Here is a 72,089-nt window from a genome sequence, read left to right on the forward strand (position 1 = left end):
AGTTCTCATTATCCATCTTATCAGTTTCCTCACAGATGTGATAGTGGCATTGTTGTGGTCCTTGAGGGCGAAAACTCCGGACATTACCACACCCAGGTCATTTACTTTACTTTTCAGCTCTTTTCTATGTCTTAGATTGAAGTCACCAAGCAGCAAGATGTTTGGAGATGGGGCTGGAAGGTTTTCCAGACAGGTGTCAATTTTTGATAGCTGTTCTTTGAACTGTTGGGAAGTTGCATCTGGTGGCTTACGTACAAGCACAATGACTATGTTTTGGTTTTCGATTTTTATTCTTAGAACTTCAACAACATTATTTGCGGTGTTCAGTATCTCTGTGCAAATGAGCGAGTCTTTGACATACAGGACAACCCCCCTTGTTGTCTGTTCTTTCTGTCGCATCTGAAAAGGTTGTATCCAGGTATCCATAATTCACTGTCAAAGCAATCTTTTGCGTGGGTCTCTGTGAAGGCTGCAAAGATTGCATTTGACTCTCCTAGAAGTCCGCTAATGAAAGGTATTTTATTGTTGGTGGATGGCTTAAGGCCCTGTATATAAGCAATTATAAATAAGGTTGTGTTGCATGTTTGTTGGGGGATTTCTTTGTTGGCATCAGTAGTTGTGAGATTCTTTCTTCGTTTCCTACCAATAAAAATCACTTATGTATGCTCACTGATGTGATATAAATGGTTTAGAAAGCCGACAAGTTGAAGAATGAGACACTTGTGCAACATTTGATAATCTTAATTGTGGAAACTTATCGCCAACCAGTGGCTTCTTCAGTCAGATACATAGAAAAACGGTGGAAGATGAGGAGGAGCTTGAGATAATCAGTACCTCAACCTGGAGGTTAGTCAATCGTTAAAGAATTCCCTGTATTAAAATCCCAGGATGTTGCAGCATGATAAGAAAGACACACGTGCAGCAGATACATATCATTATTCCGAAAAGTTTAGCTTACACAGTAGGTGTGGGGAATTTCGTGATTCCCCAGAACCATTATGCCCACCCCTCAGATAAGAACATAAGAACATAAGTGTGTGATGAATGGTTTGAAAAACCGACAAGTTGAAGATTGAGACACTTATGCAGCATATGGGAATCTTTATTCAGGAAACGTTTCGCCACACAGTGGCTTCATCAGTCCAATACAAAGAGGAAGGCGTAAGGAGAGGAGGAGAATGAGGTAATCAGTCCCTCAACCTGGAGTCGAAGTGTTCAGTCCATCAATCTTGTAGAATGTACAGCATAGGGCCGTAGACGTGGCTTATATACTGTAGTGAGGTGACGTGAAGCAGGTGGAGGCGGGGTCATAGTGGTACCATCCACTAGTCGAAGTAGGTCTTCGTCCAAAGGTTGAACAAGTGTTGAAGAATTCTTTGTAACAAGATCCCATGATGCTGCAGTGTCTGACAGTTGTGATGAATGGTTTGAAAAACCGACAAGTTGAAGAACATAAGAACGATGGAACACTGCAGAAGGCCTACTGGCCCATGCGAGGCAGGTCCAAGTCTCCTACCGGCTTAAGCCAATGCACCCAACCTAGTCAGGTCAGGTCACATTGACTTAATTAAGGGAGGAACACGGCAACCGACCTGGTAGCACAAGCTATCAGGTCTAACTCACACCCACCCACATCTACTCATGTATTTATCCAACCTATTTTTAAAGCTACACAACGTTCTGGCCTCTATAACGGTACTTGGGAGTTTGTTCCACTCATCCACAACTCTATTACCAAACCAGTACTTTCCTATATCCTTCCTGAATCTGAATTTTTCCAACTTAAAACCATTGCTGCGAGTCCTGTCTAGGCTAGATATTTTCAGCACACTATTTACATCCCCTTTATTTATTCCTGTCTTCCATTTATACACCTCAATCATATCCCCCCTAATTCTACGTCTTTCTAGAGAGTGCAGTTTCAGGGCCCTTAGTCTATCCTCATAGGGAAGGTTTCTGATACATGGGATCAACTTTGTCATCCTCCTTTGTACATTTTCCAGAGAATTTATATCCATTCTGTAATACGGTGACCAAAACTGTGCAGCATAATCTAAATGAGGCCTAACCAAGGATGTATAGAGTTGAAGAACAACCTGAGGACTCCTATTATTTATGTTTCTTGATATGAAGCCAAGGATTCTATTAGCTTTATTGCGAACACTTATGCACTGTTGTCTTGGTTTCAGATTACTGCTAACCAGAACTCCTAAATCTTTTTCGCAATCCGTAATATTAAGATCTACATTATTTAGATGGGGGAATGTATGGAAGGGGACGGGGGACGACGCCTAGAGAGGAGTCAATTCTGTATATACTTAATTACTAAGAATTAGCCTCGTAACTCATAAGCTAATTATACACTACAATTTCTACATTACTAGTCAATTAGCTTAAGGCAGTAGTTACACTTCCCATAACAATAACGCCTTAGGTACCTTCAGCACGGTAGTTGCTGAAGATGCCTAAGGCTGAGCCGACGGCAGTTAGTCATTTTTCAGCAGTGAGCAGGGTGACTCCCCCCACAATAATTTTGCGCGGTGAATACATTCGTACACCATACGATCACCACAGTTAAGGGACTCACTAGTTGGAGCAGGCAGTTGCGTGACTCACACAGGTATTCTCAGGTAACCCCCGCCCCTATCACTACCACGTGAGTATTGGTGAATGCATTCATGTGTACACATGTGTAGAGGTGGCACTTTTACGACCAGTCTACCATAGCAGCTGCCTGTCACGATCACTGCCTACTGTGAGTAATAAAGGTTAGTACCCCATTGATTGAAGTTACCCTGAAGTGGAGCGGCAGGCTTCAGACTGAATTCACGACTGAAACAAGGGACCACTAACCCGACTCAGCCACGACCCTACACACAATGCCTTAATTCCCCACAGTAAGCTTCTTCAGTCGAATAAAGAGGAGACATCAGAAGTATAGAAATGTAAAGACGATGTAATCAGTCCGTCACCCTCGAAAACATACTTTTGAGATGGCTAGTCCCTTACCCTGGAGAAGAGTTCAGCTCCATGGTCTGGAATGATGTGAAGCTGAGGTATGAGAATGGAGTCATAAATTCTGTTGAAGGTGAGATGGCAAATCTCGAAGTCGTTGCATATCGTTATTTAGGGAGTTTCTAAAATGATTGACACTCATTAATTGCACTTTCTTCCAATAACAAGGCTGTTATTGGAATTAAGTTCGAGTGCCTTATTTATTTATTAACGTGTCGATTTTCTAAACCATTTATTCAAGCACATGTGTGTTTCTTATGAACAATATTAACGCTCATGTTGCAGCATCTTGGAATCTTGATATAGGAAAATCTTCAACACTTGCCTAGCCTATAGGCATGACTATTACTAATGGATTTTTCTACTGGTGACTCCGCCTCCTCCCTCTGTATTGTATTGATAAAGCCACTAGTTGGAGATACGTCTACATAGTACACGTTGCACACGTGTCTAATTTATCACCTGACTACAGTATATACGCCACTTTTTCGTGGCGTATATTCTGTAGTCAGATGCTGTACATTTTTCAGAATTGATGGACTGAACATATCGACTCCAGGCTGTGGGACTGATTACTTCTATCTTCCTCCGTTCTTCTCTGTATTTGACTGATGAAGCCACTGGCTGGCGAAACGTTTCCTCAATAAAGTTCCTAAATGTTGCGCAAATGTCTTCTTCATCATGTTCACCGATGTCTTCTGACGGCGATGCATTTTCATTGATGTGTCCTCACAATGACGTATGTTCACTTATGTGACATCTCATTGATGTATGTTCATTGATGTCTTCTGACGACGGTGTATGTTCACTGTTTTCTCACAACGATGTATGTTCACTGATGTCTCCTCACAGTTATGCATATCCACTCATGTATCCTCACAGTGATGTATGTTTACTGATGTCTCCTCGCTGGGAAAGAGGTTCACTGATGTATCTTCACTGCGATAGATGTTGCCGCTGATATCTTCTCGCGGCAACAGATGTTCAGTGATGTGTTTCTTCTCACTGCTGAAGTGATTTATGAAGTTAATACACTGAGGTTGAGGTTAGATTCGAAAAATCGTAATGACACGAGGTTCGAACCCATGGTACACCAATATTACAAACAGGCCAATCCCTGCTGCAAATGATCATTACATTTAATGAACATTTGAACGGTATTTGCAATTTTTACAACTACCTAACATTTAATTATGTGGCAACTAATCTCAGAGTGTGGCCGCTTGGTTAAGTTGTTATATAACCGGCCTTGTGTTTTTTATAAGCTATTGGTTTTACAGACTACGAGCTATTATCCTAATTTACCTATTTAGCAAAATTGGAGTTATCAGCAGCGTGCTGATACCTCAACTCTTCTTCAAAGCTCTGCTCTGTCTAATGTATTTTTGCCTTGGTGCTTGCTCTGTTCCTTTTCCCGGAGATGCTACCAACTGTAAAAGACTATGACTTAAGTACTAGTTTAATATAAAATGAACAGAGATTATGGATGTAAGGAAATATACCCACGTCTCAAGATCGAACCCTTGTCCTTCGAGTGTGAGGCGAAAGTACTAAGTGTACGCTAGTGGTTTCTAGGGTACTGAGTTGGAGGCAAGGCCTTGTTAGTGTCTTCGTGGACTAAGTTTATCTACCTCCAATTCATTCTAGATGTCATAGGGTTTGACTTATTCCCCATCGTGTAAATCATGGTACTTGGTGCTGGCCAGCTGTGTGGCTGCAACAAGCAGGACTCAGCAGGCGAATTTCAATTTGAATTATCAGTTTAACTTGTATATTTAATTATCAAAGTTAAACTCTTTAAATTAATACAGTTTGGCCTGACTGCAACCGGTTATTTGCTTAGGAAGAGGGATCATAAGGGTGTGTGACATTATTGCGCTAGTTAATGAGGGAAAAAAATGGTAGTGGTGACGTGTACTTAGCTCTGTGAAGACCTGTTTGTGCGCTCTCTACGTATTGAAGCAAGATGCCCTCCATCGAGCAACTTTACCAACAGCTTAAGGAAGAATTGAGGATGGCGAAGATGAAGATTCGGCGACTGACCAAGGAAAACAAAAAGATTCGTAGTAGTCCTCCTGTTTTGAGTCCTCAGGTCAAGAAGGGAAACTGGACAGTGGCTGGACAGCATGGAACGATCAAGAAGACGAATGGAAATGTAGAAACGATGAAGAAGAAAGAGACTGCTGTGGAAACTGTTGTGGAAACATCTAATACATTGTCAGTGCTACCCGACGAATGTGAGTCGACTACTGGGAACGTCACGACGAACGACACCAAGGAAGGTAAGAATATTGTTGTTGTTGGGGATAGCCAAGTTAGGTATATGGATAGGGCGTTCTGCTTGAAGGACAGGAGTAGGAGACAGAGGGTTTGCTTTCCTGGGGCTGGGATGGAGGATATTGTTAGCCGTCTGGATGACATCATGAGAGGTAATGGGAGCAATCCTATTATCTGTCTCAGTGCTGGAGGCAACGATGTTGGCAGATGTAGGAGTGAAGACCTGATTAGCAGGTATAGGTCAGCAATAGAAATAATTAGGAGGAAGGGTGGGAACCCTGTCATATGTGGTATTTTGCCAAGGAGAGCAGCTGGAAATGAATGGTTGTCCAGGGCAATTGGTGTCAATTGCTGGCTGGACAAATACTGTAAGGAAAATGCGGTAACATTCATTGACAACTGGGACCTCTTCTATGGCAGAAATGACATGTATACCAGGGATAGGGTTCACTTATCTAGGTCTGGGGTGGGAGCACCGGCAACTGCAGTGGATGGAGCTGTTGAGACTTTAAACTAGGAATAGTTAGTGGTATGGGTTTTGGCAGGAAAACAGTGAAGTCCCAGTGTAGTAATATTACGAGTTCTAGAGGAACTAGTAATAAGCAGAACGAGGTAGATATTGAAAAGCCAGTGACACTGGGTGATAAGGACATTAATAGGTTTAGTAGAAAAACAGAAATGAGCAGGAAGGGTAAAGAGAAAGGAGAGTCTTTCAGTGTTTATTATGCTACTAGCCGTAGTGCTAGGAATAAGATGGACGAGTTGAGATTAGTTTCTAGTGCAGGTAACATTGATGTATTTGCCTTAACTGAGACGTGGTTTAATTAAAAAAGTCGTGACATGCCTGCGGAATGTCACACTCAGGGTTTTAAATTGTTCCAAGTAGATAGAAGTATCGGGAAGGGGGGTGGGGTGGCATTGTATGTCCGAGATCGCTTGAACTGTTGCATAAAAAGGGGTATTAAGTCTGAAGTAACACATACAGAGTCTGTTTGGATAGAATTTTCAGAGGGGCATGAAAAACTGATTTTAGGAATGATATACCGTCCCCAAACTTAGACAGGGACCTAGGGAGACTACTATGGGAGGAAACTGTTAAGGCCACAAGGCACGATAATGTAGTAATTCTAGGAGACTTTAACTTTAGTCATATTGATTGGAATTTCTTGTCTGGGAATTTAGAATCATACGACTTCTTAGAAGTAGTTCGGGATTGTTTTTAGAAGCAGTTTGTGACAGAACCTACAAGGGGAAATAACCTGCTTGAATTAGTTCTGACAAACAATGAATCCCTTGTTAATAATTTAGAAATTTCAGAGGAACTCGGTGCTAGCGACCACAAATCAATTACATTTAGCATTGAATGGAAGTACGATAGTAGCGATAACTCAGTAATAGTCCCAGATTTTCGCTTAGCAGATTACGATGGGCTTAGAGAACACTTATCATCTGTTGACTGGGGTAACGAAGAGAGCTATCAATATGACAGTTTTCTGAACACTATACATGCTGCTCAAAGAACGTTTATCCTGTATAAAGAAATTAGATCAAATAGAAATGACCCAAAATGGATGAATAATAGGCTGAAATATCTACTAGGGCATAAGAAAGGAATTTATAGGCGTATCAAAAGCGGTGAGGGTCATCTTATGAATCAATATATTGACATTAAGAGGGACATTAAAAAGGGGATAAGAAAAGCTAAAAGGGACTATGAAATTAAAGTTGCTAAGGATTCGAAAACTAACCCAAAAAGTTTTTTCCAGGTCTATAGAACAAAAGTTAGAGATAAGATAGGTCCCCTTAAAAATAACTATGGGCATCTTACTGACAAAGAGAATGAAATGTGCTCGATTTTAAATAATTATTTTCTCTCGGTTTTTACACAGGAAGACACTAACAATATTCCAGTAATTAATTTTTATAGTGGGCTAGAAGAAGATAAATTATGTAACATCACAGTCACTAGTGAAATGGTTGTGAAGCAGATAGACAGACTGAAGCAAAATAAGTCGCCGGGTCCTGATGAGTTTTTTTCAAGGGTTCTTAAGGAATGCAAAATGGAACTCTGTGAACCATTAACTAATATTTTTAATTTATCTCTTCAAACAGGTGTAGTGTCTGATATGTGGAAGATGGCTAATGTAATTCCTGTTTTTAAAACAGGGGACAAGTCGTTACCGTCAAATTACCGCCCAATAAGCCTGACCTCAATTGTAGGCAAATTAATAGAGTCAATTATAGCTGTGATTATAAGAAGCCATCTCGATAAGCATAGCTTGATTAATGATACTCAGCATGGATTCACAAGAGGCCGGTCTTGTCTAACTAATTTATTAACTTTCTTCAGTAAAGCTTTTGAGGCTGTTGACCACGATAAAGAATTTGATATTATTTACTTAGAGTTTAGTAAGGCTTTTGATAGAGTTCCGCACCATAGACTGTTATAGAAAGTGGCGATACCTGGAGTTTACCTGGAGAGAGTTCCGTGGGTCAACGCCCCCGCGGCCCGGTCTGTGACCAGGCCTCCTGGTGGATCAGAGCCTGATCAACCAGGGTGTTGCTGCTGGCTGCACGCAAACCAACGTACGAGCCACAGCCCAGCTGGTCAGGAACTGACTTTAGGCGCTTGTCCAGTGCCAGCTTGAAGACTGCCAGGGGTCTGTTGGTAATCCCCCCTTATGTATGCTGGGAGGCAGTTGAACAGTCTCGGGCCCCTGACACTTATTGTATGGTCTCTTAACGTGCTAGTGACACCCCTGCTTTTCATTGGGGGGATGGTGCATCGTCTACCAAGTCTTTTGCTTTCGTAGTGAGTGATTTTCGTGTTCAAGTTCTGTACTAGTCCCTCTAGGATTTTCCAGGTGTATATAATCATGTATCTCTCCCGCCTGCATTCCAGGGAATACAGGTTTAGGAACCTCAAGCGCTCCCAGTAATTGAGGTGTTTTATCTCCGTTATGCGCGCCGTGAAGGTTCTCTGTACATTTTCTAGGTCAGCAATTTCACCTGCCTTGAAAGGTGCTGTTAGTGTGCAGCAATATTCCAGCCTAGATAGAACAAGTGACCTGAAGAGTGTCATCATGGGCTTGGCCCCCCTAGTTTTGAAGGTTCTCATTATCCATCCTGTCATTTTTCTAGCAGATGCGATTGATACAATGTTATGGTTCTTGAAGGTGAGATCCTCCGACATGATCACTCCCAGGTCTTTGACGTTGGTGTTTCGCTCTATTTTGTGGACAGAATTTGTTTTGTACTCTGATGAAGATTTAATTTCCTCGTGTTTACCATATCTGAGTAATTGAAATTTCTCATCGTTGAACTTCATATTGTTTTCTGCAGCCCACTGAAAGATTTGGTTGATGTCTGCCTGGAGCCTTGCAGTGTCTGCAATGGAAGACACTGTCATGCAGATTCGGGTGTCATCTGCAAAGGAAGACACGGTGCTGTGGCTGACATCCTTGTCTATGTCAGTTATGAGGATGAGGAACAAGATGGGAGCGAGTACTGTGCCTTGTGGAACAGAGCTTTTCACCGTGGCTGCCTCGGATTTTACTCTGTTGACTACTACTCTCTGTGTTCTGTTAGTGAGGAAATTATAGATCCATCGACCGACTTTTCCTGTTATTCCTTTAGCACGCATTTTGTGCACTATTACGCCATGGTCACACTTGTCGAAGGCTTTTGCAAAGTCTGTATATATTACATCTGCATTCTTTTTGTCTTCTAGTGCATCTAGGACCTTGTCGTAGTGATCCAATAGTTGAGACAGACAGGAGCAACCTGTTCTAAACCCATGTTGCCCTGGGTTGTGTAACTGATGGGTTTCTAGATGGGTGGTGATTTTGCTTCTTAGGACCCTTTCAAAGATTTTTATGATATGGGATGTTAGTGCTATCGGTCTGTAGTTCTTTGCTGTTGCTTTACTGCCCCCTTTGTGGAGTGCGGCTATGTCTGTTGTTTTTAGTAACTGTGGGACGACCCCCATGTCCATGCTCCCTCTCCATAGGATGTTAAAGGCTCGTGATAGGGGCTTCTTGCAGTTCTTGATGAACACGGAGTTCCATGAGTCTAGCCCTGGGGCAGAGTGCATGGGCATGTCATTTATCGCCTGTTCCAAGTCATTTAGCGTCAGGATAACATCAGATAGGCTTGTGTTAACCAAATTCTGTGGCTCTCTCATAAAAAATTCATTCTGATCTTCGACTCTCAGTCTGGTTAGTGGCTTGCTAAAAACTGAGTCATATTGGGACTTGAGTAGCTCACTCATTTCCTTGCTGTCATCTGTGTAGGACCCATCTTGTTTAAGTAAGGGCCCAATACTGGACGTTGTTCCCGACTTTAATTTGGCATAGGAGAAGAAATACTTTGGGTTTCTTTCGATTTCATTTATGGCTTTTAGTTCTTCCCGCGATTCCTGACTCCTATAAGATTCCTTTAGCTTAAGTTCGATGTTTGCTATTTCTCTGACAAGTGTCTCCCTACGCATTTCAGATAGATTGACCTCTTTTAGCCGCTCTGTTATTCTTTTCCGTCGCCTGTAAAGGGAGCGCCTGTCTCTTTCTATTTTACATCTACTCCTCCTTTTTCTTAGAGGAATAAGTCTTGTGCATACATCGAGTGCCACCAAGTTAATCTGTTCTAGGCATAAGTTGGGGTCTGTGTTGCTTAGTATATCTTCCCAGCTTATATCCGTTAGGACTTGGTTTACTTGGTCCCACTTTATGTTTTTGTTATTGAAGTTGAATTTTGTGAATGCTCCCTCGTGACTAATCTCATTTTGTCGGTCTGGGGCTCCGCACATACATATCTGAACCTCAATTATGTTGTGATCTGAGTATATTGTTTTTGATATGGTGACATTTCTTATCAGATCATCACTGTTAGTGAAGATGAGGTCTAGTGTATTCTCCATTTAGTAGGCTCTATTATTTGCTGGTTTAAATTGAATTTTATGCAGAGATTTAAAAGCTCGTGTGAGTGTGAGTTTTCATCAGAGCTGCCTCCTTGTGTTATTACTGCAACAATATTATTTGCTATATTCCTCCATTTTAGGTGCCTTAAGTTGAAATCCCCCGTGAGCAAGATGTTGGGTGCAGTAGCTGGAAGATTTTCCAGACAGTGGTCAATTTTTAACAGCTGTTCCTGGAATTGCTGGGATGTTGCATCCGGAGGCTTGTAGACTACCACAATGACTAGGTTTTGGTTCTCGATCTTTACTGCTAAAACTTCCACTACATCATTCGAGGCATTAAGCAGTTCTGTGCAAACAAGTGACTCTGCAATGTACAGGCCAACCCCCCCCCCCTTTTGCCTGTTCACTCTGTCACATCTGTATAGGTTGTAACCTGGGATCCATATTTCGTTGTCCAAGTGATCCTTTATGTGGGTCTCAGTTAAAGCCGCAAACATTGCTTTTGCCTCTGCAAGCAGTCCACGGATGAAAGGTATTTTGTTGTTTGTTGCTGGCTTTAGACCCTGTATATTTGCAAAGAAGAATGTAATCGGACTGGTGGTATTGTTGGTACTGAGGGAAAATTTTTTTTCCGGCATTAGTATCTGTATCTGTTGGTTTGGAGTGGAGGCCATCGACTGTGGTTCCACTCCAGGAATGACTGGATTTGGTGTACAATTTCTGCCATTTCCTGCCAGTTTTTTTCCTTCTTGGCACTAAAAAACCTCTCCCTCTTGAGTGGCTGTGGCTTCCCAGGTTTTCCCATGGCCTGGATGTTTTGTATCTTTTTGTCCCCTTTAGATGGTGTGCCTGGCAATTTAAGTTATAGCACAGTCTTTCCTGTACTGAAGAGGTACACATTTCAGGGTGAAAAAGCTTATAGGAAAGGAGTTTGCATTTTCCTGTTGTCATATGGGCACGGCATTTTCTAGGGTGGTCATAGTTGCACGTCCCATCTGTTTTTCCAGATTTCCCATGTCTGCAGATACCAAGTGCATAGTATGTGCACAGGCTTGGTTTCCGTTTGCTTTGGGTTTCTGTGACTGTATTCCCTGTTGGTGCATGTTTACCTGTCTTATTCCTATGCTCCCTAGCACCATCAATGGAGCTCCCACCAGTTGTTTTTAGTAATATATCCTCACTATTGCTAGTGGAGTCCTCTTGTTTGCTATTTCCTGTTGTATTTCTAGTTTGCAATATTGGTTTAATCTTATCTTTGACTACACTTGTTTCCCCACTATGGCTCCTGTCCCCTATGAGGTCATTTATATGCATTCCTTCCTGCGTATAATTCCCGACTACCTGGACAAAATCTCCAGCTTCACAATTACTCTCTCCCAGGACAGCACCTCCAGCTTCACCATTACTGTCTCCCAGGACAGCACCTCCAGCTTCACCATTACTGTCTTCCAGGACAGCATCTCCAGCTTCACCATTACTGTCTCCCAGGACAGCACTATCAGCCCCACATTTACTGACTATCAGGACATCACCTCCAGCTTTACAGTTTCTGACTACATGGCCAGTATCAAGGGCAGTACCAGTCAGCCCAGACTTTTTATGTTCCCATCTGTTGTAGAAAGCTTCCAGGTTGTCTATGAAAGCAGCTTTGATGTTATGCTCTTTTAATACCCTTGTGATTTTAGTCCACAGATTTATCTCCTTTGGGCATACCCAAAAAACACTTCCCTGTTTTAATACTGCTTGTAGCTAGTTCTGGGATATCTGCACAAGGGGCGTGACGCCAATTTCCACAAAAATGACAATTTATCCATGTGGAAGCCCGTTTGTTTGATTTATTGCAGACTACACACAGCTTCATAATGAATTGAATGGTTGATTTACTGTAATTCTACTAGCAATCTCTTGAATACTCTATTAATAACCTCCTTAAATAAAGCTCTAGCTATCTGTATTTCTATTTCTAACTGTACTTGTATATCAGGACAGCTTACCGGAGTACGCTCCTGGAGTTCACCTGTTTTATATTTATTGTTTGTGTTTATAAGGGCGCATACAACCCCATCCGTTTACAGTCTGCTTTATTGTCCAACGAATCCGTTTGAAACCGGTCAAGGGTTCGGACCAGTCGAGGGTTCGGTCCAGTCGAGGGTTCGGAGCCAGTCTGATCTGGTCAGTGGGTCCCTTATTTAAAACATACTGGTCGGTGATTTGGGCTAACACATGAAGGATCTACTGGAAATTATCTACCCGAGTAATATGTGGTCAAGAAAAACTAATTCTAATTCTAATTCTAATTCTAATTCTCCAGGCTTGGATAACGATAGAGGGAGACTTCTTTGGGACGAAATTGTTAGGGCTTCTGGACACAGTAACATAGTCATAGTAGGGGACTTTAACTTTAGTCAAATTGACTGGAATTCTTTGACAGGTAATTTAGAGTCCAGTGACTTTATGGAAACAGTTCAGGACTGTTTTCTGAAACAGAGCGTAACTGAGCCTACCAGGGGTAATAATTTGCTTGACCTAGTCTTGTCAAATAAGGAAACACTCGTGAATAATCTGGAGATCACTGAAGAGCTTGGCGCAAGTGATCACAAATCCATCACTTTTAGCATTAATTGGGAATGCAAGAATAATGATAATACAGTAAAAATCCCTGATTTTCGTTCTGCCGATTATAATGGACTTAGGGAACATCTGTCTAATCTTGATTGGGGTTATCTAGCTAATGATTTTATTGACGATAATCATACTAATGAATATGAAGGGATCTGCTTTTATGATTGTTTTCTTAATAATGTACACAGTGCCCAGAGTATATACATTCCCCAGAGAGAAATTAGGTCTAATAATAACGATCCCAAATGGGTTAACAGGAGGCTAAAGCATCTATTAGGGGAGAAAAGGGGAATTTATAGGCGCATCAGAAGAGGAGAGGTTAACCTTACTGACCAATATGTTCAGCTTAAAAGAGAAGTAAAAAAGGCGATTAGAAAGGCTAAACGTGACTATGAAATTAGAGTTGCTAATGAATCAAAGACTAATCCAAAGGGGTTCTTTCAAGTGTATAGGACGAAGGTGAAGGAAAAAGTAGGACCTCTGAAAACTGGGAATGGACAGCTGACGGATAATGAACTGGAAATGTGTTCCTTATTTAATGACTATTTTTTGTCACTTTTTACACAGGAAGATGTAAATGAGATTCCAGTAGTTAATAATTATTTAGTTCCTGATGAATTTAAGTTAACTAATATTACTGTCACGAGGGACATGGTTATTAAACAGACAGACAAACTGAAGCAAAATAAGTCCCCTGGACCCGATGAGTTGTTTTCCAGGGTACTTAAGGAATGCAAGATGGAGCTTAGTCAGCCATTAACGAGTGTATTCAATGCGTCCATCCTTACCGGTGTTGTGCCAGAGTTGTGGAAGATGGCTAATGTGGTTCCTATATTCAAATCAGGGGATAAGTCCACTCCTTCAAATTACCGTCCAATAAGCCTGACATCTATAGTGGGCAAGTTATAGAAACAGTTATAGCTAACATTATCAGAAGTCACCTTGAAGAGCATAACTTGATAAATGAATCTCAGCATGGATTCACGAGAGGTCGTTCCTGCCTGACAAACTTACTGACGTTCTTCAATAGAACATTTGAGGCAGTTGACAGTGATAAGGAATATGATATTGTTTATTTGGATTTTAGTAAAGCCTTCGATAGAGTACCTCACAAGAGACTCTTAAGAAAAGTGGCAGCTCATGGTATAGGAGGTAAAGTTCTAGCATGGATTGAGGCATGGCTTACCAATAGAAAGCAGAGAGTTTCCATTAATGGAGTGAAATCTGAATGGGGATTAGTCACTAGTGGCGTTCCACAAGGATCAGTTTTAGGCCCTCTCTTGTTCATAATTTACATTAATGACCTTGATGAAGAGATTACGAGTGACATGAGTAAATTTGCAGATGATACAAAGATAGGCCTTATAATTTACTCTGAGGAGGATATCAATGAACTCCAGGACGATTTGGACAAATTAATGTCTTGGTCTGAAAAATGGCAGATGAAGTTCAATGTGGATACGTGTAAGGTACTTGCCCTTGGTAATGAAAATAACCCTTGAAGCTATAATCTAGGTGAAGTAGAGCTTGATCATACAGAATGTGAAAAAGACTTGGGAGTCATGGTAAGCAGAAATCTAAAGCCAAGACAGCAGTGCCTTAGTGTGCGCAACAAGGCCAATAGATTACTTGGATTTATATCAAGAAGTATAAGTAACAGAAGTCCAAAAGTTATTTTACAGCTCTATACATCACTAGTGAGGCCTCATTTAGATTATGCTGCTCAGTTTTGGTCCCCTTACTACAGGATGGATATAGACTCATTAGAGAACATACAGAGAAGAATGACTAAAATGATTTACTGTGTAAGAAACCTCCCGTATGAAGATAGACTCAAAGCCTTAAATCTCCACTCTCTGGAGAGGCGTAGAATGAGGGGAGAAATCATTGAAGTGTATAAGTGGATGACGGGCATAAACAAGGGTGATATAAGAACATAAGAATGTAGGAACACTGCAGAAGGCCTACTGGCCCATACGAGGCAGGTCCTTATCAAAACGACATCTACCTAAAGCTTCCCAAGAAATAACTCCCGTGCCCAATGACACTAATCAAACCCAGCCCCTCCCACTCATATATTTGTCCAGTCTCTTCTTAAAGCTACCCAAGGTCCTAGCCTCTATCACCCCACTGGGAAGACTGTTCCACGCATCAACAACTCTGTTAGAAAACCAGTACTTACCTATGTCCTTTCTAAATCTAAATTTATCCAACTTAAATCTATTATTCCTGGTTCTTTCCTGGTTCGACACCCTCAGTACTTTATTAATATCTCCCTTTTTTATGCCCGTCATCCACTTATACACTTCAATGATATCTCCCTTCATTCTACGCCTCTCCAGAGAGTGGAGATTTAAGGCTTATGGGTATTAGGACTGAAGAAGCCACTCGTGGCGAAACGTTTCCTTTAATAAGTGGTGACGTGTACTTAGCTCTGTGATGAGTGGTGACGTGTACTTAGCTCTGTGAAGACCTGTTTGCGCACTCTCTACGAATTGAAGCAAGATGCCCTCCATCGAGCAACTTTACCAACAGCTTAAGGAAGAATTGAGGATGGCGAAGATGAAGATTCGGAGACTGACCGAGGAAAACAAGAAGATTCGTAATAGTCCTCCTGTTTTGAGTCCTCAGGTCAAGAAAGGAAATTGGTCAGTGGCTGGGCAGCAGGGAACGAAGTTGACGATCAAGAAGACGAATGGAAAGGAAGAAACGATGAAGAAGAAAGAGACTGCCGTGGAAACTGTTGTGGAAACAACTAACACATTCTCAGTGCTACCCGATTAATGTGAGTCGACTACTGGGAACGTCACGACGATCGACACCAAGGAAGGTAAGAATATTGTTGTTGTTGGGGATAGCCAAGTTAGGTATATGGATAGGGCGTTCTGCTTGAAGGACAGGAGTAGGAGACAGAGAGTTTGCTTTCCTGGGGCTGGGATCGAGGATATTGTTAGCCGTCTGGATGACATCATGAGAGGTAATGGGAGCAATCCTATTATCTGTCTCAGTGCTGGTGGCAACGATGTTGGCAGATGTAGGAGTGAAGACCTGATTAGCAGGTATAGGTCAGCAATAGAAATAATTAGGAGTAAGGGTGGGAACCCTGTCATATGTGGTATTTTGCCAAGGAGAGGAGTTGGAAATGAATGCTTGTCCAGGGCAATTGGTGTCAATTGCTGGCTGGACAAATACTGTAAGGAAAATGCGGTAACATTCATTGACAACTGGGACCTCTTCTATGGCAGAAATGACATGTATGCCAGGGATGGGGTTCACTTATCTAGGTCTGGGGTGGGAGCACTGGCAACTGCAGTGGAGGGAGCTGTTAGGTCTTTAAACTAGGAATAGTTAGTGATATGGGTTTTGGCGGGAAAACAGTCAAGTCACAGTGTAGTAATATGAGTACTAGGAGAACTAGTAATAGGCAAAATGAGGTAGATATTGGAAAGCCAGTGGCACAAATTGACAAGGACAGTAATAGGTTTAGTGGAATAACAGAAAGGAGCACGAAGGTTAAAGAGAGAGGAGGGTCTTTAAATATATATTACACAAATAGTCGCAGTGCTAGGAATAAGATGGACGAGTTGAGACTAGTTGCTAGTGCAGGTAACATTGATGAATTTGCCTTAACTGAAACGTGGTTTAATTCAAAATGTCGGTCACATGCCTGCGGAATGTCACATTCAGGGTTTTAAAGTGTCGGGAAGGGGGGTGGGGTGGCATTGTATGTCCGAGATCGCTTGAACTGTTGCATAAAAACGGGTATTAAGTCTGAAGTAACACATACAGAGTCTGTTTGGATAGAATTTTCAGAGGGGCATGAAAAATTAATTTTAGGTGTGATATACCGTCCCCCAAACTTAGATAGGGACCAGGGGAGACTACTAGGGGAGGAAATTGCTAGGGCCACAAGGCACGATAATGTAGTAATTCTAGGAGACTTTAACTTTAGTCATATTGATTGGAATTTCTTGACTGGGAATTTAGAATCATACGACTTCTTAGAAGTAGTTCAGGATTGTTTTTTGAAGCAGTTTGTGACAGAACCTACAAGGGGTAATAACCTGCTTGACTTAGTTCTGACAAGCAATGAATCCCTTGTTAATAATTCAGAAGTTTCAGAGGAACTGGGTGCTAGCGACCACAAATCAATTACATTTAGCATTGAATGGAAGTATGATAGTAGGGATAACTTAGTAACAGTCCCAGATTTTCGCTTAGCAGATTACGATGGGCTTAGAGAACACTTATCATCTGTTGACTGGGGTAACGAAGAGAGCTATCAATATGACAGTTTTCTGAACACTATACATGAGGCTCAAAGAACGTTTATTCCGTATAAAGAAATTAGATCAAATAGAAATGACCCAAAATGGATGAATAATAGGCTCAAATATCTTCTAGGGCATAAGAAAGGAATTTATAGGCGTATCAAAAGAGGTGAGTGTCATCTTATGAATCAGTATATTGACATTAAGAGGGACATTAAAAAGGAGATAAGAAAAGCTAAAAGGGACTATGAAATTAAAGTTGCTAGGGGTTCTAAAACTAACCCAAAAAGTTTTTTCCAGGTATATAGAACAAAAGTCAGAGATAAGATAGGTCCCCTTAAAAATAACTATGGGCATCTTGAACATTAAAATGGTATAAAATACCGACAGGTTGTCAGGTAAGACACATATGCAACAGTTAGGAATCTTTATTTTGAAACGTTTCGCCTACACAGTAGGCTTCTTCAGTCGAGTACAGAAAAGTTGATAGAAGCAGAAGAGACTTGAAGACGATGTAATCAGTCCATCACCCTTAAAGTTTTGAGGTGGTCAGTCCCTCAGTCTGGAGAAGAGCATTGTTCCGAAGTCTGAAACAATATTGTTTCAGACTTCGGAACAATGCTCTTCTCAAGACTGAGGGACTGACCACCTCAAAACTTTAAGGGTGATGGACTGATTACATCGTCTTCAAGTCTCTTCTGCTTCTATCAACTTTTCTGTACTCGACTGAAGAAGCCTACTGTGTAGGCGAAACGTTTCAAAATAAAGATACCTAACTGTTGCATATGTGTCTTATATGGGCATCTTAGTGACAAAGAGAATGAAATGTGCTCGATTTTAAATAATTATTTTCTCTCGGTTTTTACGCAGGAAGACATAAGAACATAAGAACATAAGAAAGGAGGAACACTGCAGCAGGCCTGTTGGCCCATACTAGGCAGGTCCTTTACAATTCATCCCACTAACAAACATTTGACCAACCCAATTTTCAATGCTATCCAAGAAATAAGCTCTGATGTGCAAGTCCCACTCAAATCCAACCCATCCCACTCATGTATTCATCCAACCTAAATTTGAAACTACCCAAAGTCCTAGCCTTAATAACCCAACTAGGTAGACTGTTCCACTCATCTACTACCCTATTTCCAAACCAATACTTTCCTATGTCCTTTCTAAATCTAAACTTATCTAATTTAAATCCATTACTGCGGGTTCTCTCTTAGAGAGATATCCTCAAGACCTTGTTAATATCCCCTTTATTAATACCTATCTTCCACTTATACACTTCGATCAGGTCTCCCCTCATTCTTCGTCTAACAAGTGAGTGTAACTTAAGAGTCTTCAATCTTTCTTCATAAGGAAGATTTCTAATGCTATGTATTAATTTAGTCATCCTACGCTGAATGTTTTCTAACGAATTTATATCCATTCTGTAATATGGAGACCAGATTTGAGCTGCATAATCTAGGTGAGGCCTTACTAATGATGTATAAAGCTGCAGTATGACTTCTGGACTTCTGTTGCTTACACTTCTTGATATAAATCCCAGTAATCTATTTGCCTTATTACGTACGCTTAGGCATCTACCCCAGGTAGATCTGTTTGTGACTTGAAAAAGCCCACTGTGTGGGTGAAACGTAGTCAATAAAGGATCACATTATACTGCATATGTGTTTATATTTCCATTGCTGTCTTGGCTTACCATAACCCCCAAGTCCTTTTCGCAATCTATATGGTTAAGTTCTACATTATTTAACTTATAAGTGCTAGGGTTATGGACACTCCCGAGCTTCAGAACCTTGCATTTATCTACATTGAACTGCATCTGCCACTTTTCTGACCAAGAGTAGAGTTTGTCTAAATCCTCCTGAAGTTCCCTAACATCTACGTTTCAATCAATTATCCTACCTATCTTCGTGTCATCGGCGAATTTGCTCATATCACTAGTAATTCCTTCATCAAGATCATTGATATATATTATAAACAACAACGGGCCCAAGACTGATCCCTGTGGAATGCCACTTGTTACTGATCCCCACTCGGATTTAACCCCATTTACGGACACTCTCTGCTTCCTGTCTGTGAGCCATGATTCGATCCACGAGAGCACGCTTCCCCCAATGCCATGAGCTGCTACTTTCTTCAACAGTCTTAGGTGCGGAACTCTATCAAATGCCTTACTAAAATCTAAGTAAATAATATCAAATTCTTTATCGTGGTCTACAGCCTCAAAAGCTTTACTGAAGAAAGTTAATAAATTAGTTAGACAAGACCGGCCTCTTGTGAATCCATGCTGAGTATCATTAATCAAGCTATGCTTATCGAGATGGTTTCTTATAATCTGAGCTATAATTGACTAGTAATTTGCCTACAATTGAAGTCAGGCTTATTGGGCGGTAATTTGACGGTAACGACTTGTCCCCTGTTTTAAAAATAGGAATTACATTAGCCATCTTCCACATATCAGACACTACACCTGTTTGAAGAGATAAATTAAAAATATTAGTTAATGGTTCACAGACTTCCATTTTGCATTCCTTTAGAACCCTTGAAAAAACCTCATCAGGAACCGGTGACTTATTTTGCTTCAGTCGGTCTATCTGCTTCACAACCATTTCACTAGTGACTGTGATGTTACATAATTTATCTTCTTCTGATCCACTATAAAAATTAATTACCGGAATATTATTAGTGTCTTCCAGTGTAAAAACCGAGAGAAATTAATTATTTAAAATCGAGCACATTTCATTCACTTTGTCAGTAAGATGTCCATAGTTAATTTTAAGGGGACCTATCTTATCTCTGACTTTTGTTCTATAGACCTGGTAAAAACTTTTTGGGTTAGTTTTAGAATCCCTAGCAACTATAATTTCATAGTCCCTTTTAGCTTTTCTTATCCCCTTTTTAATGTCCCTCTTAATGTCAATATACTGATTCATAAGATGACCCTCGCCTCTTTTGATACGCCTATAAATTCCTTTCTTATGCCCTAGTAGATATTTCAGCCTATTATTCATCCATTTTGGGTCATTTCTATTTGATCTAATTTCCTTATAAGGGATAAACGTTCTTTGAGCAGCATGTATTGTGTTCAGAAAACTGTCATATTGATAGCTCTCTTCGTTACCCCAGTCAACAGATGATTAGTGTTCTCTAAGCCCATCGTAATCTGCTAAGCGAAAATCTGGGACTGTTACTGAGTTATCCCTACTTTCATACTTCCATTCAATTCTAAATGTAATTGATTTGTGGTCGCTAGCACCCAGTTCCTCTGAAACTTCTAAATTATTAACAAGAGATTCATTTTTTGCCAGAACTAAGTCAAGCAGGTTATTACCCCTTGTAGGTTCTGTCACAAACTGCCTCAAAAAACAATCCTGAACTACTTTTAAGAAATCGTAAGCTTCTAAATTCCCAGTCAAGAAATTCCAATCAATATGACTAAAGTTAAAGTCTCCTAGAATTACTACATTATCGTGCCTTGTGGCCCTAACAATTTCCTCCCATAGTAGTCTCCCCTGGTCCCTATCTAAATTTGGGGGACGGTATATCACACCTAAAATAAATTTTTCATACCCCTCTGAAAATTCTATCCAAACAGACTTTGTATGTGTTACTTCAGACTTAATACCCGTTTTTATGCAACAGTTCAAGCGATCTCGGACATACAATGCCACCCCACCCCCCTTCCCGATACTTCTATCTACTTGGAACAATTTAAAACCCTGAATGTGACATTCTGCAGGCATGTCCCGACTTTTTGAATTAAACCACGTCTCAGTAATGGCAAATACATCTATGTTACCTGCACTAGCAACTAGTCTCAACTCGTCCATCTTATTCCTAGCACTGCGACTATTTGTGTAATAAATATTTAATGACCCTCCTCTCTCTTTACCCTTCCTGCTCCTTTCTGTTATTCCACTAAACCTATTACTGTCCTTGTCAATTAGTGCCACTGGCTTTCCAATATCCACCTCATTTTGCCTATTACTAGTTCTCCTAGTACTCATGTTACTACCCTGCGACTTCACAGTTTTCCCGCCAAAACCCATACCACTAACTATTCCTAGTTTAAAGACCTAACAGCTCCCTCCACTGCGTTGGCCAGTGCTCCCACCCCACACCTAGATAAGTGAACCCCATCCCTGGCATACATGTCATTTCTGCCATAGAAGAGGTCCCAGTTGTCAATGAATGTTACACTAATAACATTCCAGTAATTAATTTCTATAATGGGCCAGAAGAAGATAAATTATGTAACATCACAGTCACTAGTGAAATGGTTGTGAAGCAGATAGACCGACTGAAGCAAAATAAGTCACCGGGTCCTGATGAGGTTTTTCCAAGGGTTCTTAAGGAATGCAAAATGGAACTCTGTGAACCATTAACTAATATTTTTAATTTATCACTTCAAACAGGTGTAGTGTCTGATATGTGGAAGATGGCTAATGTAATTCCTATTTTTAAAACAGGCGACAAGTCGTTACCGCCAAATTACCGCCCAATAAGCCTGACCTCAATTGTAGGCAAATTACTAGAGTCAATTATTGCTGTGATTATAAGAAGCCATCTCGATAAGCATAGCTTGAATAATGATACTCAGCATGGATTCACAAGAGGCCGGTCTTGTCTAACTAATTTATTAACTTTCTTCAGTAAAGCTTTTGAGGCTGTTGACCACGATAAAGAATTTGATATTATTTACTTAGATTTTAGTAAGGCTTTTGATAGAGTTCCGCACCAAAGACTGTTAAAGAAAGTGGCAGCTCATGGCATTGGGGGAAAAGTGCTCTCGTGGGTCGAGTCATCGCTCACAGACAGGAAGCAGAGAGTGTCCATAAATGGGGTTAAATCCGAGCGGGGATCTATAACAATTGGCGTTCCACAGGGATCAGTCTTGGGCCCATTGTTGTTCATAATATATATGAATGATCTTGATGAGGGTGTTACTAGTGATATGAGCAAATTCGCCGATGACACAAAGATAGGTAGGATAATTGATTCAAACGTAGATGTTATGGAACTTCAGGAGGATTTAGACAAACTCTATTCTTGGTCAGAAAAGTGGCAAATGCAGTTCAATGTAGATAAATGCAAGGTTCTGAAGCTCGGGAGTGTCCATAACCCTAGCACTTATAAGTTAAATAATGAACATCAAAATGGTATACAATACCGACAGGTTGTTAGGTAAGACACATATGCAACAGTTAGACAACTTTATTCCGAAACGTTTCGCCTACACAGTAGGCTTCTTCAGTCGAATACAGAAAGTAGGCAGGAGCAGTAGAGATGTGAAGGCGATGTAATCAGTCCATCACGCTTGAAGTCGTAGAATTTGAGGTTGTCAGTCCCTCGGCCTGGAGAAGTTCAGTTCCATAGTGAGTTCCTGACTATGGAACTGAACTTCTCCAGGCCGAGGGACTGACAACCTCAAATTCTACGACTTCAAGGGTGATGGACTGATTACATCGTCTTCACATCTTTACTGTTCCTGCCTACTTTCTGTATTCGACTGAAGAAGCCTACTGTGTAGGCGAAACGTTTCGGAATAAAGTTGTCTAACTGTTGCATATGTGTCTTACCTAACAAGTTAAATAATGTAGAACTTAGCCATACAGATTGCGAAAAGGACTTGGGGGTTATGGTGAGCAGCAACCTTAAACCAAGACAGCAATGCCTAAGCGTACGTAATAAGGCAAATAGATTACTGGGATTTATATCAAGAAGTGTAAGCAACAGAAGTCCAGAGGTTGTGACGAATGGTTTGAAAAACCGACAAGTTGAAGATTGAGACACTTATGCAGCATATGGGAATCTTTATTCAGGAAACGTTTCGCCACACAGTGGCTTCATCAGTCCAATACAAAGAGGAAGGCGTAAGGAGAGGAGGAGTATGAGGTAATCAGTCCCTCAGCCTGGAGTCGATGTGTTCAGTCCATCAATCAATCTTGTAGAATGATTGATGGACTGAACACATCGACTCCAGGCTGAGGGACTGATTACCTCATACTCCTCCTCTCCTTACGCCTTCCTCTTTGTGAACATTAAAATGGTATAAAATACCGACAGGTTGTTAGGTAAGACACATATGCAACAGTTAGGTATCTTTATTATGAAACGTTTCGCCTACACAGTAGGCTTCTTCAGTCGAGTACAGAAAAGTTGATAGAAGCAGAAGATACTTGAAGACGATGTAATCAGTCCATCACCCTTAAAGTTTTGAGGTGGTCAGTCCCTCAGTCTGAAACGTTTCATAATAAAGATACCTAACTGTTGCATATGTGTCTTACCTAACAACTTATCCACATTAAACTTCATCTGCCATTTTTCAGACCAAGACATTAATTTGTTCAAATCGTCCTGGAGTTCATTGATATCCTCCTCAGAGTGAATTATACGGCCTATCTTTGTATCATCAGCAAACTTACTCATGTCACTAGTAATCCCTTCATCAAGGTCATTAATGTAAATTATGAACAAGAGAGGGCCTAAAACTGATCCTTGTGGAACGCCACTAGTGACTAATCCCCATTCAGATTTCACTCCATTAATGGTAACTCTCTGCTTTCTATTGGTAAGCCATGCCTCAATCCATGCTAGAACTTTACCTCCTATACCATGAGCTGCCACTTTTCTTAAGAGTCTCTTGTGGGGTACTCTGTCGAAGGCTTTACTAAAATCCAAATAAACAATATCATATTCCTTATCACTGTCAACTGCCTCAAATGTTCTATTGAAGAACGTCAGTAAGTTTGTCAGGCAGGAACGACCTCTCGTGAATCCATGCTGAGATTCATTTATCAAGTTATGCTCTTCAAGGTGACTTCTGATAATGTCAGCTATAATTGATTCTAATAACTTGCCCACTATAGATGTCAGGCTTATTGGACGGTAATTTGAAGGAGTGGACTTATCCCCTGATTTGAATATAGGAACCACATTAGCCATCTTCCACAACTCTGGCACAACACTGGTAAGGATGGACGCATTGAATACACTCGTTAATGGCTGACTAAGCTCCATCTTGCATTCCTTAAGTACCCTTGAAAACAACTCATCGGGTCCCGGGGACTTATTTTGTTTCAGTTTGTCTATCTGTTTAATAACCATGTCCCTCGTGACAGTAATATTAGTTAACTTAAATTCATCAGGAACTAAATAATTGTTAATTACTGGAATCTCATTTACATCTTCCTGTGTAAAAACTGACAAAAAATAGTCATTAAATAAGGAACACATTTCCAGTTCATTATCCGTCAGCTGTCCATTCCCAGATTTCAGAGGTCCTACTTTTTCCTTCACCTTCGTCCTATACACTTGAAAGAACCCCTTTGGATTAGTCTTTGATTCATTAGCAACTCTAATTTCATAGTCACGTTTAGCCTTTCTAATCGCCTTTTTTACTTCTCTTTTAAGCTGAACATATTGGTCAGTAAGGTTAACCTCTCCTCTTCTGATGGGCCTATAAATTCCCCTTTTCTCCCCTAATAGATGCTTTAGCCTCCTGTTAACCCATTTGGGATCGTTATTATTAGACCTAATTTCTCTCTGGGGAATGTATATACTCTGGGCACTGTGTACATTATTAAGAAAACAATCATAAAAGCAGATCCCTTCATATTCATAAGTATGATTATCGTCAATAAAATCATTAGCTAGATAACCCCAATCAAGATTAGACAGATGTTCCCTAAGTCCATTATAATCGGCAGAACGAAAATCAGGGATTTTTACTGTATTATCATTATTCTTGCATTCCCAATTAATGCTAAAAGTGATGGATTTGTGATCACTTGCGCCAAGCTCTTCAGTGATCTCCAGATTATTCACGAGTGTTTCCTTATTTGACAAGACTAGGTCTAGCAAATTATTACCCCTGGTAGGCTCAGTTACACTCTGTTTCAGAAAACAGTCCTGAACTGTTTCCATGAAGTCACTGGACTCTAGATTACCTGTCAAAGCATTCCAGTCAATTTGGCTAAAGTTAAAGTCCCCTACTATGACTATGTTACTGTGTCCAGAAGCCCTAACAATTTCGTCCCAAAGAAGTCTCCCTCTATCGTGATCCAAGCCTGGTGGTCGGTATATTACACCTAGAATTAGTTTTTCTTGACCCTCCACTAACTCTACCCAAACAGACTCTGTTACTGCTCCATCTATTTTTATACCTATTTTTATGCAACAATTAATATTTTGTTAGGTAAGACACATATGCAACAGTTAGACAACTTTATTCCGAAACGTTTCGCCTACACAGTAGGCTTCTTCAGTCGAATACAGAAAGTAGGCAGGAACAGTAGAGATGTGAAGACGATGTAATCAGTCCATCACCCTTGTAGTCGTAGAATTTGAGGTTGTCAGTCCCTCGGCCTGGAGAAGTTCAGTTCCATAGTCAGGAACTATCTGAAGATCAAGCGACAGTGTGGAGACTTAAATACTGTCGGAAGGAGAGGTGCAGAGTAGTAGTAGTAGTAGTAGTAGTAGTGAGAATGTAGCCACTGAGAGGTCATGTCCCTATCAGATCCAACACTTCTCACTTGAAAAGCTTGTCCAAGGTGTTTTCTGTACCACGATGCCATGTGTTGCAGTGTCTGACAAGATGAACATCAAAATGGTATACAATACCGACAGGTTGTTAGGTAAGACACATATGCAACAGTTAGACAACTTTATTCCGAAACGTTTCGCCTACACAGTAGGCTTCTTCAGATAGTTCCTGACTATGGAACTGAACTTCTCCAGGCCGAGGGACTGACAACCTCAAATTCTACGACTACAAGGGTGATGGACTGATTACATCGTTTTCACATCTCTACTGTTCCTGCCTACTTTCTGTATTCGACTGAAGAAGCCTACTGTGTAGGCGAAATGTTTCGGAATAAAGTTGTCTAACTGTTGCATATGTGTCTTACCTAACAACCTGTCGGTATTGTATACCATTTTGATGTTCATCTTTTCAGACACTGCAACACATGGCATCTTGGTACAGAAAACACCTTGGACAAGCTTTTCAAGTGAGAAGTGTTGGATCTGAGAGGGACATGACCTCTCAGTGGCTACATTCTTACTACTACTACTACTACTACTACTACTACTACTACTACTACTACTACTACTACTACTACTACTACTACTACTACTCTGCACCTCTCCTTCCCACAGTATTTAATTAAGTCTCCGCACTGTCGCTTGATCTTCAGATAGTTCCTGACTATGGAACTGAACTTCTCCAGGCCGAGGGACTGACAACCTCAAATTCTACGACTACAAGGATGATGGACTGATTACATAGTCTTCACATCTCTACTGTTCCTGCCTACTTTCTGTATTCGACTGAAGAAGCCTACTGTGTAGGCGAAACGTTTCGGAATAAAGTTGTCTAACTGTTGCATATGTGTCTTACCTAACAACCTGTCGGTATTGTATACCATTTTGATGTTCATCTTGTCAGACACTGCAACACATGGCATCTTGGTACAGAAAGCACCTTGGACAAGCTTTTCAAGTGAGAAGTGTTGGATCTGATAGGGACATGACCTCTCAGTGGCTACATTCTCACTACTACTACTACTACTACTACTACTACTACTACTACTACTACTACTACTACTACTACTACTACTACTACTATGCACCTCTCCTTCCGACAGTATTTAAGTCTTCGCACTGTCACTTGATCTTCAGATAGTTCCTGACTATGGAACTGAACTTCTCCAGGCCGGGGGACTGACAACCTCAAATTCTACGACTACAAGGGTGATGGACTGATTACATCGTCTTCACATCTCTACTGTTCCTGCCTACTTTCTGTATTCGACTGAAGAAGCCTACTGTGTAGGCGAAACGTTTCGGAATAAAGTTGTCTAACTGTTGCATATGTGTCTTACCTAACAACCTGTCGGTATTGTATACCATTTTGATGTTCATCTTGTCAGACACTGCAACACATGGCATCTTGGTACAGAAAACACCTTGGACAAGCTTTTCAAGTGAGAAGTGTTGGATCTGAGAGGGACATGACCTCTCAGTGGCTACATTCTCACTACTACTACTACTACTACTACTACTACTACTACTACTCTGCACCTCTCCTTCCGACAGTATTTAAGTCTCCGCACTGTCGCTTGATCTTCAGATAGTTCCTGACTATGGAACTGAACTTCTCCAGGCCGAGGGACTGACAACCTCAAATTCTACGACTACAAGGGTGATGGACTGATTACATCGTCTTCACATCTCTACTGTTCCTGCCTACTTTCTGTATTCGACTGAAGAAGCCTACTGTGTAGGCGAAACGTTTCGGAATAAAGTTGTCTAACTGTTGCATATGTGTCTTACCTAACAACCTGTCGGTATTGTATACCATTTTGATGTTCAATTAATATTTTCTCGAACATACAGTGCAACTTCTCCCCCCTTCCCATTACATCTATCCACATTGAACAACTTAAATCCCTGAATATTACACTCAGCAGTCATATCCCGACTCTTTAAATCATGTTAGGTAAGACACATATGCAACAGTTAGGTATCTTTATTTTGAAACGTTTCGCCTACACAGTAGGCTTCTTCAGTCAAGTACAGAAAAGTTGATAGAAGCAGAAGATACTTGAAGACGATGTAATCAGTCCATCACCCTTAAAGTTTTGAGGTGGTCAGTCCCTCAGTCTGGAGAAGAGCATTGTTCCATAGTATGAAACAATATGGAGAAGAAGTGACAGGATGGAGCTTTTATAGCGCCAAGAGGTGAGACGTAGGAGAGGTAAGAACTCAGATGTTGAGAGGTCCCTCTCAAATCCAGCCCCTCTCACTAGTGGAAGTTGTCGAAGTTGAGAGGGACCTCTCAACATCTGAGTTCTTACCTCTCCTACGTCTCACCTCTTGGCGCTATAAAAGCTCCATCCTGTCACTTCTTCTCCATATTGTTTCATACTATGGAACAATGCTCTTCTCCAGACTGAGGGACTGACCACCTCAAAACTTTAAGGGTGATGGACTGATTACATCGTCTTCAAGTATCTTCTGCTTCTATCAACTTTTCTGTACTTGACTGAAGAAGCCTACTGTGTAGGCGAAACGTTTCAAAATAAAGATACCTAACTGTTGCATATGTGTCTTACCTAACAACCTGTCGGTATTTTATACCATTTTAATGTTCACTCTTTAAATCATACCACGTTTCAGTTAATGCAATGATATCAAAGTTCCCAGCACATGCTACCAAACGTAGTTCATTAATTTTATTTCTTGCACTTCGACTGTTAGCATAAAATACCATCATATGTTTTTTCTTCTGCACATTTTTCCTATTCATCTTTGTTTTTACACAATTTCTGAAATCATCATTACCCAGAGTTACTCCATGACAGTTACTATTAAGATTCTTTATATCAGAGCATAAGTCAATATATCCATACTCATTATTAATCATTTCTAAACCCATACCTCTAACTAATCCTAGTTTAAAGTCCTAACAACCCCCTCAACTGAGTTAGCAAGAAAACCCACACCTGCCCTGGATAAGTGAACCCCATCCCTGGCATACATGTCATTTCGGCCATAGAAGTTGTCCCAGTTGTCAATGAATGGTACTGCATTATCCTTACAGTGTTTATCCAGCCAACAATTAATACCAATTGCTCTGGACAACCATTCATTACCAACACCTCTTCTTGGCAAAATGCCACATATAACAGGGCGCCCCCCCCCTTCTTCCTAATCATGTCTATAGCTGTCCTGAACTTTCTAACTAAATCCTCACTTCTACGCTTGCCTACACCATTGCCTCCAGCACTGATGCAAATAATAGGATTGATCCCATTACCGTTCATGATGTTGTCAAGCCGGCTAACAATGTCCTCCATCCCAGCCCCAGGAAAGCATACCCTTTGTCTCCTACTCCTGTCCTTCAAGCAGAATGCCCTATCCATGTATCTAACCTGGCTATCCTCAACAACAACAATATTCTTACCTTCCTTGTTGTCGTTCGTCGTGACGATCCCAGTAGTAGACTCACATTCGTCGGGTAGCACCGAGAATGCGTTGGAGGTTTCCACGGGAGTTTCCACAGCAGTCTCTTTCTTCTTCATCGTTTCTGGCTTTCCATTCGTCTTCTTGATCGTCAACTTCGTCGTCCCCTGCTGTCCAGCCACTGACCACGATCCCTTCTTGACCTGAGGACTCGAAACAGGAGGACTACTACGAATCCTCTTGTTTTCCTCGGTCAATCGCCGTATCTCCATCTTCGCTGCCCTCAATTCTTCCTTAAGTTGCTGGTAAAGTTGCTCGATGGAGGGCATCTTGGTTCAGTCCACGGGAGCAAACAAGACACTTCTTCACAGAGTTAAGTACAGGTCACCACTTAAATCCATTATTCCTGGTTCTTACCTGGTTCGACACCCTCAGTACTTTATTAATGTCTCCCTTGTTTATGCCCGTCATCCACTTATACACTTCAATGATATCTCCCCTCATTCTACGCCTCTCCAGAGAGTGGAGATTTAAGGCTTTAAGTCTATCTTCATACGGGAGGTTCCTTACACAGTAAATCATTTTAGTCATTCTTCTCTGTATGTTCTCTAATGAGTCTATGTCCATCCTGTAGTAAGGGGACCAAAACTGAGCAGCATAATCTAAATGAGGCCTTACTAGTGATGTATAGAGCTGTAAAATAACTTTTGGACTTCTGTTACTTATACTTCTTGAGATAAATCCAAGTAATCTGTTGGCCTTGTTGCGCACACTAAGGCACTGCTGTCTTGGCTTTAGATTTCTGCTTACCATGACTCCCAAGTCTTTTTCACATTCTGTATGACCAAGCTCTACTTCACCTAGATTATAGCTTCGAGGGTTATTTTCATTACCAAGGGCAAGTACCTTACACTTATCCACATTAAACTTCATCTGCCATTTTTCAGACCAAGACATTAATTTGTTCAAATCGTCCTGGAGTTCATTGATATCCTCCTCAGAGTGAATTATACGGCCTATCTTTGTATCATCAGCAAACTTACTCATGTCACTAGTAATCCCTTCATCAAGGTCATTAATGTAAATTATGAACAAGAGAGGGCCTAAAACTGATCCTTGTGGAACGCCACTAGTGACTAATCCCCATTCAGATTTCACTCCATTAATGGTAACTCTCTGCTTTCTGTTAGGTTATTGAGGCTAGGACTTTGGGTAGTTTCAAATTTAGGTTGGATAAGTACATGAGTGGGAGGGGTTGGATTTGAGTGGGACTTGCACATCAGAGCTTATTTCTTGGGTGGCATTGAAAATTGGGTTGGGCAAATGTTTTGTTAGTGGGATGAATTGTAAAGGACCTGCCTAGTATGGGCCAACAGGCCTGCTGCAGTGTTCCTCCTTTCTTATGTTCTTATTGTAATAAAGTTGGTAGAATTACCGACAATATGTAAAGTAAAAGGACACAAGTGCAACTAATGTGACATTTATTGTGGCAACGTTTCGCTCTCCAGGAGCTTTGTCAAGCCATTTCAAACAATACACGGACACAGAGGGTATATAAAGGCTCAGAGTGAGGTGCAATACTAGTGAGGTACCATTTCGATGTTCACTAGTGGTAGTGGTACACAAAGCACATTACAGAGAGTGAACACTGAAACAAGCTGCCTCTTTCCACTCTATTTTTGTCCAACCTATTTTTATGTTACCCAAGTAATAGCTTTTATATCCTTTTACTCATGTACGAATTAATTGCTCTACCATATTGTATTACTTTTGTCACTACCACTACTACTACTACTACTACTACTACTACTACTACTACTACCACTACCACTCGTGAACATCGAAATGGTACCTCACTAGTATTGCACCTCACTCTGAGCCTTTATATACCCTCTGTGTCCGTGTATTGTTTGTAATGGCTTGACAAAGCTCCTGGAGAGCGAAACGTTGCCACAATAAATGTCACATTAGTTGCACTTGTGTCCTTTTACTTTACAAAGCTATACATATCAAAGACAGCTATATACACCAAGAAAGTTATACATTGTTTCCAGGTTTCTAACTCTGAACGGAAGATCAACATCCGGTTCATGGTGGGGAGAAGCCAAATTTCGGAAAATATAAATAATAATCTCCTATTAGACGTTTTGTAAAACAGACACTAAAAATTACTTATCATAAAAAAATTCAGGAAATGGACACATTTCTCGCTAAACAATCTTCTTGCACTGTTGGAAATTACCTTCGGGTACATTTACACAAGGACACACAGTTTAACTTATGCAAAGTATCCACACTTAACTGTACTTTTTATATCTACCTTTTATTCTGTTAGCCAATGTTTAGCATACCAATATTAAAGTGTTTATATCAAGATTATGTATTTAAGTGTTTAAGTGTCAACGTCTCTTTACCAACGGTAATCTCACACACACACACACACACACACACACACACACACACACACACACACACACACACACACACACACACACACACACACACACATACACACACACACATACACACATTTTGGTGAGCTGGAGAGAGGGAACAGAGGAAAAGCAAGAGAATATATAATAGGAACATTTTAGTCTGGAGGTCCCAAGGTGGTAATTGCAGTGGTGTATAACCCACCACAGAACAGCAGGAGGTCAAGGCAAAAGTGTGATGAGAGTAATAGAGCGATGGTTGACACACTGGCTTCAGTGGCCAGAAGGACTCATGCGAGCAGGGCAAAGCTACTTATCATGGGTGACTTCAACCACAAGGAAATCTATTGGGAGAGCTTGAAACCACATGGGGGCCAAGAAACGTGGATGTCTAAGATGATGGAGGTGATACTGTAAAACCTCATGTACCAACACGTATGGAACACTACTAGAGAGGGAGGAGAAGATGAACCAGCGAGAGTGGACCTAGTATTCAACTTGAGCAGTGCAGATATTGAGGACATAACATATGAAAGACCCCCTTGGGGCCAGTGATCATGTGGTTCTGAGCTTCAAGTGGAGAGGGAAGCAGGAAGGACAGCGAGAATGAAGCAAAACTACAAGAGAGGGAACTACATAGGCATGAAGAATATTCCTGCATATGACTAACGAAATCGTAATGACACGATTGAAAACAAACCATGCCACGGGCGTGGTATGTTTTTTTTTTTATTCCTGCACATGGTTCAGTGGGACAGAGAACTGGCAGGGAAGTCAGTAAACGAGATGATGGAATATGTGACAACAATATGCAAGGAAGCTGAGGAGAGATTTGTACCCAAGGGTAACAGAAATAACGAGAAAGCCAGGATGAGCCCTTGGTTCACCCAAAGGTGTAGAAAGGCCAAAACCAAGTGTGCTAGAGAAAGAAAAAAGTATGGAATGTAAAGGACCCAGGAGAATAAGGAGAGTAGTCGTAGAGCCAGAAATGAATATGCACAGGTAAGAAGGAAAGCCCAACGACAATACGAAAATGACATAGCAGCGAAAGCCAAATCTGACCCGAAGCTGTTGTACAGCCACATCATGAGGAAAACAACAGTCAAGGACCAGGTAATGAGGCTGAGGAAGGAAGGAGGGAAGATCACAAGACACGACCACGAAGTATATGAGAAGCTCAACATGAGATTCAAAGAAGTGTTCACAGAGGAGACAGAAGGGCCTCCGGAAAGACGGAGAGGCGGGGCAAATTTTCAAGTGTCGGACAATACAAACGACCGAGAAAGAAGTGAAGAGGCTGCTAAGCGAGTTATATACCTCAAAGGCGATGGGGCCGGATAACATCTCTCCATGGGTCCTGAGAGAGGGAGCAGAGGAGCTATATGTACCACTAACAACACTTTTCCACACATGTATCGAAGCAGGGCGACTACTTGAGGTATGGAAGACAGCATACATTATCTACCCCATTCCTGTATTCTCACTCGCGCATCTGTCCTCAAACAGTTGTTTATATCTTACCCTAGCTGTCTCCTCCTTTAGTTTATAAACCTTTACTTCTCTCTTACTTGCTGCTTCCAATTTCCTTGTATCCCATCTACCTTTTACTCTCACTGTAGCTACAACTAAAAGTGATCTGATATATCTGTGGCCCCTCTATAAACACGTACATCCCGAGGTCTATTCAACAGTCTTTTATCTACCGATACGTAGTCCAACATATTACTGTCATTACGCCCTACATCATATCTTGTATATTTATTTATCCTCTTTTTCTTAAAATATGTGTTACCTATAACCAAACCTCTTTCTATACAAAGTTCAATCAAATGCTCCCCATTATCATTTACACCTGGCACCCAAAACTTACCTACCACACTCTCTCTAAATGCTTCTGCTACTCTAGCATTTAGGTCCACTACCACAATTACTCTTTCACTTGGCTCAAAAGTTCTTACACTCGCTTAACATCTCCCAGAATCTCTCTCTCTCCTCTACACTCCTCTCTTCTCCAGGTGCATACACACTTATTATGACCCACTCTTCACATCCGACCCTTATTTTAATCCACATAATCCTTGAATTTATACATTTATATTCCCTCTTCTCTATCCATAACTGATCCTTTAACATTATTGCTACCCCTTCCTTAGCTCCTTCTCTCTCAGATACTCCTGACTTAATCCCATTTATTTCTCCCCACTGAAACTCCCCTACCCCTTTCAACTTTGTTTCGCTTAGGGCCAGGACATCCAACTTCCTTTCATTCATAACCTTTGCAATCACTTCTTTCTTATCATCTGCGCTACATCCACGCACATTCAACCATCATAATTTTATAAGTTCTTTTTTTCTTCTTTTTAGTAATTTATACAGGAGAAGGGGTTCCTAGCCCATTGCTCCCTGTATCTAGTCGCCTCCTACAACACGCATAGCTTACAGAGAAAGAATTCTGTTCCACTTCCTCATGGAGATAAGCAGAAATAAACAAGAACAAGAACTATGAAGAAAATATAAGAAAACACAGAGGGGTTAGTATACATATGCTTGCACACGCATGTGTAGTGTGACCTAAGTGTAAGTAGAAGTATCAAGACATACCTGCAACCTTGCATATTTATGAGACAGAAAAAGACACCAGCAATCCTACCATCATGCAAAATAATTACAGGCTTATGTTTCACACTCATTTGGTAGGACGGTAGTACCTCCCTGGATGATTGCTCTCTACCAACCCACTACCTACCTACCTATATATATATATATATATATATATATATATATATATATATATATATATATATATATATATATATATATATATATATATATATACATATATATACATATATATATATATATATATATATATATATATATATATATATATATATATATATATATATATATATATATATATATATATATATATATATATATATATACATATATATATGCAATAAGATCACAGTAAATAGGTGATTTCAGAATATGCAAAACAACCACTGTAAGGGTAATAATGAATTCAAATTTAAAATTTACAGAAAATCTAGAAATAACTGTTCCTATGTACACTATTATTCTTCACATCAAGATAGAGTTAAACTGTCTGTTTTCTCATCAATGTTTTTGAGAGCTTTACGTATTTGTAGTCCAGAGTTCATAGATGAGGGAATATCCAAAATTTATGAAATAGGTAATGATTTGAAAATACCCTAGAAACGTAATTGATAAATCTTTTAAAAATGCTAGAAATACTTTTTACAATCCAAAAATGGACAACCAGCCATATTCAACTAAAAATATGTTGGTTCTCCCTTACCATGTAAACTTGGTTGATATGCCTTCTCTTCTTAAGACTTTTAATATCAAAGTTGTATTTAAAAATCTTGATACAGTAAAAAAAAACTTTTGATAAAGAATTCCCCCCAAAATGCTGACGGATGTGTCTATAAGATTCCTTGTAAAATTTGCGATGGAGTTTATTACGGTCAAACTGGTAAAAATCGCTAACTAAGATTAAAACAAGGTAAATATAGCATTAGAACTGGACAAAATTCCAATGCTCTATTTATTCATGTGAGAGATTATAACCATCCAATTGATTTTCAAAAAGTTGAGAAAGTTGTATCAGGCAAGTCCATGGTCGACAGGAATATAATTGAATCCTGTTTCATAAAAAGCAGTTTTGACAATAATATGAATATTTCCTTTGGTTTATATAAATTAGATCCATTTATAATTAACAGAATTTGGGAAGAATTTAATAATACATTGGACAAATAATATTTTTTAAAATTCTTAATTCTTGGGTAGAATAGTTTGTTGGTGGGTTGTGTGAAGGACCTGTCTAGTTGGGCCAACGGGCCTGCTGCAGTGTTCCCTTTCTTATGAGTCGCGCATCAGGTGTTGCTTTGTTGTGGGATGTGATAGTGAGGTGTGGGCTAGATCCTTTATATGCCTTCCTTTGATGCATTACTTTCATTGTTCCTTGATAATGTGAGTAGTCACGAAAGCGCTTGGAATTACTGTATTCTTTCACAGTGGTCGTTTTGCATATATATATATATATATATATATATATATATATATATATATATATATATATATATATATATATATATATATATGTATATATATATATATATATATATATATATATATATATATATATATATATATATATATATATACAATATATATATATATATATATATATATATATATATATATATATATATATATATATATATATAAATATAATATATATATATATATATATATATATATATATATATATATATATATATATATATATGTGTGTGTGTGTGTGTGTGTGTGTGTGTGTGTGTGTGTGTGTGTGTTTATGGACAGAAATAAACATTAAACGCAACTAATCATAAAAGAGACGGAAACGAACACAAGAAAGAATCAAATAAATATTGAAGGAACACAAAATATACAACAGCAAAACCCAAATAAACATGAGAAATACTGAAATAACAGTTTCTGTTTATGTCCAGAAAAGCTAAATATATATGATGTATATGAAAGTTAATAGCCTATAAATAAATGAGGCAAACAAGCTTGAATTATTATTATTATTATAATCATTGGAAGCGCTAAACCCGTAGGATTATACAGCGCCTGTGGGGGGATGTGGAAGGTACTAAGGTTTAATTCAGGGAACTGGAGCATAGATTCAGTTCCCTAGATGAAGAGCTCCACACCAGCATCAAGGAACCTTCCTTGAGGGAAAACAGCTTGAAGGCTTCCATCATCCATGAGGAGGTGTGTTCTTACGATGCAGGAGATCAAAACAAAGGGAATCAAGGGGCGGGTCCAGTTGAGCCGTTTGAATGCGCACTGATGTTCGCAAAGGTTAATACATTCTTCAAGTCTCGTGATATTAATGTGATGATCTATGAACCAATACAAATTACACCCGAACAGAGATATGCAAATTTCTAAATCTAAGTTATATTGAAAAAAAAAAGAATCAATGGGGTAGTGAGCCCATGCAATGGGGCAGCCTGATGCCATTGTCATAAATAATTTGAGTGTACCATTATTTGTCAGTTCATAAGTCGAGTAAGAGCAGTGCAAAATATCTAGTTTCGAATTCTGTGAAATATACTGCGGCAAGAAATTTAAAGTGCAACAGGGTGAATATAATCTCCAAACGCTACCATGAGTGCACTCTAAAAGCGGTACTAGAATATGCAGCTCAGGTGTTTGCAAAAAAAAGGAACAGTTGCATTTGAACTGCATTTGATGTGCTGTCACGAAAAACAAGACAGTAGATTGATAGGGTATGTGATGACCTTACCACATTGGACCAGTCAAACAATACTTGCACTCTAGGACTTACTGAGAGATCATACATATCTATAAAGATATACAGTGGGTTAGCTATCCCAAGGGATGAGTTGAAAACCATACTTGAGGAAGCTGATGTAATCGTAACCCATGTGGTATCATTAGCAACTCTCGGATGTCATTGTAGTTGTCAGTGATGACCTTGATGTGCTTTTGGTCTTAGTGCGTTACTTTGCAAAAAGACAGAAGACGACATCCTTTTTTATAGAATCCACAAGGACACAAAGACATATAGTTTCATAACTGCTGTCTTCCCATGCTCTGGCTGTGATATAATGGCTTGTTATTGTGGCATAAATAAAACTAAGAGACCCTTTAGCAGACATAATATATGTAATTCACGAACCAACATTTTTTTAATACAACTTGGCAATGTCAGATGAATAAGGCTCGAGAAATAATGTGAGATATCTGCTATAAAACTTGGCTCTCAAAAATAGAATGAAAAGGTGCATGTCTTTTAAAATGACGTAAAAGTATTTGCGACTGCTGAGACATTCAGTGAAAATTACAAGAGGAATCATTTTCAGCCATGCATGTAAAGGGCTAATCTGGATGAAGATCCGTGTGAGTAAAGAACTACCTTGCCAACACTCCCTATGATGTTCATTTACTTCAGGATGTTCGGTTTGCTCTACCAGAGGCCTTGAAGTAATTTTACTGGAGCTACAGCAATGATTAACTTTGTTATCTCTACGATGCGGATGCGCGGATGCTCATCTTTCTTGGTCTCTGTTTTGCAAATGCGGAGGATCTGACACTTGTTTAAATTATATGAGAATGGACAGACAATCTGGGAGATGATGCAGAGGAGGAAACTTGTGACAATGATGATGATAATGATGACACTGTGGCGGATTTAGCTCATTAGTATGTTAATTAATAGTTGTTGTTAGGGGAAAGGTTTAATAATAGGTAGTTTGACCCTCGCTTTATTCTGAAGCCAATAATGTGGCGGTAGAAGAGGTAGTTTAGCTATGAGTAAAGATATTATCTGTGTTATTATAGGCAGAAGTTGCTGAGTATAATCAATAGTATTCTGTAAATAATCAACTGTGTCATATATACTACCATGTTTACGAATGATAGCAGTTATTGTTGATTATACTGCATTATTCATTATTCATAATGGTTCTCCGAATCTGACTCAAAATAAATGTATGCTTTATGACTCACGAATAACACGATTATAAACAAATCACGGAACGGATGGGGTTTGAACCTTGGACTAGTGAATGGTAAAACTCCAGGCCAGTGCGTAAGCCACTCGGCCAGCTGGCTACAATAAGATTCATCCAACTAGGTATATGTGTATATATTAAATGAAGGTTAGCATGGGCCCCATTATGACCTAGTTGGAAGAATCTTATTGTAGTCAGCTGGCTGAGTGGCATACGCACTGGCTTTGATTTTTACGACTCGCTCGCCATGGGTTCAAACCTTACCCGCTGCGTGGTTTGTATGCTTTATGAAATTATAAATGCTGCCTGATTCACTTTTCTTTCCCTGGTTAATGTAAAGGACGCTGGGAAGGTGAGTGTGTCTCAGTGCCTTTAATCACTGCTTTATGGCAATGATGGCGCCCATCTTGCAGATGCTTATTTTGCAAGGTGTCTTTACTTCAGAGTGAGTAACGGCAAATGTGGTTCTTTCTTTTGGCTACTCTACCTTTGCGGGAAACGACTTATGCATTAATGAAAATTGGTTAAGGAGAAGACCCACTTCCACAGTAAAACTAAAACTGCCACTCTCTGGCATGGTAACATGATGGCTAAGGGAAAACCGATGATCTCTATCAGATCACTGCAATCAGGAAATCCCCATAAACACCAGCAACAGGAGATATCTGTACACCGTCAGAAATCCAGGTGGTAGATAAGTATATCTCATTCTTGAACAAGCGATAGTTATCTCCCAGAAAAGGGATACGAAGGTACTTTACTGAGGGAAATTTCCGAGTTGCTGATGTAGCACTTCACCCGTGTGGGTCAGTTAGCACAAGAAGTGATGAAGACTCTTACTACGGATTGCTGACTAACCAGTAAAGCTGTTGTTCATCACTGGTATTATAGGGCCTTAGCAGAACCCCAGCAGTGCTGGAAAGACCCAAAGGCTAAAAACAAATATTTCCAGAAGAAAATCGTGAAATGAAAGCGAGCGACCTATTAGGACTCTGTGGGATGAATCACATATAGTCACTTCTTTCAAAATCAAATCAAATAAAAAATTATTTCTTTTTATAGTAAATAAGCTGTACTTTGCATGTAATAAAAAATTGCTAAGCACAAAGAAAGTCACTAGCATGCATGAGCATTTCAACCAGCTTATTACCAGACACACGAGCATGTGTTGGTTTTCTCCCCCCCCAAAAAAAAAAAATCAGCTTACAGGTGACGTCGTGTAACTAAAATAAACTGCTTTAAACTCTCCAGAAAATAAGGATACAAGATGTTAAATAATTCAAAGTTAAAAGAGCTCTACTAGGATTGTTTAAAATAGTTAAACGCAAATCCTCCGCACCAAAAATCTTAGAAAGATGGAAAGAGGGTAGAAAGTTTTGCTATACTGACATTATACTATTTTAAGAAGCTAGCCAGTGATTCAACACATTATTAACAGAGTCCTTTTGAAGAGAGAACTGTGCTAAAAAATCTGACAAAGTACAACTTTACTCAACTAACTGGGATTCGTGAAAAGGAAAGTTTCTTTAACCGGCCATAATCCCGAAAACCCAAAAGCGTTTAAAAAAAGAATAACTACCATTGAAATTATAATGGGCGAATTTCAGCAAACATTATCTCTCAGCCTACAGCAGGATTCGAACCTGCACATTCTGTATCAAACTACACAGTATTTTCCCAACTCAGCCAGATCCCAGATCTGGCCGGGTATCGATCTGGCTGAGTGGCAAAAGTACTATGTATTTTGATGCAGAGCGTGCAGGTTCGAATCTTGTAAACATCGTGTAATCGGAGAAGAATTTAACTGTTAGTATTCCACACTGAGGGCCAATTCTTTCAACAGATGCAAGGAAAATTTCCGCGACGGCTTGAGCAAGCGGAACTGAGCATCTTACGTAACCGTCTGGTCAAGATGAGCCTAACAGTGTGGTTTTCCTCAGCTCGAGAAAATTGCGAATGTGCGCACCAACCATGTCCGGATGGAGGTCATGGAATAAAAACTAGAAATCATGCTGGCCAGTCGACCGAGATGCGCACTCCAAGGACACACCAGCTAGCGTTCCTCCAATGATAAGTGTGAAGCTGCTGAGAGTCGACGAACAGTCCAAGGACACCCCAGTTAACCTTCCTTCAAAGACATCTGTGAAACTATTGAAATTATTAAACAAGTCGTTCACACGCAGAGTGCTGACTATACCAGCTGTGAAAACACGAAGAATTATCTTAACTGAAAGAGGAAACTTATGCACAGTTCAGGACATAACTGTCTTTTATATATTATGACGGTATCACCATATTAGATACGGTCAGTTCTATTAACATCATTGACTAAGGCCTTACAAACGATTGCCCGTAGTATTCAATCCTGGCAGAGAGAGAGAGAGAGAGAGAGAGAGAGAGAGAGAGAGAGAGAGAGAGAGAGAGAGAGAGAGAGAGAGAGAGAGAGAGAAGAAGAAGAAATGCCAGCTGCTCTAAGCTACATCAGTCACCAGTAAGAGCTATATCAGCTTGGGGAAATACATGGCAAGTAAGATTTGCACCTGAGAAAACAAAAATGATGAAGGTCTCTAGGCACCATAATGGTAATGCCGGTAGAGTAATAAGGATGAATGGGAGGGTGTTGGCACTTGGGAAAGAAGTTGATATCCTTGGGGTGAAATTTGACTACAAACTGACCATGAACAAGCACGTTGTAAATCTTTCAAACAAGGCAGCCAGGAAGCTTACAGCACTTTGCATTACTTCGCATTTGCTTGACAGTAGGGGTCGCAAGATTCTATACGAGGCACAAGTACTCTCACACCTTGAGTGTGCTCCATTTTCTTGGTATGCCTGCCCTCCCCCTCTCACCTGCGACTGCTTGACAGAGTAGAGAACAGAGCAAGACGTCTTATCTCTCGCCTAGACCAATCCTGGATAGATCTGTCTTTTCAGCAGAGCCTTCAACACATGAGGGATGTGGGTGGCCTTACTGTTATGTACAAGGCCAATATTGTCAAAGTACCACACTTGAATCCACTTCGAGGACAGCGTGAAGCAAGCTTCTATTCCACAAGACGGGCAGAAAGCAGCAACTTCACTCAGGCTGTACCCTTCTCCAGAACATCACTTCATCTAAGATCATTTTTCCCCAGGATGATTCAAGTATGGAACACATTCGAACAGCATTATGATGTCAGCGATATAAAGTCAGTGGACCAAATGAAAATGCTGGCCCACAGATGACTCCAACTTCATCCTGTTCCCTACTTGTATGTCTCATAACAATAAAAATGCTTTCAAATGAGCTGTTGTAGGTAACAGCTCTTAGCTTGTCAATTAAGTTATGAATCCTTAACCTGTAAATAGCTTGTCAATAAAGCTAGGGATCCTTAACCTAACCTTGTCAAACCCTGTGTAACAGAGAGAGAGAGAGAGAGAGAGAGAGAGAGAGAGAGAGAGAGAGGGAAGAGCACGTGGAGGAGGAAGACATCTACAGCCGTCTCACCCTCCACTAACACAGTTCCAGCGGCAGAATCTGAGGACAAATCTGCAAAACACAGGAGGTGCAACAAATTCTAGTCCACCCTCCCAGGCACCTAGGCTGTGCTCTCGCTGTCACCGGAAGGGGCACACTGCCAACAACTGCCTGCGAGATACCAGGTGTAATTACTGCTACAAGAAAGGACATCAGGAGGACCAGTGTCGGAAGAAAAAGGAACTTGACAGACAGGGCCACCTGTTTAGAGACCTGTTCTCAGAACAAACCAGCAGGATCTCTGAATTGGTGAACACTCTCACACGTCACCCACTTAGCTACTCCTATCCCAGCCCAGCAGGTGGTATTGTGCCTTATACAAGACCACAGACCTACATCCCTGCAGCTGCCTCAGTACCCTACCTCTCTCAAGGGCAGGCACCTTACATTCCCTACACACCCACCACCTCGAGCTGACCACTTCATCATGAGGAGCCAGTCTATCAGCATTCTGTCGGCCAACATTAGAGGTTTCATTACTAATGTTGGAGAGCTCACACATAGTTTTGTGAACACTCGACGTCCCGACATGATAGCTGTTGTTGAAACATTTTTGGATGACAGGACTCCAGAAAATTTTGCAAGAATTGCTGGCTACACCTCATGGATGAGAAGAAACAAGCAAGGGCAAGGAGGAGGTGTTGCTGTGTGCTTCTCTAAAAGTGTTCATGCCCAGCACATTGATGTTGCCACCCCTACACATCTTGAAATGATGTTCTTCAAGCTCTGTATAAACCATAGTACCTCTGTACTAGCATGTGCAATGTACAGACCTCAGTGGCAACATGCAGACCCCATCAACTTCCTAATGGAAAATATTGACTCCCTTCTGCTACAGCACAACTGTCAACATATTATAATTGTTGATGACCTCAACCAGCACCTTATACAGAGGGACTTTGGTGACCTTCTTGCAGTGTTTGACATGAGAAACTTTGTTGATTTCCCTACTCATATCTCTGGCTCCTCCCTTGACCCAGTAGTGAGTGATCTGGCAGAAGGCATAGTCACTTGTCAACCCCTCGGCTACGTTGGATCATCTGACCACAAGGCTGTTTTTACGACACTTAAGATCCCAACAGAACGAGGTGAGGAGTCCACACGCACAACCTGGCTATGGGAAAGAGGTAATTGGCCAGCCCTTTGCTCTGAGCTCGCCACCACCGATTGGAATGCTCTTCTCCAAGGGGATGTTGACAACCAAGTGAAAGCCTTCACTGGACACATCCTTAATCTACAACAAGTACACATTCCTCACCGGCAATATGTGACGAAGCCTACAGATCAGCCTTGGTTTGGCTTTCGTTGTAGAGAGGCTGCTACTGCTAAGTACAAAGCATGGCGAAGGTATAAGAGACATCCTACCACCTATAACAGGAACTTGCACACGCAAGCCTGTAGGCATATGGGTGACGTTCAAAAGTGGGCCATTGCTAAATGGGAGGTGGACACTAAAAGAAAGCTAGCATCAGGTAGGGTAGGCTCCAAAACCTGGTGGTCCCTGGTCAAGGACAGACAAGGCTATCTGCCTGATGAACTCATTCCACCTCTAAATCGACAGGATGGGAACACCTCTACTAGTAGTCAAGAGAAGGCGGACCTCTTTGCTGAACACTTTGCTACCAAAATGCAAGTTCCTAATCCAGCAAGGGACCCTCCTTGGCTAGCTGCAAGAACTGTGTCAAAACTGTCAGTGGTGACAATAAGGCAGGAGGAGGTGCATTTCCTTCTTAAATCGCTTGACCAAGAAAAGGCTGTGGGCCCAGACAAGTTGAGCCCAAGATTGTTGAGAAGATGTGCAGACCAGCTAGCAGCACCTCTAACTCGCATCTTTCAGCACTGCCTAGTACAGTGTAAATGGCCCTCTCTATGGAAAGAGGCAAATGTAGTCCCTGTTCACAAAAAGAAGAGCAGAGCAGAAATCAGCAACTACAGACCAGTGTCACTCCTGTCAATCACTGGTAAGATCCTTGAGACAATAATCTCAAGACAAATGACAGAGTTTTTTGACTACCACTCACTACTTTGTGACCGTCAATATAGCTTCAGGAAAGGTTACTCTGCTGCTGTTCTGTTGTTAAACCTCTCCACTAAGTGGCACCAGTCACTGGATGAATCCAAAGTCAGCTGTGTGGTAGCACTGGACATTGCTGGCGCTTTCGACCGGGTGTGGCACCAGGGCCTCTTAGCAAAACTTCAAGCACTGGGAATTGCAGGCTCTACGCTATGTCTCCTCAGTGATTACCTTCATGGTAGATCTCTAAGTGTAGTTCTCAATGGAACGGAATCAGCAAGACATCCTATTGGGGCAAGTGTTCCACAAGGAAGCGTGCTGGGTCCATTGTTATGGAATGTCTACTTCAATGACCTTCTTCATCTCATCCCAGAATCACATGCATATGCAGACGACTGTACACTGACATTCACTTATCCAAGAGAAGAAATGCCAGCTGCTCTAAGCTACATCAATCACCAGCTGAGAGCTATATCAGCTTGGGGAAATAGATGGCAAGTAACATTTGCACCTGAGAAAACGCAAATGATGATCGTCTCTAGGCACCATGATGGTAATGTTGGTGCAGTAGTAAGGATGAATGGGAGGGTGTTGGCACCTGGAGAAGAAGTTGATGTCTTTGGGGTGAAATTTGCCTCCAAACTAACCATGAAGAACCATGTTGTAAATCTTGCAAACAAGGCAGCCAGGAAGCTTACAGCACTTCGCCATATCTCGCATCTGCTTGACAGTAGGGGTTGCAAGATCCTGTACGAGGCACAAGTACGCTCACACCTTGAGTATGCTCCACTTTCTTGGTTTGCCTGCGCCCCCCCTCTCACCTGCGACTCCTTGACAGAGTAGAGAACAGAGCAAGACGTCTCATCTCTCGCCTGGACCCATCCTGGATAGATCTGTCATTTCAGCAGAGCCTTCAACATAGGAAGGATGTGGGTGGCCTTACTGTTATGTACAAGGCCAATATTGTCAAAGTACCACACTTGGATCCACTTCGAGGACAGCGTGAAACAAGCTTTTATGCCACAAGACGGGCAGAAAGCAGCAACTTCACTCTGGCTGTACCCTTCTCCAGAACATCACTCCATCTGAGATCATACATACCCAGGATGACTCGAGTATGGAACACATTCGTACAGCATAATGATGTCAACGAGATAAAGTCCGTTGATCAAATGAAAATGCTGGCCCACAGATGGCTCCAACTTCATCCTGTTCCCTACTTGTATGTCTCATAACAATAAAAATGCTTTCAAATGAGCTGATGTAGGTAACAGCTCTTAGCTTGCCAATAAAGTTAGGAATCCTTAACGTGTAAATAGCTTGTCAATAAAGCTAGGGATCCTTAACCTTGTCAAACCCTGGTTAAAAAAAAAAAAAAAAAAAAGAGAGAGAGAGAGAGAGTGCATTCAACTTTGACACCTAATTTACTATTGAAATTTAACATGTCCACTATGACTTACAATATACAGAAGACCGTAGCGTGGAATTTAGTGAAGACAGATGTGTTACAAATATATTATTATTATTATTAGGTAAAAGGAAGCATATACATCTAATGCGACATTTTACTGCGATAACGTTTCGCTCTATAGGCGCTTTGTCAAGCCTAACAGTTTGACAAAGCTCTCGGGGAGCGAAACGTTACCACATTAAAATGTTGCATTAGTTGCACACATATCCTCTTTTCTAACATGTTTTCTAACATATTACTGTTATTATTATTACGAAGCGCTAAACCAATTTGGGTCATTCAGCGTGAGGACTGGTAGAGGTTCGAGCCACTGTAAGCTTTGTCCTCACAGCATGGGTTTCATCCCTTCTTCCCAACTTGCTCACAAACGGAACCTTAACCCTAAGAATAATACCGGTTGTGGTTTGACGACGCATCTGGCAATACATAATCCTTTATTATTATTTTTATTCGCCAGTACTCTCCCGGCCCGGGTCTTTTCCAAGAAATGGTGACCCGGCCTTGGCTCCCTATCTGGGGAGTATCTCGAGACCTAAGTCTCCCATGGGAGGAGGTACATGTACCCCCTCATCTTTGGGACCAACTGTCCCCAGGCCTAGCCACATTCCCCGCCCTCACGGGGCTCGCAGAGAGAAGCTAGGCCTCTCGGGTTTGCCATCTACCCCGCCCCAAAGGGGCTCGTGGGGATGGCAGTCTTGTGAGCTGCAGGTGGTAGCAAGCTCAGGCCTCAAAATTTACTGATGTAGAGAGTACATCAGTATATAGAGGGTGAAGAGTCAGGTGGAGAATGTTGGGCAGGTTGGATGTGTGAGATGCTGAAACTTGTTATTGATTAAGCATTTCCTTAAAGATAGGACAGACATAAATAGACTATTTAAAAATGTGGGTTTGCAGCTTGGGGCATAACAGGAAATATATATCTCGGAAAAGCATTGGAGATGATCAGGTTCTACGAGGCATAAAATTTTTGAGACCGGTCATACAATATTAAGAGACAAGTTCAAGAGCCAAGACTAACCCCCGTAAAATAAATAATTCAATGTAAACATACACACAAGCACAAACAGAGACACACACATGCAAAGAAGACTGCAGACGGAGTATACCTTAGGGGATCAAAGGCTGCAAGAATCACTCAAGGAAAAGAATCTTGGTGTGAGCATCATACCGAGCACATCTGAGGCGCAAATCAACGAAATAACCTATGCATTATATGGGCGCCTGGCAAACATTCGTTTCGACACCTAAGTAAGGAGTCATTAAAGACACTGTACACAATATACGTCAAACCCTTAGTGGAGTACGCAGCACCAGTATGGAACCCACACTTGTTCAAACACATCATGAAATTGGAGAAAGTTTAAAGGTTTACAACAAGAATAGTACCGGAGCTAAGGAATATGTTCTACCAGGACAGGTTAAGGGAACTCAATCTGACGACACTGGAGGACAGGAGGAATAGGAGGGACGTAATAACGACGTATAAAGTACTGAGAGGAACTGATAAGGTGGACAAGGCCACAATGTTTCAGAGATGGGACACAGGAACAAAGTGAAACAACTGGAACGTGAAAACTCAAATGAGCCACAGGGATGTTAGGAAGTATTTCGTCAGTAATAGAGTTGTTAGTAAGTGGAGCAATCTGGAGAGTGCTGTAATGGAGACAGGATCCATACATAACTTTAAGAAGAGGTACGATAAAGCTCATGGAGCAGGGGCAGAGTGGACCTAATAGTGACCAGCGAAGAGGCGGGGCCAAGAGCTGTCACTCGACCCTTGCAATCACAAATAGGTTAGTGCACATGCGCACACACACACACACACACACACACACACACACACACACACACACACACACACACACACACACACACACACACACACACGCGCGCAACAAGAAGTATTCACTGTGGAGACAGGAAGGACCCTGGGAAGACAGGACAGAGGGGGACACCAACAGGGAATGCACCAACAAGTGCTGGATGACATACACACAACTTAGGAGGAGGTGAAGAAGCTGCTAAGTGACCTGGATACCTCAAACGCAATGGGACCGGACACCATCTCCCCGTGGGTCCTTAAAGAGGGAGCAGAAATGCTGTGTGTCCCATTAACCACAATCTTCAACACGTCCCTTGAAACTGGGGAACTACCTGAGGTATGGAAGACGGCAAATGTAAATTCCATTTATAAAAAAGGAGACAGAAAAGAGGCACTAAACTACAGACCAGTGTCACTGACGTGTATAGTATGCAAAGTCATGGAGAAGATTATCAGGAGAAGAGTGGTGGAGCACCTGGAACGGAACAGAAGTATAAATGAGAACAAGCACGGTTTCATGGAAGGCAAATCCTGTGTCACAAACATTCTGGAGCTTTATGATAAAGTAGCAGAAGTAAGAGACGAGAGAGAGGGGTGGGTTAATTGTATCTTCTTGGTCTGCAAGGAGGCCTTCGACAGAGTTCCTCAAAGAGATTAGCGCAGAAACTAGAGGATCAGGCGTGTATAATGGGATGGGCACTTCAATAGATCAGAGAATACCTGACAGGGAGGCAACAACGAGTCATGGTACGTGATGAGGTATCACAGTGGGCACCTGCGACGAGCGGGATCCCACAGGGGTCGGTCCTACGACCAGTGCTATTTTTGGTATATGTGAATGACATGATGGAAGGGATAGACTCAGAGGTGTCCCTGTTCGCAGATGATGTGAGGTTAATGAGGAGAATTAAATCAGATGAGGATCAAGCAAGCCTTCAAAGAGACCTGGACAGGCTGGACACTTGGTCCAGCAACTGGCTTCTCGAATTCAACCCTGCCAAATGCAAAGTCATGAAGGTCGGAGAAGGGCAAAGAAGACTGCAGACAGAGTATAGGCTAGGTGGCCAATGACTGCAAACCTCGCTCAAGGAAAAAGATCTTGGCGTGAGTATAACACCGAGCATGTCTCCGGAAGCACACATCAACCAGATAACTGCTGCAGCATATTGGCGGCTGACAAACCTGAGATTAGCATTCCGATACCTAAGTAATGAATCTTTCAAGACAATGTACACCGTATACGTGAAGCCCATACTGGAGTATGCAGCAGCAGTTTGGAACCCGCACCGGGTCGAGCACGTTAAGAAATTAGAGAAAGTGAAAAGGTTTGGAAAAAGGTCAGTTCCGGAGCTAAGGGTAATGTCTTACGAAGAAAGGTTGAGGGAAATCGACCTGACGACACTGAAGGACAGAAGGGATAGGAGAGACATGATAACGACATACAAAATACTGCGTAGAATAGACAAGATGGACAGAGACAAGATGTTCCAGAGAGGGGACGCAGAAACAAGGGGTCACTCTTGGAAGTTGAAGACTCAGATGAGCCACAGGGATGTTAGGAAGCATTTCTTCAGTCATAGAGTTGTCAGGAAGTAGAATAATCTGGCAAGTGATGCAGTGGAGGCAGGAACCATTCATAGTTTTAAGACGAGGTATGATGAAGCTCATGGAGCAGGAAGAGAGGACCTAGTAGCGACCAGTGAAGAGGCGGGACCAGGAGCTGAGTATCGACCCCTGCAACCACAAATAGGTGAGTACACACACACACATACACACACACACACACACACACACACACACACACACACACACGCAGTGTGATGCATCCCTTCTTGCAGATGATGTCAAACTGACAAGGAAACTAAAAACAGTAAAGGACACAGAAAGGCTATAAATGTACCAGGTCAGACTGTAGGATTCGACCCTTACAAGATTACAACAGCTTAGAAAGGGAAAAAAGGACCAGAAACGGGCTAAAAGTTCGTGAGATATAGGCCGTAAACCTTACTCAAGTAAAAGGACCTCGGAGTGAGCTTAATATCGAAAATATCGCCTGAGGCCCATATCAGCAGAATAAAGTCTGCAGCAAATGCGTATTCGGCAAATCCAAGAATAGCCTTCAGGAATATCATCACACTATTATATGCGATATGTGCCAGACCCATCTTGGAATATGTAGCACAGGTGTAATGCCAGAAGACTGGAGAAAGTGTAGAAGCTGGCAACGAGACTAATCCCACTGGAAATGGAAAGGAGCTATGAGAGACAAATGGAACTAAATGTGGTGACATTAGAGGACAGAAAGATCAGGGGAGATATGATAAAGACGGGCAAGATACTAAAAGGAATTGACAGGGTAGACAGGAAAAAACTGTTCGAGAGGCGAGAAACAGCTATTCTAGGAAACAACTGTTTCTTCATCCTGAGAGTGGTCTGGAAGTGGAATGACCTGGACAACGAAGTGGTAGAGGTAGAACTATACACAGCCTTACTTGGGGCCGCCGCCACACAGGGGCTGCTGTGGAGGAAATTTCTCCAGTCGGGTGCGGGACTAAAGTCATAGTGGATTACAGTGACGCTGCTGCTCAAAGGCCTGTATCAACCCTGTGAACATTAACTGTGATTAAGCTAGGAGAAAGTTAGTGCAGTATTTACTGTTTTAATATTCAGGGCCAAGAACTGAGACTTGACCTCTGCAATCACTAATAAACAAGTTATGAGTAAAGGCTTAAAACAACTAACTAGGAACGTCCTCGTTGCGCTGCTATATGGAACAAAAGAGACGATAAACACCTAACAGACCATAAAATGATTCGAATCAGCATACACCATTTCTCATTACTCTTGACGGGAGGAATAACATATAGTGCCGAAATTATGTAAGAAAGCTCTCGTTACCCAGTGGTATAATAAGGTAATGTGATACAAAAGTATGAATTAAGTGCTTCAGCTATTGTAAATCCAGGAAAAGAATATGTAGTAGAATAAATACTGAATACCTAAGCATAATTTTAATCCGGTATCTAAAAGTGATAATATAGTTGATCATAATAATAATGATAATGCAATATAGGTTCTTACAGTTGCCAAATAGAGGAAACCATATAATTTAATCCTGACATTCAAGAACGAGAACAGACAGGAAACAATGAACAACATGGTAATATCTTGGACAAGAATACTGTGAAAGATGTTGGAGAAGAAAATCAAAGAAGCTTGGTAGAGTATCCGGAGAAAAGGGTAATATTCTTACTAGACAAAACGCACTCATTCAAAACTAGTAAAGCCTCTCACAAGCCTCTTCTAGAATTTAGTGATTGAACAGCAGAAGCGAAGCAGAAAGCAGAGATAAGGGTGAACGACCTAGCCTTAAGCACCAAAAAGAAATCAGACATTGCACTGCACCAGAGGCTGGATAAAATAAACTGAAGGAGCAAACAGGGATAGCAGGAAATACCCTAATATAAATAAACATCCTAAGAGTCGGGAAGAAAATATTAGGACAGTCAACATCTGAAATATCTACTGAGTCTAGTATATACTCAATAATAACCACATGGAAACAGAAACACAGGGAGTTGACTGATCTGTATATTTCGACCCCCTTCTGGGATCCTCTTTAACAAATACACAAGTGAACAGGTACTGGTAGGTTCTCCAGGACGGGTTCTGGCACGGGTCTTCTCCGTGCGTTGACCCGGCAACAAAAGCGAAAAGAGAACATGAATTTATAGGAGAAGTTGCATCTCTCACCGTGCGGGGGAATAGGAAGTGTCAGGTGAGCGAGTGGGGGAACAGGTCAAGGAGGGAGTGAGTGAGAAGACAGATCCTGAAAATGGAAAGTACTGTGCATTTCTGTTTGCAGATAATGTGAAGAAAATGAAGTGATTAACAAAAAAATGGAGACGACAGGGAAAATACTATAATAAAACTTGGCAAAACGAGGAGGTGGTCACAAAAGTGGGTACTGCAATTTAACTTCAGTAAGGCTATGAAAATTCAGAAACTACAGACTGGTGGAAAAGAACTGTAAACATTACCCAAAGAAATGGACATTGGGGTTAGTATAATAATGAACAGCCGAAGGCGTGACCGGAAAAAAATATAATTAGCTTTCAGGAATCTCAACAAAGAGCCATTCTTTTATCTATGGACTACGTAAGCAAGGCCACACCCAGAGTCTGCAGTCGTAGTATGGAACTCACCTGATAAAGCATGGCCAGAAATTAGATAGGGCAGCGATTTGCATAGAGACGGGTAATGGAACTAAGAGGAAATTTCTATGAGGAGAGACTAAGTGATCCGAACCTGATGACATTAGAGAACAGAATGGCCACAGACAGTGTAATTAGGTGATAAATTACAGCAAAATGACTTAGATTAAAACTGGCGGGGCAAAGAGGCTGCAGGAGCGTCTGGAAGAACTTTTTAAGCACCACGGTAGTCAAAACGTAACAATATGCATGAAGAAGTGGCGGAGTCGACTATGTACCAAGCGCTGAGAATAAATAGACTAAGGCCCTCGAGGTTAGTTGTGAGTGAACGACCAGTTAAGATAATGAAACAAAAGATGTAACAACTAAAACTATACAAATAATAAAGTACACATAATAACCATCTTGGAATTAAAGATGATACATCTTGTTACACAAATCTGTAGAAGTTCTATTACAAAGTAGCAGAGGTGAAGCAGCAATGACATGGATGTTTGAACTCCACATACTTGGACTGCAACAAGGCATTTGATACTGTTTAATAACAAAAGCCTGCCGAGAAAACAGGAATAACGGAAAATACGATACGGCGGGTCAATGAACACCTTATGGAAAGGAAACAAAGAATAATTGTTAGAATAGAAAGTTGTAGAAAATATTGGTTTTAAGACCAGTTGTGTCTCTGGTATAGGAGAATTATATACCAAAATAGGTAGACAAATGTATACCTGTTAGTTGTTGATGTCAAATTAATGAGAGCAAACACCGATGAGAACAAAAACTGAGGAGAACAAAAAGAGATGAGGACAAGAAAAGATGAGAACAAAAACCGATGAGAGCAAAAGTCGATGAGAACAAAAACTGATCAGAGAAAAAACAGATGAGAATCAAAATTGATGAGAATAAAAAGCCATGGGAACAAAAACCGTTGAGAACAAAAAGCGATGAGAACAAAAAGCGATGGGAACAAAATGCGATGGGAAAATGCGATGAGAACAAAAAGCGATGGGAACAAAAAGCGATGGGAACAAAAAGCGATGGGAACAAAAAACGATGAGAACAGAAACTGATGAGAACAAGGAAAAGCCTCAAAGGGACATGGACCAACTGCAATTTAACCATACAAATCACTTTTGGGGTGAGCACAGTGCCGAACATATCTCCGGTCTTTAAATATGCAGTACTAGCATTGTAGCCTCTAGTTTGATAAAGCGTATTTTGAAACTGGAGAAAGTGAACATGTATACCAGTTGCAGAAATTGAAATAAAAACGCGTTTTTTTTTACATTTTAGTAAACAAAATACAATTTAAAGCTAAGAAACTTTGTAAACAATGCATATAGTAAACCATTTAATAATTTTCGAGAGAGAGAGAGAGAGAGAGAGAGAGAGAGAGAGAGAGAGGGTGGGGACAAGTCGTTATCGTCAAATTACCGCCCAATAAGCCTGACCTCAATTGTAGGCAAATTACTAGAGTCAATTATAGCTGAGATTATAAGAAGCCATCTCGATAAGCATAGCTTGATTAATGATATTCAGCATGGATTCACAAGAGGCCGGTCTTGTCTAACTAATTTATTAACTTTCTTCAGTGAAACTTTTGAGGCTGTTGACCACGATGAAGAATTTGATATTATTTAGAAATATAAACACATATGCAGTATAATGTGATCCTTTATTGACTACGTTTCTCCCACACAGTGGGCTTTTTCAAGTCACAAACAGATCTGATCTGTTTGTGACTTGAAAAAGCCCACTGTGTGGGCGAAACGTAGTCAATAAAGGATCACATTATACTGCATATGTGTTTATATTTCCATTGTGTCGGTATTTTACACCATTTATTTCCATGATATTATTTACTTAGATTTTAGTAAGGCTTTTGATAGAGTTCCGCACCAAAGACTGTTAAAGAAAGTGGCAGCTCATGGCATTGGGGGAAAAGTGCTCTCGTGGATCGAGTCATGGCTCACAGACAGGAAGCAGAGAGTGTCCATAAATGGGGTTAAATCCGAGTGGGGATCTGTAACAAGTGGTGTTCCACAGGGATCAGTCTTGGGCCCGTTGTTGTTTATAATATATATCAATGATCTTGATGAGGGAATTACTAGTGATATGAGCAAATTCGCCGATGACACAAAGATAGGTAGGATAATTGATTCAAACGTAGATGTTATGGAACTTCAGGAAGATTTAAACAAACTCTATTCTTGGTCAGAAAAGTGGCAGATGCAGTTCAGTGTAGATAAATGCAAGGTTCTGAAGCTCGGGAGTGTCCATAACCCTGGCACTTATAAGTTAAATAATGTAGAACTTAGCCATACAGATTGCGAAAAGGACTTGGGGGTTATGGTGAGCAGCAACCTTAAACCAAGACAGCAATGCCTAAGCGTACGTAATAAGGCAAATAGATTACTGGGATTTATATCAAGAAGTGTAAGCAACAGAAGTCCAGAGGTCATACTGCAGCTTTATACATCATTAGTAAGGTCTCACCTAGATTATGCAGCTCAGTTCTGGTCTCCATATTACAGAATGGACATAAATTCGTTAGAAAACATTCAGCGTAGGATGACTAAATTAATACATAGCATTAGAAATCTCTCTTATGAAGAAAGATTGAAGACTCTTAAATTACATTCACTTGTTAGACGAAGAATGAGGGGAGACATGATCGAAGTGTATAAGTGGAAGATAGGTATTAATAAAGGGGATATTAATAAGTAAAGTAAAAGGACACAAGTGCAACTAATGTGACATATGTTGTGGCAACGTTTCGCTCTCCAGGAGCTTTATCAAGCCATGGCTTGATGAAGCTCCTGGAGAGCGAAACGTTGCCACAATATATGTCACATTATGAAAGTTAAGACACATGTGCAACATCTGGATATCTTTATTGTAGACGTTTCGCCATCCAGTGGCTTTATCAATACAGATTCTAGGACATAATAGGAAGACAGTAGAACTATATACAAAAGATGAGGTAATCAGTCCCTCGGCCTTGGAGTTAGTGTTCACAGCATCGTGGTGGAGGAGAATCTGGAGCAAAGGCGAACGAACGAACGAAAGTTCAGGTAAGATCCCAAATGGGATGAGCGGGGAAGACGGGACAGACGAAGAAGAGTGCTGGAGAGGAGTGTTCTTAGTCGTAGAAATAGAGCCAGGGCTTAACCCAGCAGCGAGGCGATCGTGGGACAGATATTGAGAAGAGAAATTCAGGCTCTTCTGAAGAATTGAGACACTTATGCAACATATGGGAATCTTTATTGAAGAAACGTTTCGCCACACAGTGGCTTCATCAGTCCAATACAAAGTAGAAGTGGGTAAGGAGAGTAGAAACTTGAGGTAATCAGTCCCTCAACCTGGAATCGATGTGTTCAGTCCATCACTCTTGTAGGAAGTGCAGCATAGGGCCAGAGAGGTGGCTTATATACTGCGGTGAGATGAGTTGAAGCAGGAAGAGGCGGGATCACAGTGGGACCTGCCACTAGTGTAAGTAGGTCGTCGCCCAAAGGTTGGGCAAGCGTTGAAGTCTTTGTACCAAGATCCCATGATGTTGCAGTGTCCGACAGAATGTGATGAATGGTTTTGAAAACCGACAAGTTGAAGAATTGAGACACTTATGCAACATATGGGAATCTTTATTGCATAAGTGTCTCAATTCTTCAACTTGTCGGTTTTGTTAGGTAAGACACGCATGCAACAGTTAGGTATCTTTATTATGAAACCATTCATCACATCTGTCAGACACTGCAACATCATGGGATCTTGGTACAAAGACTTCAACGCTTGCCCAACCTTTGGGCGACGACCTACTTACACTAGTGGCAGGTCCCACTGTGATCCCGCCTCTTCCTGCTTCAACTCATCTCACCGCAGTATATAAGCCACCTCTCTGGCCCTATGCTGCACTTCCTACAAGAGTGATGGACTGAACACATCGATTCCAGGTTGAGGGACTGATTACCTCAAACTTCTACTCTCCTTACCCACTTCTGCTTTGTATTGGACTGATGAAGCCACTGTGTGGCGAAACGTTTCTTCAATAAAGATTCCCATATGTTGCATAAGTGTCTCAATTCTTCAACTTGTCGGTTTTCAAAACCATTCATCACATCTGTCAGACACTGCAACATCATGGGATCTTGGTACAAAGACTTCAACGCTTGCCCAACCTTTGGGCGACGACCTACTTACACTAGTGGCAGGTCCCACTGTGATCCCGCCTCTTCCTGCTTCAACTCATCTCACCGCAGTATATAAGCCACCTCTCTGGCCCTATGCTGCACTTCCTACAAGAGTGATGGACTGAACACATCGATTCCAGGTTGAGGGACTGATTACCTCAAACTTCTACTCTCCTTACCCACTTCTACTTTGTATTGGACTGATGAAGCCACTGTGTGGCGAAACGTTTCTTCAATAAATATTCCCATATGTTGCATAAGTGTCTCAATTCTTCAACTTGTCGGTTTTCAAAACCATTCATCACTCAGGCTCTTCTGTTGGGACTCCGGTGGGGTGAGCGGGAAGGAAGGGACATGCGACGTTTAGAGCTAGAGAGGAGTGTAGAACTGAGCCATGTCTTAACCCAAAGGGTAAGGCGAACGTGGATCAGAGAATGGTACCTGTCATAGAAGGTACCTCTCGGAGAATCCAAGGTTATTTGTAAATAGGGTTAGGAGCAGGATCATGCAAGGAGTAGAAAAGGTTGTGTTGGTTTGTGGGTCTGCGAATGTCTTCGTCAAGGAGAGAGGTCCAGTAGTCATGTCGTGTCACGAGTTTGTCAATCTGTCTGTCACTGAGCGTCTTCCAGTACAGATTCAGCGCAGGGATGTCTAACTGGGCATGTAGAGACTCGCATGTGGCGAAGTCCTCCCATCTGACATCAAGCACCCAGCGCAGCGCCTTGTTCTGGACACGCTGCAGTTTAAGTAAGTTTGTTTTTGCTGCAAGAGAGAGGGCTATAGGAGAGTAAGTTATAAGAGGACGTATAAGGGATTTGTAGAGGTGTAGTTTGGTGCGTTGAGAGGCAAAGGCAAGAAGACTGGCGGTTATATAGGCGTCAGTGGATAGGGACGGGCAGCAGACGAGGGCATACTCACTGGTAGGCGGGATTCCCCAGTGGAAGTAGGTCCTTCCCAAAGAGATGGGTTAGTTGCAGCAGCCGTGAAGAAGGTCTTGTAGATGTCCTCTGAACCAAGATTCCATGATGTTGCAGTGTCTGACAAGTTGTGCAAGAAAGGTATAAAATACCGACAATATGAAAGTTAAGACACATGTGCAACATCTGGATATCTTTATTGTAGACGTTTCGCCATCCAGTGGCTTTATCAATACAGATTCTAGGACATAATAGGAAGACAGTAGATAGGTATTAATAAAGGGGATATTAATAAGTAAAGTAAAAGGACACAAGTGCCTTCTTGCCTTTGCTCCAGATTCTCCTCCACCACGATGCTGTGAACACTAACTCCAAGGCCGAGGGACTGATTACCTCATCTTTTGTATATAGTTCTACTGTCTTCCTATTATGTCCTGGAATCTGTATTGATAAAGCCACTGGATGGCGAAACGTCTACAATAAAGATATCCAGATGTTGCACATGTGTCTTAACTTTCATATTGTCGGTATTTTATACCTTTCTTGCACAACATATGTCACATTAGTTGCACGTGTGTCCTTTTACTTTACATATTGTGATGAATGGTTTGAAAAACCGACAAGTTGAGGATTGAGACACTTATGCAGCATATGGGAATCTTTATTCAGGAAACGTTTCGCCACACAGTGGCTTCATCAGTCCAATACAAAGAGGAAGGCGTAAGGAGAGGAGGAGAATGAGGTAATCAGTCCCTCAACATGGAGTCGATGTGTTCAGTCCATCAATCTTGTAGAATGTACAGTATGTGTAGAATGTGTGGCGAAACGTTTCCTGAATAAAGATTCCCATATGCTGCATAAGTGTCTCAAACTTTACATATTGTCGGTAATTCTACCAGGGATATTAATAAGGTCTTGAGGATATCTCTCCAAGAGAGAACCCGCAGTAATGGATTTAAATTAGATAAGCTTAGATTTAGAAAGGACATAGGAAAGTATTGGTTTGGAAATAGGGCAGTTGATGAGTGGAACAGTCTACCTAGTTGGGTTATTGAGGCTAGGACTTTGGGTAGTTTCAAATTTAGGTTGGATATGTACATGAGTGGGAGGGGTTGGATTTGAGTGGGACTTGCACATCACAGCTTATTTCTTGGGTAGCATTGAAAATTGGGTTGGGCAAATGTTTTGTTAGTGGGATGAATTGTAAAGGACCTGCCTAGTATGGGCCAACAGGCCTGCTGCAGTGTTCCTCATTTCTTATGTTCTTGTGAGAGAGAGAGAAGCTGCTCAGCTGATGGTGACACTATTGACAATGTGGAAAAAGACACTTATGTACAGTTCAGGACATTTATTAAAGGAAACTTTTCGCCACGAGTGGCTTCTTCAGTCCTAATACAGAGAAAACTAAGAAAACACACATATATATAGTGGCGGGAGTCAGGTGAGGTGATGCGTGGGTAGAGGTGGTAGTATCACGCATCACCTCACCTGACTCCCGCCACTATATATATGTGTGTTTTCTTAGTTTTCTCTGTATTAGGACTGAAGAAGCCACTCGTGGCGAAACGTTTCCTTTAATAAATGTCCTGAACTGTACATAAGTGTCTTTTTCCACATCTTGTCGGTATCACCATACCATTTCCTCACTATTGACAATGACTGGAAGTCCCACACTGAGCTCAACTCAGAGGTAAATAACTGGTGGAATTCTGTCATCACTAAGGTCCCACAGATTGACAGAGCTCAAAACACTACTTTTGGGAATTCTAACACAATTCCTCTGACCACCACAGAGGGAACAGATCCTCTTCCCAGCAACGAAACAAGCCTTATATCTGTTAATTCTCCTACACCTGACATGTGGCGAATGGTTTTGAAAACCGACAAGTTGAAGAATTGAGACACTTGTGCAACACATGGGAATCTTTACTGAAGAAACGTTTCGCCACACAGTGGCTTCATCAGTCCAATACAAAGTAGAAATGGGTAAGGAGAGGAGGAGTTCGAGGTAATCAGTCCCTCAACCTGGAATCGATGTGTTCAGTCCATCACTCTTGTAGGAAGTGCAGCATAGGGCCAGAGAGGTGGCTTGTATACTACAGTCAGATGAGTTGAAGCAGGAGGAGGCGGGATCACAGTGGGACCTGCCACTTGTGTAAGTAGGTCGTCGTCCAAAGGTTGGGCAAGCGTTGAAGTCTTTGTACCAAGATCCCATGATGTTGCAGTGTCTGACAGATGTGTTGAATGGTTTTGAAAACCGACAAGTTGAAGAATTGAGACACTTGTGCAACACATGGGAATCTTTATTGAAGAAATGTTTCGCCACACAGTGGCTTCATCAGTCCAATACAAAGTAGAAATGAACATTAAAATGGTATAAAATACCGACAGGTATATTATACCATCGTCTTCAAGTATCTTCTGCTTCTATCAACTTTTCTGTACTCGACTGAAGAAGCCTACTGTGTAGGCGAAACGTTTCGAAATAAAGATACCTAACTGTTGCATATGTGTCTTACCTAACAAAGTAGAAATGGGTAAGGAGAGGAGGAGTTCGAGGTAATCAGTCCCTCAACCTGGAATCGATGTGTTCAGTCCATCACTCTTGTAGGATGGAAATAAATGGTATAAAATACCGACACAATGGCAATATAAACACAAATGCAGTATAATGTGATCCTTTATTGACTACGTTTCGCCCACACAGTGGGCTTTTTCAAGTCACAAACAGAACTACCTGGGGTGGAAGGAACGCGAGTATTTATAGTCCGGCTGAGGTCAGGTGAAGAATGCTGCATCTGATGATGTACCGAGTGGGGTTGTAGAGTCTAAAAACTTGGGTAGCTTGGAAAGGAGATTGGATAAGTTTGTGAGCAGACCTTCTACAGTGTTCTTATGTGGGATAGCGATGAAGAAGTTTCTTGGCGAGTGGTTCAGCTATGTTATAGAAACCGTTGTTCTGGTTGAAATTGTTGGTTATAGAGATAAGCGATGATTCCAGGATTCTTCGGTATTGAGTGTTGTCTTCTGTGGCGATAAGTCTTGAGTTTCTGTAGTTAATTAAATGGTTGTGTGAATTGTGATGTTGTACACAGGCATTCCTTGTATCGTCAGTCCTGCTTGCGTATTGGTGTTCTGAAATACGTGTTTGGAGGTCCCTTGATGTTTCGCCCACGTATAACTTGTTGCAGTCATTACAAGGGATTATGTATACCCCTGCAGAGGATGGAGGCTTGTCCTGCTTACTACTGGTGATGTCCTTGATGGTCGTGGTTGTGGAGGTAGATACTTGGAATGATGTTTTGGCAAAGATGTTGGAAACATGTTTGGCAATGGAGTTGGTGGGAAGGACTATGTATCTCTTCTCGGCAGTGTCTTCTCTGGGTGTGTTGAAGATGTTTAATGCTCGCCGTCTGCAGTCTCTGATGAAGTGACAAATATTTTCTAAACTCCACTATCCTCGTCACTTCATCAGAGACTGCAGACGGCGAGCATTAAACATCTTCAACACACCCAGAGAAGACACTGCCGAGAAGAGATACATAGTCCTTCCCACCAACTCCATTGCCAAACATGTTTCCAACATCTTTGCCAAAACATCATGCTGGACCTGCTACTCCTATCACCACTCAACGCCTGACTGTCCCCTGAAAGGGAAGAAGTGCTGCACAAACTGCGGTAAAGACGGCCATGACTTCAAGGAATGTTCTACTACCACTACCTCTCCTACCTGCCTCAACTGCAGGGGTACTCACCACACCCTTGCAGCAAAATGCCCTCTACGTAAAGAAGTCCTGTCTAAGAAAATCATTGAAGAAACCAAGAAGAACAACCCTAAATCGCCAACATACGCCGCCATTCCAAAAATTCAATCAGATACCACCGGACTCCTTCAAGCTACACAACAATCATCTCCACCCAGCCAGTCCCTCCTTGCTCTTCCTGACGCTGTTCCATCCAAGGTGCTATACTGTATGATGTATGCACACCTTAATAATGCTGCAAACCCTGGCTCATTCAACACGACAATCAATGAACTGTTTCGCCTAAACAACATGCCAAACTTCAACTTTCCAGACTCGCCACCATCACAAGACCTCCTCAAGCTAATTCCAGATATTGTTAACTTCACCTCACCTGGTCCTACTTGTATCTCTGACCAAGACTCTACTCCAGAACCAACACCACCGTCTACTGACACCTCTCACCACCCACCACCAGCCCAACAAATCACAACCGACCAACACTCCCTGCCTCCTCTCAACACAGTCACAGAAGACGAAATAGTACCAGAACATTATGAACAACCCTCGGACAACGACGAAGTAGTAGTCGAAGAAGAAACCACACGCAACCGTTACCTAAGCCAAGCCTTTAATGGGTCTCTAACCTTCTACACCACCCCCAACCTCCCAACCGAAATGAGCGCAGCTGATATGCTCCACTTAATGAAAGAAGGAGCTGTTAAGTACACCTGCACCAAACCTCACCAAATTCCTTTTGAAAACGCACTATCTTACCTCGTGACGAATCTGAACTGCTCCAACCTCAGAATGCAACTATTCCACATGTCCAAGAGAGACTTCAAAAGACTCAAGAGTGGTTCCATCACCAGCGAAGTGTAGCCAAACACACAACACCCTTCCCAACACCTGACGTCCAAACCAGCCCTTCACCTCAGCCTGAAGCATATCAGTCAGCGAGCACTGTCTGCAGTCTGCTCTCTCCTCTATGTCCTCAACATGCCCTCTCTACACTGCCTCGCAGTGCCACGCAGCTGGGTTTAGCCCTGGCTCTTTATTCTACAACTCAAGACTACAACTCACGACTGTTCATCGTTTGTCCACACTTCCCCACTCACCCACCGGAGTCCCAACAGAAGAGCCTGCTATGTGTGTTCTCAATGTCTGTCCCACGATCGACTTAGCTGCTGGGTTAAGCCCTGGCTCTATTTCTACTACTAAGAACACTCCTCTCCAGCACTATTCTTCGTCTGTCCCGCCTTCCCCGCTCATCCCATTTGGGATCTTACCTGAACTTTCGTTCGTTCGTTCACCTCAGGAAGACTCGTATTACGACAATCCATTGACACACTCTCAGTTCACGGAGTTCACTACCTTTTCAGAAGATAGGCACATGGCTTCTGCCGAAAAGAAGAGGTCACGATGCTCCATGAACACGACGGAGGACTCAGATTTGGAAATGTGGGGCGAAATTCTAGCGAAGAAGTTGCGAGAGGAAGAGGAAGAACCTGTTCACATTGTAGCAGATCTGACAGTCCCAACCATGGAGCCAGCGACAATAGAAACAGGTGCGGAAATAAACACCGCACCCCACGAAAACCAAGAGGGATGGAACACTGTGGACAAGAAGAAGAAGCACCGTCCGTCCAAGGAGCAGGCAAACCAGCTCAACCGACCTGGCAAATTCAAGGTGAAGTCTTATGGGGACCACAGAACCCACTATGGGGTTGTTTCATACCTGGAATCACGACACAACCTGAAGTTCAAGATATGGTTCAACTTGAGGGGAGAACCAATATTGACTCCTCTCAACAAGGAAATGTATACCACCTTGAAGAGAGTCATGGAGACAGATCGCTCATTCACCCTGGAGGAACTGGACTCTCGGCAGAAGATCACCAAGGGTGTAGTGATGCGATACCCGCTGATGATGCCCATCGAGGCAGTAGCAGCTCATCCCAGTGTGGTGTCAGCTCAACGTCTCAAGGCAAAGACGGCAGGCAACGCACCGACCCGACAGGTTCTCATTCAGCATGTAGGACCACTGCCATCCCAGCTGGACCTCGGTTCTTGGGGCAGGTACGATGTCAGGACCTTCACAGCAGAACCAGTTCGCTGTTTCAAGTGTCAGCGTTATGGACACCTGGGTGCACTATGTCCGAACAGAGTAATCTGCGGTGTCTGCAGCCAGCACCACCCTACCGAGGAATGCATCACCAAGCTGAAAAATGCATCGCCACCCACTCCACAATGCCCGAACTGCAGGCAGAAACACCATGCCTGGAATCCTCGATGCCCCGAGAGGCTCGCCAGAATTCAAGAAGTCTGGAAGACGCCAAAAACTCGGCAACAGGCTATGACGGATCATCAACCGATGGATGCAGAGAACCCTGCCATACCGCAGATCTCTCAGCAGCTAAACCAAGTCAATGCCCAGGAATTTCCAACCCTAGAAGCCTCAACCAGGCGTCAAGGTCAAGAACCTCCTGCACCCCTACCTCAACGAAGAAACAGAAACAAGAGGAACAGGAGGCGTCAACAGGGTGCATCGGGTCAATGCGATCAGCAGGCTGCACTAAACGAGCCCCCACCGGCCATAGCACGACAACGCAGGCACTCCTTACCCGGCACAGGCGCTTTGCAGACTCAACTGGCACCTCACCAGCAGATCCCGGCTACTCAACCTGGTATACAGCAACAGACCACGGTGCATACAATAAAGAAATCCAACCCTCAGCAGTCCCTACAGACCACAGCAGCCCAGATAATATCCACTGTTTCGAACCCATCTCCAAAGCAGGCCCTCACCAGGGAGGATCTCGTAGCACTCATCAAGGTGTTCACGGATCTTATTTGCAACACAATCAACTCCACGGAACAACAGAGCGCATTCCGGCAGATGGTCAGTACTCTCCTGAGAGTGTGCTTTCTGACCGAAGAGGAGACAGTGGATGCCATGAATTTGCAGGTTCTCAGAGCGGGCAGGACTCAGTCTCCAGCTCAGGAAACAACAGCGATGGAATAACCTCGGTACCAAATCACACCCTCAAGGTCCTACAATGGAACATTCAGGGCCTGAGGGGCAAACAGCACCTCTTGCTGGAGGCAGTAATTCGGGATCGGGTTGACATCGTCTTGCTACAAGAAACTCTGACTGTCCCGACTATGTGCCCAAGACTACCCGGTTTTGCTGGGTATTTTCGGCACATGGACCCGGGCATTCACTGCAGAGGCACAGCTGTATTTGTATCCAATACAATACCTCACGAGGTTATAGCCAACCCTGTGGACTGTGGGGAGGATGTCGAGGTACAGGCCATCCTTGTGCACATACCTGGGGCGCCCATTACCATCTATAACATCTACAAGAACCCAAGACACACCCTCGACATTGCAGAGCTCCTCGCACTAGCACGCACTGAGTGTATTATTGTGGGTGGAGATTTCAACGCACATCACCCTATTCTGCACTCTCACTCAGCAACCAATGCTGCTGGCAGACATATAGCAATGCTCCTACACGATATTCCAGAGGTAAAGTTGCTAAACAATGGAGACCCCACACACCTGTTGGGTGGCTGCCTCGACCTTACCTTCGGGTCAAGACAACTCGCAGCAGGAGCCACATGGGAAACTCATCCTCACCTTGTCAGTGACCACTTTGCAGTGATCACCACCTTCAACATCAACAGGCCTCCCACAGTTGTGCTGCCTCCTAGATGGGACGTAAAGAGGGCCAACTGGAAGGTGTTCCAGGATTATCTTCATAACTGGTGGTCCACATACTCTCTATCTGAAGACTGTGATACGGCTGAACAGGAGCTAATCACTGTTCTCATCCAGGCAGCAGAGTGCGCAATTCCAAAGAAGTCCGCAGGACGCACTCACAAAAGAGACTGGTGGTTCTACAACGACGAGGTGCGGGAGCAGAACCACCGCATCAACTCTTTTAGGAAGCTATACAGGCGTAACCCTACGGCAGAGAACAGGAATACTCTGAGAGCCATTGTGCAGCATGCCCGCAGAATCTCTCTCAGAGTAAAAACTGAGAAATGGCTGGAGTGGTGCTCAACATTCGGGCATCACACCACCTTATCTGAGATATGGGGCAAGCTCAACATAGCAACTGGCAAGAGCAAGCCGAGGCCACCAGCACACCCGAACCCATCCCAGGAAGCAGAGAAACTAGTGGAGCTTTTCACTTCCAGGGGAGCCTCCACTCAGCTCCCACAGGACATCCGGAATATACAGACGGATCTTCTGCCACAGCGCCAGCTAACGATACAAGCTGCATGTGAGTCGGAAGATGTGACTGATGTAGACCTCACGGACTTGGAACTCCGACGTGCCATTAAGAACACAGGTGACACTGCCCCGGGCATCGATGGTGTGACGTACTCCATGATTGCACGGGCTGGGCAGAGTGGATGGGAGGCCATACTAGACGTCATTAACAAGTCGTGGAGGGCCAGGACACTCCCAGCAGCTTGGAAGAAAGCTACAATCGTACCAATTCCAAAGCCCAAGGACCCAGGCAGTATGAGACCCATATCGCTGACCAGCTGCTTAGCCAAGACTGCTGAGAGGATGGTGTTAAACCGCCTCCTATGGAAACTTGGACCCTCTCATCATCACATATTTGGCTTCACCAAAGGAGTGGGAACAGCAGAGTGCATAACCACTCTACTAAGCCAGATTGCTGATAGCAACAAAAAACCTAGTATCGTCGTCTACCTCGACCTTGAGAAGGCATTTGAGCTAGCCAGCCCCACAGCAATTCTGGCAATACTAGCTCGGAAGGGAATCAAAGGACGCCTCCTGGCCTGGATAGAGTCCTACCTTAGGGGCAGGCAGGCCTGTGTCAGCTTTCAGGGACACTACTCTTCCTTTAAAACCCTGGAAAACGGTACGCCACAAGGAGGTGTGCTCAGTCCTACCCTGTTTAACATCCTTATGCAGGAACTTGTGAGCCTTCCCTTTCATAGTGGTACACAGCTCCTCAGCTATGCTGATGATCTTGCACTAGTAGTGAATGGGAAAGGCAATTTAGAACGACAGGCTCAGAGAGCTTTGGACCTAATTACGCAGTCTTGCAAGGAACTAGGCCTCAAGATCTCGGCCGAGAAATCTCTTGCAATGATGTTCAAGGGACCAGATCCTATGAATAGATTACGTATTCAGGATATAGAACTTGAGTGGACAGGCTCCTACCTGTACTTGGGAATCTACATTGATAAAAAGCTGACCTTTCAGAAACAGGCCGAGTATGTCAGGTCACGTGCTCTACTCAGACTCAACGCCATGAGAGCCATGACGAGGCACCGTGCAGGGGCAAGCAAAGATGTACTTCGCTTGTACTATATACAAGCTATACGCTCGCTCATTGACTACAGTGCACCGGCTTTAGCTCATCTCTTCCCGCAGAGCAGGCAAAGGGTGGAGGTCGTACAAAACCAGGCGATAAGAACTATGCTTGGTGCCCCCATCTGGACCAACACAGTATGTCTCAGATCTGAGGCCCGGCTTCCTTCCTTGGCTGACAGAGTAAGATACATAAACGCCTGCAAAGTGGCCACGATTCTGCACCGGCAGCAAGGTACCCCACTAAGGAGACGGATATTAACAACCATGTCACAAGATCCCACACTCTTCACGGACTACTCCTGGATTCGTTCGTTTTGTGCTGCTGGGCGGAAGCTGCTGCCTGTACAGCTGCTCTGTGAGAAGAGTTGTGACCTTCCTGTTGCTGGGTACCATCCACCACCTCCCTGGCGCCCAGATCCAGCCGATGTTTTCATCATGCAGCTACCCATCTCTAAGTGTCTCTGCAGTCAAGACACCCTCAGCAATCATGCTGAGACAAGCATGGCACTGGCAGAGGGAGGCACATGTGCAGTGTATTTCACAGATGGTTCTGTCGACCCTGACAGGAAGAGAGCAGCAGCTGGACTGTACCACAATGGTCACACACAAGGCTGGCGACTCCCTGACCACTGCACGATCCTTCAAGCTGAGCTGGTGGCGATTCAGCAGGCATTGTCACATGCCCTACGACATCGACTCCGACCTGTCATACATGTTGATTCCACCTCTGCAATCAATGCCCTCTCCCATCCTCAACCACAGGATAATGTTCACCTCATCACATCGATCCTGAGCATAATGACAGCCTTAGAAGTTCAGGGTAATAGATCGACATTGAACTGGATCCCCAGCCATGCTGGCATCCGGGGAAATGAGGCGGCAGATGATGCAGCCAAGGCAGCAACAGACTATCCACATGTTGGGATTACTGTCCCAATCAGCCTACGACAGACCAAACTGGTGGCTGCCAGAGCCACGAAACTTATGGGGGAGGTCTTAGGTGATACCCCATCTCAACAGTGGTACCGAGCAGCGACTCAGGGAGAACCCCCTCCATATGATAGAAGCTGGTCCAGAGCGCAGTGTACCGCCATCCATCGGCTTCGTTTGGGCTTTCCCACAGCCAAGATGATGGTAGACAAGGCTGAGGAGGAGATGTGCCAGTACTGTCAGCACGTTGTCCAGCGGCCCCTAACACATGTATGTATAATGTTCGCCAAGACCGTAGTCCTGGCACGGGTCTCAATCTTGCGATGACCCGTCTCTGGCTCCCGAGGGAGAAAGGTTTCTACAATGATGCGACGTATGCTGCTCAAGCACTCTTCTGGTCAGTTCAACTGGTGCATCTCATAAGCGACAACACCATATGTACTCCTAACTATGGACACTAGCGAGGAGGAGGATATGTCGTTATCACAGGTAACAGCTTGTCTGGTTCGTTGACTCCATGGTACACTAGTGTGGCCGCAGTCATCTCTGGGTCCTCTTCGGGAGGGAATATCACTCCTAGTTGCCTGCGGAGTGTCTCAGTAACTTCGCACTCCAGAAGATAGTGTGTTAGGGGCCGCTGGACAACGTGCTGACAGTACTGGCACATCTCCTCCTCAGCCTTGTCTACCATCATCTTGGCTGTGGGAAAGCCCAAACGAAGCCGATGGATGGCGGTACACTGCGCTCTGGACCAGCTTCTATCATATGGAGGGGGTTCTCCCTGAGTCGCTGCTCGGTACCACTGTTGAGATGGGGTATCACCTAAGACCTCCCCCATAAGTTTCATGGCTCTGGCAGCCACCAGTTTGGTCTGTCGTAGGCTGATTGGGACAGTAATCCCAACATGTGGATAGTCTGTTGCTGCCTTGGCTGCATCATCTGCCGCCTCATTTCCCCGGATGCCAGCATGGCTGGGGATCCAGTTCAATGTCGATCTGTTACCCTGAACTTCTAAGGCTGTCATTATGCTCAGGATCGATGTGATGAGGTGAACATTGTCCTGTGGTTGAGGATGGGAGAGGGCATTGATTGCAGAGGTGGAATCAACATGTATGACAGGTCGGAGTCGATGTCGTAGGGCATGTGACAATGCCTGCTGAATCGCCACCAGCTCAGCTTGAAGGATCGTGCAGTGGTCAGGGAGTCGCCAGCCTTGTGTGTGACCATTGTGGTACAGTCCAGCTGCTGCTCTCTTCCTGTCAGGGTCGACAGAACCATCTGTGAAATACACTGCACATGTGCCTCCCTCTGCCAGTGCCATGCTTGTCTCAGCATGATTGCTGAGGGTGTCTTGACTGCAGAGACGCTTAGAGATGGGTAGCTGCATGATGCAAACATCGGCTGGATCTGGGCGCCAGGGAGGTGGTGGATGGTACCCAGCAACAGGAAGGTCACAACTCTTCTCAAGGAGTAGTTGTATAGGCAGCAGCTTCCGCCCAGCAGCACAAAACGAACGAATCCAGGAGTAGTCCGTGAAGAGTGTGGGATCTTGTGCCATGGTTGTCAATATCCGTCTCCTTAGTGGGGTACCTTGCTGCCGGTGCAGAATCGTGGCCACTTTGCAGGCGTTTATGTATCTTACTCTGTCAGCCAAGGAAGGAAGCCGGGCCTCAGATCTGAGACATACTGTGTTGGTCCAGATGGGGGCCCCAAGCATAGTTCTTATCGCCTGATTTTGTACGACCTCCACCCTTTGCCTGCTCTGCGGGAAGAGATGAGCTAACGCCGGTGCACCGTAGTCAATGAGCGAGCGTATAGCTTGTATATAGTACAAGCGAAGTACATCTTTGCTTGCCCCTGCACGGTGCCTCGTCATGGCTCTCATGGCGTTGAGTCTGAGTAGAGCACGTGACCTGACATACTCGGCCTGTTTCTGAAAGGTCAGCTTTTTATCAATGTAGATTCCCAAGTACAGGTAGGAGCCTGTCCACTCAAGTTCTATATCCTGAATACGTAATCTATTCACAGGATCTGGTCCCTTGAACATCATTGCAAGAGATTTCTCGGCCGAGATCTTGAGGCCTAGTTCCTTGCAAGACTGCGTAATTAGGTCCAAAGCTCTCTGAGCCTGTCGTTCTAAATTGCCTTTCCCATTCACTACGAGTGCAAGATCATCAGCATAGCTGAGGAGCTGTGTACCACTATGAAAGGGAAGGCTCACAAGTTCCTGCATAAGGATGTTAAACAGGGTAGGACTGAGCACACCTCCTTGTGGCGTACCGTTTTCCAGGGATTTAAAGGAAGAGTAGTGTCCCTGAAAGCTGACACAGGCCTGCCTGCCCCTAAGGTAGGACTCTATCCAGGCCAGGAGGCGTCCTTTGATTCCCTTCCGAGCTAGTATTGCCAGAATTGCTGTGGGGCTGGCTAGCTCAAATGCCTTTTCAAGGTCGAGGTAGACGACAATACTAGGTTTTTTGTTACTATCAGCAATCTGGCTTAGTAGAGTGGTTATGCACTCTGCTGTACCCACTCCTTTGGTGAAGCCAAATATGTGATGATGAGAGGGTCCAAGTTTCCATAGGAGGCGGTTTAACACCATCCTCTCAGCAGTCTTGGCTAAGCAGCTGGTCAGCGATATGGGTCTCATACTGCCTGGGTCCTTGGGCTTTGGAATTGGTACGATGGTAGCTTTCTTCCAAGCTGCTGGGAGTGTCCTGGCCCTCCACGACTTGTTAATGACGTCTAGTATGGCCTCCCATCCACTCTGCCCAGCCCGTGCAATCATGGAGTATGTAACACCATCGATGCCCGGGGCAGTGTCACCTGTGTTCTTAATGGCACGTCGGAGTTCCAAGTCCGTGAGGTCTTCATCAGTCACATCTTCCGACTCACATGCAGCTTGTATCGTTAGCTGGCGCTGTGGCAGAAGATCCGTCTGTATATTCCGGATGTCCTGTGGGAGCTGAGTGGAGGCTCCCCTGGAAGTGAAAAGCTCCACTAGTTTCTCAGCTTCCTGGGATGGGTTCGGGTGTGCTGGTGGCCTCGGCTTGCTCTTGCCAGTTGCTATGTTGAGCTTGCCCCATATCTCAGATAAGGTGGTGTGATGCCCGAATGTTGAGCACCACTCCAGCCATTTCTCAGTTTTTACTCTGAGAGAGACTCTGCGGGCATGCTGCACAATGGCTCTCAGAGTATTCCTGTTCTCTGCCGTAGGGTTACGCCTGTATAGCTTCCTAAAAGAGTTGATGCGGTGGTTCTGCTCCCGCACCTCGTCGTTGTAGAACCACCAGTCTCTTTTGTGAGTGCGTCCTGCGGACTTCTTTGGAATTGCGCACTCTGCTGCCTGGATGAGAACAGTGATTAGCTCCTGTTCAGCCGTATCACAGTCTTCAGATAGAGAGTATGTGGACCACCAGTCATGAAGATAATCCTGGAACACCTTCCAGTTGGCCCTCTTTACGTCCCATCTAGGAGGCAGCACAACTGTGGGAGGCCTGTTGATGTTGAAGGTGGTGATCACTGCAAAGTGGTCACTGACAAGGTGAGGATGAGTTTCCCATGTGGCTCCTGCTGCGAGTTGTCTTGACCCGAAGGTAAGGTCGAGGCAGCCACCCAACAGGTGTGTGGGGTCTCCATTGTTTAGCAACTTTACCTCTGGAATATCGTGTAGGAGCATTGCTATGTGTCTGCCAGCAGCATTGGTTGCTGAGTGAGAGTGCAGCATTGGGTGATGTGCGTTGAAATCTCCACCCACAATAATACACTCAGTGCGTGCTAGTGCGAGGAGCTCTGCAATGTCGAGGGTGTGTCTTGGGTTCTTGTAGATGTTATAGATGGTAATGGGCGCCCCAGGTATGTGCACAAGGATGGCCTGTACCTCGACATCCTCCCCACAGTCCACAGGGTTGGCTATAACCTCGTGAGGTATTGTATTGGATACAAATACAGCTGTGCCTCTGCAGTGAACGCCCGGGTCCATGTGCCGAAAATACCCAGCAAAACCGGGTAGTCTTGGGCACATAGTCGGGACAGTCAGAGTTTCTTGTAGCAAGACGATGTCAACCCGATCCCGAATTACTGCCTCCAGCAAGAGGTGCTGTTTGCCCCTCAGGCCCTGAATGTTCCATTGTAGGACCTTGAGGGTGTGATTTGGTACCGAGGTTATTCCATCGCTGTTGTTTCCTGAGCTGGAGACTGAGTCCTGCCCGCTCTGAGAACCTGCAAATTCATGGCATCCACTGTCTCCTCCTCGGTCAGTAAGCACACTCTCAGGAGCGTACTGACCATCTGCCGGAATGCGCTCTGTTGTTCCGTGGAGTTGATTGTGTTGCAAATAAGATCCGTGAACACCTTGATGAGTGCTACGAGATCCTCCCTGGTGAGGGCCTGCTTTGGGGTTGGGTTCGAAACAGTGGATATTATCTGGGCTGTTGTGGTCTGTAGGGACTGCTGAGGGTTGGATTTCTTTATTGTATGCACCGTGGTCTGTTGCTGTATACCAGGTTGGGTAGCCGGGATCTGCTGGTGAGGTGCCAGTTGAGTCTGCAAAGCGCCTGTGCCGGGTAAGGAGTGCCTGCGTTGTCGTGCTATGGCCGGTGGGGGCTCGTTTAGTGCCGCCTGCTGATCGCATTGACCAGATGCACCCTGTTGACGCCTCCTGTTCCTCTTGTTTCTGTTTCTTCGTTGAGGTAGGGGTGCAGGAGGTTCTTGACCTTGACGCCTGGTTGAGGCTTCGAGGGTTGGGAATTCCTGGGCATTGACTTGGGTTAGCTGCTGAGAGATCTGCGGTATGGCAGGGTTCTCTGCACCCATCGTTTGCTGAGAGTGATGATCCGTCGTAGCCTGTTGCCGAGTTTTTGGCGTCTTCCAGACTCCTTGAATTCTGGCGAGCCTCTCGGGGCATCGAGGATTCCAGGCATGGTGTTTCTGCCTGCAGTTCGGGCATTGTGGAGTGGGTGGCGATGCATTTTTCAGCTTGGTGATGCATTCCTCGGTAGGGTGGTGCTGGCTGCAGACACCGCAGATTACTCTGTTCGGACAGAGTGCACCCAGGTGTCCATAACGCTGACACTTGAAACAGCGAACTGGTTCTGCTGTGAAGGTCCTGACATCGTACCTGCCCCAAGAACCGAGGTCCAGCTGGGATGGCAGTGGTCCTACATGCTGAATGAGGACCTGTCGGGTTGGTGCGTTGCCTGCCGTCTTTGCCTTGAGACGTTGAGCTGACACCACACTGGGGTGAGCTGCTACTGCCTCGATGGGCATCATCAGCGGGTATCGCATCACTACACCCTTGGTGATCTTCTGCCGAGAGTCCAGTTCCTCCAGGGTGAATGAGCGATCTGTCTCCATGACTCTCTTCAAGGTGGTATACATTTCCTTGTTGAGAGGAGTCAATATTGGTTCTCCCCTCAAGTTGAACCATATCTTGAACTTCAGGTTGTGTCGTGATTCCAGGTATGAAACAACGCCATAGTGGGTTCTGTGGTCCCCGTAAGACTTCACCTTGAATTTGCCAGGTCGGTTGAGCTGGTTTGCCTGCTCCTTGGACGGACGGCGCTTCTTCTTGTTGTCCACAGTGTTCCATCCCTCTTGGTTTTCGGGGGGTGGGGTGTTTATTTCCTCCCCTGTTTCCATTGTCGCTGGCTCCATGGTTGGAACTGTCAGATCTGCTACAATGTGAGCAGGATCTTCCTCTTCCTCTTGCAACTTCTTCGCTAGAATTGCGCCCCACATTTCCAAATCTGAGTCCTCCGTAGTGTTCATGGAGCATCGTGGCAGAAGCCATGTGCTTATCTTGCGATAAGATAGTGAACTCCGTGAACCGAGTGTGTGTTGGAAGGGG

This window comes from Cherax quadricarinatus, chromosome 34 (genome assembly GCF_038502225.1).
Source record: "Cherax quadricarinatus isolate ZL_2023a chromosome 34, ASM3850222v1, whole genome shotgun sequence".
Taxonomy (NCBI): Eukaryota; Metazoa; Arthropoda; class Malacostraca; order Decapoda; family Parastacidae; genus Cherax; species Cherax quadricarinatus.